This window comes from Coturnix japonica, chromosome 3 (genome assembly GCF_001577835.2).
Source record: "Coturnix japonica isolate 7356 chromosome 3, Coturnix japonica 2.1, whole genome shotgun sequence".
NCBI lineage: Eukaryota > Metazoa > Chordata > Aves > Galliformes > Phasianidae > Coturnix > Coturnix japonica.
Window position 1 is genome coordinate 13995904 of NC_029518.1, and position 71540 is coordinate 14067443.

The following is a 71540-nucleotide window of genomic DNA, read 5'->3' on the forward strand; positions in this document are numbered from 1 at the left end:
CCAGTTCAATTTCCCCTCAAAATAAGCATACAGAAGGAGTGATATGCAGCACAGTGCTGTGTGACAGCCCACAGATGGATGCATTCCTAATGAATCCAAAGTTGAAAATGCACTGATAAGAGATATGAAAAAAATCTGGGGAATTTGCCTTAATTAGATTACACTCTGCGCACCCTGTCTGAATGAATGAGGACACGGCAGTGGCAACCGCCTGACAGCACTGTTAATATAACCGGTAGGGTTTGTAGTAGCAGACATCTGCTTAAAAGCTGTGATCCAAATCTGCCCCTAGAGGCCCATCAGATGGACTTTCCACATTGTTCTAATACATTCAAAGCTAAATTCATACGTGCCGCGAGCAGGTGCAATGCCATTAAACTCAAAGTTACTACTTACTGCTTGCTAAATTACAACCTTAAGCCCAGATTTCAAACAGTTCCTCCCAGACTAAAAGCAGGGAAGGAGTGCAAGTTGGAATAATCTTATTCCTCACCAAATATTCCGAGATGAGCAGGGTGCTGTGAGGCTGCTGGCCAGCCCTGGGCTCTAGAAGTGTGTGTAAATAGTGTGACTGAAATGCAAAGCGTGTTTTGCTCCTACTCTCCCATCTCCAAGTCAAGGAGTTATTTTGCTGCATCTCTTCCCTCATGCTCGCTGTCTTGCATACAGACATGCATGTAGATTTAACAAGAGCAATAAAAACAATATCACTGCAGACAACAGGCACACACCACCGCAGAAATAAATAACCACTAAGCCATTCCCATTCACGTTTCTAATTAGTGCAACCTATTTCACAAATAGACTCATAATATGGGTCAATTATGTAGGTCACGAGAAATTTGTCAAGAACTTCATCTTGTAGGGCACCAAAAAGGCCACGCTGAGGCAGCATTTTCCAAGCTATGGCTCAATAGCGTGCACAGCTCAAAGCAGCGGCTCACAACACGGAGGGCTGCTCGTGTTTTCTGCCGGGCCTGCGCAGTGCCAGCGGTGTCGCCATGGCGGAACCGGCGGCGGCGGCGTGAGTGTGGGCGGCGGGGCCGGGAGGGAGCGGGCGGCGGGGCCGGGCCGGGCCGGGTCGGGCGCACGGAGGCCTACTAGGCCGCACCGGGAAACTGCGGGGCAACGCCGTCGAGCACCGCAGCTGTAGCCGAGGCCTTTCTCAGACCGGGAAGGCTGTGCTATGTGCAATAATTAGCACTCCTGGCCGGGGGGCTGCGGGTACCCTCCATGGCAGAGCTGTGCCCGCTGTGTTTGTGCCTTCAGTTTCACCTCCTTCCATTTCTAGAACGTTTTGTCCTGTCCATTTTTGACAGTATGCCATCATCACCTTGAATTTTACATTCCTCCCACTCACCCTCTATTATCCCCTGTATGCCCATCATCAACAGACTGCCTCTGTCAGAACCTCCTTCAAGTCAGCTTCAGTGATTGGATTCCTTCCTCTTTTTCATTACACCATCAAAAGAAGGAAGGATATAAGTGGTTGCCCACAGATGTGGTAGAAACCCCATCCTTGGTGACACTCAAAGTCACCTGATGACGCTCTGTGCACCTGATGGAGTTGTAGGTGTCCCTGTTCATTGCAGAGGGGTTGGACTAGGTGGCTTTTGAGGGTTCTTTCCAGCTCAAACAACTCTATGGTGCTATGAACATACTCGCCACTGATAGTTAAGTATTTAACTAATGCTCAAGTCAAGTTTACTCCCATAAGTCTCTCATCAAATAACGGTCATGCACTTAGCTCTTACTTTTTAGAATACTTTCTCCTGATTGAGAAAGTAAAACTCATCTTTCTGTTCTGTTAGATGTAGGAGTGATGGGGAAACTGCCTATTCTGTGTGAAACAGAGGAAATAAAGCATTCGGTAACGGAAGGAAACAAAACATCTGATAAATGGAAGCCATGAAGATATCAAAGCGGTTCTTTGCGTTTGGGATTTTGGCATGCATAGCATTTTATGTTGCATACATAAAAAGGCACTTGGATTCCAAGCCTATTGTGGGAGCAACAGAAGGAATTGCTGAAAGCACTGGAGACAAAGTGAACCGTCAGGCTCTGACTGCAGATCTCTCGGTCTTTTATGGGATCATGTTTGACGCGGGAAGCACAGGAACTCGCATCCACATTTTTAAGTTTACTCAGCAGCCAAAAGGTACGGTGTACAAATTCTTCCATAAATGGTTGTGCAGATTATTGATGGTTCTTTTCTATGGGGTACTTGCATGAATGTGTTTCAGCTCTCTAGAGCCACCAGGAGGGACCCACGCTGCCTTGCCTGTACATTCATGTAATTGTCTGTCCTGCAGGTTTCCAAAATGGTTAGGTCTGGTGCTCTGCTGCCATTGAAAATGGTGGTAAAACTTCCACTGACTTTTGTTAGAGTCAAATTTAGCCAGAGCAGAGCATGCTGAAACATGTGGCCCTTGTCCTGAGTAGTTTGGAAGGCTGCATGTAACAGGGGTGAGGGATTAAAGAGAACTTGTACCTATAGACTCCCCAGGGAGGTGGTTGAGATACCATCCCTGAATGTGCTTAAAAACCATTTGGCTGTGGTGCTCGGGGACATGATTTAGCAGAGGGTTATTATAAGGTAGTGGGGTTAAGGTGTGGTTGGACTTGATGATCTCTGAGGTCTTCTCCAACCTGAGCAATTATATGATTCTATGATCTAGTGATGTGTCTGATATGTGCAAAAAAATACGCTCATGGTGCCCACCAGCACAATCAGCTTTAACAAATGTTTTTGTAGAGAGCTAATTCCACAGCAGGGACTGTGTTTAGCAGGTTTTAGTGGCTTTGGTTCATTAGTCAGGGGCTTCAGTTGACTCTTATTAGTACCTAATGATACAATTTGTACAGTGGTTTTCTGTGTATCCAGAATGATTTGTACCAGTATTTATTTTGGAATACTGCTTTTGAACAGAGACTCCCAAGTTAACCCATGAGACATTTAAAGCGCTGAAGCCAGGTCTGTCTGCGTACGCTGATGATGTTGAAAAGGTATTTTCATTTCTGTTACTAAAGCTTCCTGTTCTTCATATGCCCTGCAGTTCATCTCTGCTGAACTGTCTCAGATCATTCTCCAAATAATGCAAAACTACACAGAAAATTGGTCAGAGGATCAAGGAACCAAACACATCTGGTTCTGCTTGCTTATGTCAGTTAAGAACAGCAGGTGCTTTTCTTATCTCTGCCTTAAGATTTTCTGTGTGCATAAGAATATGACAAAAGAGTGAGGTTGCACTGGAGCTGAGCCATCTCCAAAAGGGACCAGAAGTGGATTCTCAGGTGAAGAGTCAAAAACACCCAACAGGCCAAGTATCAGGTCACTGCCTCCCTCACCTGGCTCACAGGGATGTGGAGACTTGCTGAGCCAGACATGCATGCAGCTCATAGTGTTTTATTAGCTCCAGAGGGCTTTTTTTCCCAGTGATTTATCACATCAATTTTAAGATCTTCTGTAGCCAAACCTCTGGTACTGTTTGGCCTTGGCACTGTTTGAGAGTGATTCTTTTTGGTTTTGATCTGCTCCTGGATAAACCCAGTTATACACCCCAGTTCTTACACTACTAATCCCCTGCCTTCTGGCTCCTTGTGATCTTTACTGCTCCCTGTTCCACACTTAGATTCCTCTGATCACCCTTTTGCCCTTCCAAGAAAGGCAAATCTTAAGAGTAACTAAGATGCTTTTTGGGGGGGGTTCTCTCTCTACTCACAGAGTGAACAAGGAATAAGTGAGCTCCTGGAAGTGGCGAAGAAGGAAGTTCCTATGGAACTGTGGAAGTTTACTCCTCTGGTCCTGAAAGCTACAGCTGGCCTGCGGTTGCTGCCAGGAGAAAAGGCTCAGAGATTGCTGGATAAGGTACTGCTTCTTGTCTTTCAGTTTGCTTTCCAAAAATTCCATGACAAAACTTGTTCCTTTCTGTGTAAAGTACATGCTCCTTTATCCTTCTTATGTACACGAGTCACTCCTGTCATTCTACCCTGAAAGCGCCGCACAGTCACTTGATCTCAGATGTGTTCATGTTATGTAATTGTATGAGTACAGACATAGAGGAATAATGACAGCTCCAAATAAGCCTGGAAATGACGTGCAACATAACAAGTGTCATGCAATACTTCTAACAGTCATCAGAGACTTGTTGGTGTATGGGTTTGCTGGTGCTTTTGACCAGAAACCTGCTGTTCTCAGAATAAACTCTGTGCTGTTTGATTTGTTACCAGCCTGCTGCTGCAAGGTTCCTCTGCTCTATATTGATTAGAAATAACGTGAATTGTATTTACAGGTGTGCAAAACATTTAATATTTTAAAGTATTAAAATATAAATATATATCACATCAGTATTTCTGGGCTGTCTTCATGCTTGAACGCCCACCTGTCTGTTCTGTCTCTTCACTAAACTGCATGTGAATCACTGACTTTCTATAGCTTAGCACAGCCTGATGCTTACTGAGCTCTTGAACTTAAAGGATTTGGCCCAAGAAAAGGCTTGGTTGTGTAAAACCAGAGTTTAAATAAATAAATACCCTTCCTTTCAAATAGAAAGAAAAAGATTTCTCTGAGTGTAGCTTTTATTTGAACTACAGGTGAAGGAGATTTTTCAGGCTTCCCCCTTCTTCGTGAGGGACAACTGTGTGTCGATAATGAATGGAACTGATGAAGGTAGGTTTAATTCTGAGGAGCTTTTCTGCTGTTCTTGAGTGAGGCAGGACCTCACTGAGTGTAGTAGGAACCTGTAAGTAGCGGGTTGGATAGTTTTTATACTGCCTCAGGTCGTGCCTGACAAAGATTCTGTGCTGTGTTTTCCAAGGTGAAGTCTTGAATTCTGTCCTGGTTTTCAAAGGTCTGAGTGCCAGGCAGGTTAGAAAGACAGAAACACTGTGGTTCTCAAGAGTGCTTTGAGGAAAACAGGACAAAGTAAAACACTGAAAAGGTGAAAATTCTTAACATTCAAAAGGAAAATGAAATGCCACACATCAAACCAAAGCTTGCCAATGGGTATTTTCCTATAAAATGAACAGTGTGAGTGTAGGTAATTTCCTTATTCCATAGCTAAGGACTGAAGGCACTGTAACAGCCTTTGGGACTTCACACTGAAGTTTTTGACCAGTGAGGTACCAGGTTCTCTAGGCATTTCTTATACAGGGCTTCTCCTCCTAGCATCACATAAGCTCTAGTATAAAAGGTCATTCTGTTTGCTCCAGGCATCTAATTTTGGCTTTTGACAGACATTGACAGTTGTGGAAGCTGGGTCCGGGCAGCTCAGCAGAGCCAATTCTGTGTGCTCCTCTTGGAGGTCCTTCCTGCTTAGCTCCTCAGCTAGATATTGTTTGGATACTTTGTATTAGGGACAAAGGAGCTTGTGACTGGTGGTCTCTTCTGTCTCTGTGCTTAGAGGACTAGCTGTGGTTTGCTATTGCTTTGTTTAGAAGGTGCAGTGAAAGCATATGAGAAAACTTTAAAATACCTCCAGCTAAAAAGGTACTGAAGCAGAAACACCTTGTTGTATGGCTCATCTTAATTGTTACTGTCGTTGGATAAAATGAAGTTATGTGATCCAACAATGAATCTTCTGAATCTCTTCCTTGTTAGGTATTTCAGCCTGGATCACGATAAACTTTTTAACAGGTATGTTTACATGAGCATGTCTATGAAAATAAGCCTGATGCTGTGAAATGTATACTGTCTTCTGCCCCTGTATAGTATTTGTTCATCCATTGGCATGAGAGAAAGAAGGGTCATTAAGTCATCAGTCATTTTTGGCCTGAACCACTGAAGTTATTAGGACTGAGGAATTTAAACCCTTTTCCTTGCCTTCCAAGCACTCTGCTCAGCACAGTAAGCAGAGACTTACGACAAGTGCTATAAAGCTTTTTTGCTCACAGGAAGTATCAGAAAGGTTAATGATCTTCAAACATTATCTCTCATGATGTATACTCCAGTACTTGGCACAATCTGAGGTTGTCAGGAAGGTGTGTTTGAAGGATCAATCTGAGAAGAGCTGGATTTAAATGAGAAGTGTGGGCTAACAGCAAGAAGAATTCCAAGGGAGCCCAGTCTGTCAGGCCAGCTCTTCATTCTGTCATCCCCTTGGCCTTTTGAAGCTACAAAATATTGCTGTGAGACCAGGGAGGCATGGCCAGGAAAACCACATTCTTTTGCGTTTCAAAGTGGTTATGACAGTAAAGTTTGCAAGAGTGTCCTTGCATCCACTAGAAAATGTTTAGGATTCCAATAACCAAAGCTGCTGTAATTAGTGCTTGTACAGCCATCAGAGAAATAACACAAACTCTGCCACTTGGAAGATCTTCATGTCACCTTCATAAAGCACAGCAGTCAGTGTTACAACCTAGTGCTGATGAATGATTTTGCTTTACAGCTCTACTTCTGATTTTATTCCTTGCCTCATTCTCACTACGTTCACTGTGGCTTTCTCTGCTCTGTCACATGTTTTAGGTAGCTTAGATGATCCCCAGAAGAGAAGTGTAGGAATGCTGGATTTGGGTGGAGGATCAACGCAGATCACCTTCCTCCCACGCAGTGAGGTAATGTGAACACTGTACCACAATATTGGTGCAGAAATCATTAACCACTCAGGTTTAGAAACAGGCCAGGGGTGAGACATGAAGCCTTGTTTCTGACAGAAGAACTCTTGTCAGTTGGTGACATGCACCTTGTTACAGTCACTAATGGAGGCATTCACAACTCTGTTGGTTGTCTTGCTTCAGCTCCATGGGTTGGTGCATGCGGTGAATCTGCCAGGGCTTCTTTGTGTCAAGGACAGTGCAGTGTCCTGAATTGTCATTCTTTGTCTCTGAACCATGGTAGGATTGTTCTACGTTTGGAAGGTTGAAAGGTTTGGAAGATTGTGTTGCTGATGTTTGCCACTACAAACAGTAACCTTGCCATGACATCTTATTCTCCCTCAGGCAACTCTTCAGACATCACCAGCTGGCCATACAACTTCATTTCAGATGTTTAACAGCACGTACAAGCTGTATTCCTACAGGTCAGTTGTGGTAAAGAAACCATACTGTAATAGGTTACTTTCTGTGACGCCGGCGAGACTCAGGATTTTGCTGAAGTTCAGATGAGTCCTGAGAAGTGGAGAAACCTGAGTTGAGTCACCATCCACTCAAGCTCTTGGGGTATGGAGGGAGTTGTGCAGATCAACCGGCAGGCAGTCTGATGGCTGAGAAAGTGAGGGGCTCTAGCTCTGCCCCTTACTTTGAAACTGCCTGTGTGCCTGTCGTTTTGGGCAGAGGGAAGCAGCTCCTTCCCTCCTGTGTTTGCTGAGGGATGTGTTGGGGCTTGGAAAAAGTCAGTGCTACGTGCTGGAGGTTGCGCTGACTTTGAGGAGGGTAGGAGAAAGGTTGGAGGAGTGCCTGCTGCACTCCCAGTCTTTAAAGAGGCAGATTATAGTTGACAGCTCTTCACTGTGCTTTTACAAGGACAGATTATCCTCTGGGTAAGGATAGTATGACAGTGGGCTGCCACACCATTCCCCTTATGGACATTAGCTGCTGACTTGAGCTGTTTTGCTGGGACTGCAAAGAGGAAATAGGCATGTCCCAGCCAAGCTGTCAGCAGACTATCAGAGGAAGCATGTTTGATGTTCACAGAGGCTTTTCTTCCCTTTGCAGTTACCTGGGACTTGGGCTGATGTCAGCAAGGCTCGCCATTTTAGGAGGAGTTGAAGGAAAACCCTGTAAGTTATGGGCACTCAAGTCTTGGCTCTGGGCAGAGAGAGTGCACTGCTGTGTTGTAGGGAAAGAGGTCATCTGTCCCCTTCCCACTGAGTTGAAGTTGCCTGAGTGGTATGTAAATTCCTGTCACCAATGGCTGACTGTATTTGAAACAAATGCTGAAGGTGACACTTATAGATCCCGGAAGACATGGATTCTTGCCAACCTTAGGGGTTGTGGGGCCCTCAAGCCATGACTGGTGCTTAGGGATGCGTTACAGAACATGTGGTACAGAAAGGAGGAGGGCTGGGGATGAGGGTGCTCAAATTAACTCCTTGTGTTTTGCTTTAACGTGCCTTTATTTGCTTCTGCAGTAGGAGAAGGTGAGGAATTGATCAGCCCTTGTTTACCACCTGGCTTCAAATCTGAGTGGCAACATGCTGAGATAGTGTACAAAATCAAAGGACAGAAGGCAGGTATAAGGCTTTATAACTCTCTCTTCCTGTCTAGGCCAGCTAGTAGCAAAGTAAACTATATACCTTCAGCTTCTTGGAAATGATCTGTCTGTGTACTCTTCTGTCCAACTTTCTTGATCTGCTGTTAGAGATTCTACAGCTGTTGCCTCTCATGCTGTGGTGTGTCTGTCCAGCCAGTAAAGCTGTTAGTAGTAATCCATTTGGAGTTGAGCACTCCCCTTTAATATCCATCTGCCTCAAATTGTGTTGTTCATCCCTGATGTGTCGCATATATGGTCCCAGCCTGAGAATGGTCAGAGTTAATACTGGAGGAAGATGCAGGAGTGTTGTTTCAGTTCTCTGTCGAACCTGTAAGAATTCAAGAAGTGCTGTTGTGCAAAATGGAGCCTGTCTCCTTGTAGTTCCTACAGCAATTGTGTTTGTTTAACCTACCTATAATACCCCGTGTGTCTCTGCATTCTTTTAGGTGAGCCTCTGTATGAGTCTTGTTCTAACAAAGTGGCAAAGATGCTTTACAAGAAAGTGCATAAAGCTGAGGAAGTGAAGGACTTGGATTTTTATGCTTTCTCCTACTACTATGACTGTGCAGCAGAGGTTGGTCTCATAGGTATGTCTGTTTTCATTTCATTTCAGATGACAGGTTCTGGAACAAATGGCAGCAATGATACACATCACAGTGCTATCCTGAGCTGTCATGGGTACTGCAGTACATAGGTCTCAGGTGGATATTGAATGCTATTACATTTCTTTATAGAAGGGATTGGGGATGTGACATAGGACCTCTGACTGTATGGACAAGCTTACCCCCTCCTCAGACACTTTGTTCCATTAATAATTTCAGATTTAATATGTTAGATCTGGCCAAAGGTGTTAATGGTGTTCAAGTATCACAGGATAGGGCAGAAAAGACATGGGGAAATGTGAGTAAGTCTTTAAATGACGTTTCTATAGGAAATGAGTTTTAGGAAACTAAATTCTTCCTAACACAAGGTTTTCAATCTAGAAATCCTTAATAAAGGTTCTTGTACCTTTAAAGCAACTGTGAGTTTTGTCATCGATTTCAGGCTTACTTCCAAATGTTTATGACCTTCTCTTACAACTTGAACCTACTACTGCCTTTACACAAAGCACACAAACCATACAATGACTTTTTTCTTTTAGATAAGGAAAAAGGAGGGAGCTTAACTGTCAACGATTTTGAGGTTGCAGCTAAGTACGGTAAGTAAAAGACACAAACAGTACTAAGCAAATTCATACCTACATGGCAACTGTGTGAAATGCTAAGAAGCCTGTTTTTATCTTTTCAAGTTAATACTGAGCACCTCTCTTTGGAGCATCTGTGCTTATTTCTGCTTGTTTCTGAAAGTCTCACCTTTTTCTTGTTGAGGTTTAGTTTTCTTGTAACACATTTAAAAGCTCTCTTGAGAATTCCTAGTAAACCTGCCAGTTAAGAGCTCATGCAAATAACCGAATCTTGTGTATTTTCCCTTTTGTCTCATGATTCATTCGTGTGTTTGATTGCTAGTTGGACACAAGGGGAAGCTGATTCACAGCCTCTTTTGCTTCACTGGCTGTAAGAGAACTGCCTCCTCAGATTTACGAACGTAATCATTCCTTTTTTAATGCTACAGACACACGCTTTGATCAAACTGGGTTGGGACTTCTTGGTAAACTTTGTGAGTGACTGAGCAATTGTTGCAGTTCTGACTTCTGAACTACTTTTTGTGTGATCCATCCTGAGAAAGGAACTGCTTTTTCTTTTCTTTGTTATTTGCTTTTTCATCAGCTGTTGAATGCACACGCTTGAGGAACCTCCTAATGGGAAGAAAACAAACTGCTCAGCATTCAGGCTTTATTGGGATAGGGTGGAGAGTTTTCACAATCCTTGTTTTTCCAAGCTGCTGACAACTTCTTTTCAGCATAAAGCAGATGGAGGCACACTTGAAACTGTTGATGTTTTCAAGTTTTACAGTAAATATGAGAACAGTTGGAGGCCTGTTTTTCTGCTTGCCCTGGGAAATACGGGAAACTCAGCCATCTTTGGACAAGAGAGGCAATGCGTTACTCTTCCTTCTTGTGTGATGAAGCTCCTGAGCATCTGCTAACACAAGCGTATCACTTGAATGCTGTTTTAACAGGTTCCATAGGTGTGGAACACAAGTTACAAGAAGTGGTCTAAGGATTTGTGTGAGGTTTTTCAGCTGGGCTGATGCTAGGCCTGAGCTCACCATGAACATTCTGACACCTCTTTCTTTTTATTTAGTATGCAAGACCATGGAAATCAGCCCTGGAAGCAGCCCTTTTCTCTGCATGGACCTCACATACATCACCTTCCTCCTGCAAGAACTGGGCTTCCCAAAGACCCAAGTCTTTAAGGTAGTGCACAAAAACAGATGGCGGAGAGTGGGCAGAAGATTGCCAAGGCATTAGTCATCATGCCAGCAGTTCAGTGCCCATCCTTCTTGATACAGCACACACGTTATGATTAGGGTGGAGTAACTATCACTATGATGGTGATAACCAGTTGTGATAACCTTCAGCACTGTATTCACCTTGCATTTTTCTTCTCACAGAAAATTGTATTTAAACTTATGTTTTTCTTTTCCCCCAGCTTGCCCGTAAAATCAACAACGTTGAGACGAGCTGGGCATTGGGAGCCACCTTTCATTACATTGACTCACTCAATAGACTGCAGTACTAAAGCTCCTTGAAGGCGACTTTTGGAGATGTCAGGCTTTGGAAGCCCAACACAGAAGAACCTGTTGAAGGGGTCTGCATTTGGCTTCCTGAGTCCCTTGGGAGGTTGTCAGAAGCTCAGCCCCTTCCCTGCCAAGTCCCATCCATCACGAGCTCTTTTTTTACAGCACATAGTGCAGTTTCTAAGGAATAAGCCTTGATTGTACAGCATCTCCTGTCAACTTCCTGTAAAACTTGATCATCACTGAAGGAGAAGCAGCACTCTGCAGGACTTCTGTGATCTCTATGAGAGAAACACACCTTTTGGAAACGTGCCTGTACTACTCACTTGTACTGTGCTGAAATCAGTGTAGTAAATGGTCAACACAGAGGGAACTCTTCATGCTCTCCTGATTTCAAGGTGTTTTTTTCTGGTTTGTCAGCAGTTTCCAGTGACAATTTTTATTTTGCTACTTGGATGTTTGAAAAAGAACTTAAGTAAGTGTGCATGTGAAGACAGTGCAGTGAAGCAGGATACGGACAGGCATGAATCAGAGCCTATATCTGCTATAGGATTAAAGTATGGGTGTCCAACATTTTGGCTTGTGTGGACCACACTGAATGAAGATGAATTGTCTTGAGCCACATGAAAAATAAATGATATACTTAATATATGTAAAGGTTTGGTTGGTTTTTTGCTTGTTTGTTTTTTAATTAGAACACTGAAAAAGGTTAATAAACCATAGAACAGTGGGATGTTTGACCTTGTTTTTGTGCCACTAACACTTCTTCAGTCAACTTCTCCCAAATCAATGGCACATCAAAGGAGAACTACAAGAGCCTGCAAGCCCTTCCAACAGATGGGACATTTCTGAGTATCTCCTGCCATCTTGTGGGTTTACAAGAACTTTCACTCTGCTATTTGTGACATAAAAGTTTTGCTTGTGGACTCGCTGCCTAGTGATCAAATGAAACACTAAGCCTAGCAGCCTCTTCTTCAGGAAGGCTGAGGGAAATGTGTAAACCTTAATGGGACAGCTCTAAACCTCTTCTTGTATGCCCAGTTCAAATTAATCTAGTCATTATTGGAGGAAGGTATCAAAATATACTGAGGTTTCTTCTGCTTTTCATCATGCTATGGGATGCCCAGCTAAGGAGAGGCTTGCAGCAGCACTGCCTCCACATTCAGTAGATTTACCGGAGGTCAAGTAAGGGAACATGAGGTTGGAAGCCAAGGACTCAGCGTGCAACCCCAGCTAACCCCATTTAACCCCATCTAACACCACCTATGGCTGTGTGGGTGGCCTCAGCCAAGGCTCTGTTGACAGAGAAAGAAGTTGGTAATTTCTGAGTGATTATCACATATCTACCCTTTCTTAAAATGCCAAACTCTACACGGATTTGCTCTGTGTAAATAAAGCAAAAGCAACTGCTGGAACATTAACTGCACAGCCCCACAGAGCCGGCAGGTTGTGCAATAGTTAAAGCACGACAAAGCAGTGGGAGACTGGAAAGTCAGCCTGACTTGATGTCATCCCTGAGTGAGTGGCAGCAATACCTTCAAGAAGACATAATTATTTTCACACCCATGCATACCATCAGCCTTGTTGTTTTTTGGTGGGATCTTTTGGGTCTTTTGAGGTAGTCATCTGAGGGCAGTGTAAAAGTTCATTTCCTTCAGACTGCTTCACTTGGGATCCTCTGCAGATTCTGTGTCATTAGTTCTACAACATGGAAAATCTCCTTTCAGCCATTCAGCTTTAGATCTTCTCAGTTTGAAAACACAGTAAAAGAGAGATTTCCTGGGGACACCGGTGTGTGATAAGAAAACTGTGTTCCAGCACCTCCAGTCCTCCCTTTGGGTACACTAAGGTGGAGCATCAGTTGTCTGACCCTCCTGAATCAGAGCTCACATTCAAGAATAGCTCCATGTGTGCCCAGGGCAGCAGTTCCCACCAGAAACAGCATCCCCACACATAGTCCCTGGGCTTTTCCCCCAGCCATGGAAGCCTCGGGTTGAAGGAGCAGCTGCCACCCATCGCCACTAGCTCTCAGCCTGGCCACCTCCCCTGTGCCAAGCCCTGCACCCCTCCCTGCCAAGGCCCTGCTGGTTGAAATACAAGATTTTTTGCTGCTGTCATGTCAGCTTCTTCCTGGTCCTTCAAGAATCCCCAGGGGAACGCAGCTCATTTCAGTTCCTCAAGGCTCCTGCTTGGCAGGTGGTTGGACTGGACCATCTCTTCCCAATAAGCAGCCCTGTGTTCAGGTTGTGTTGTGAGGGCAGTGCCCCAGTCTCACCCCTGGGCGTGTGTTGGGGCCAGCATTGCACATTCATATATATTTATGCCTATAAATACCTGAAGGGAGGATGCAGGCAGAGCCGGGCTCTTTTCAGTGGTGCCCAGCGCAAGGACAAGAATCTATGGGCACAAACCAGAACACAGAGTTGACCCCTGGCCATCAGGCAGCATTTATTGTACTCATTCCCCCAAATCTGTGTCATGTAGTTCAGGGCATGCATTTATGTCATCCATGCTGAGCTCTCACCATTCCCAGTAGGTCAAGGTGACAATTGCACTTGATGATCGTGAAGGCTCTTTCATCCTACGTCATTCTGTGATTCAAAAGATCTGCAACCAACCCAAAGACCACAATTACACCTCCAGCAGCCTGCTGAGGGCTGCTCAGGATACCTGCCCCAGCAGCTGCTGCTGTGCTGTTACAAGGAACAAAGCATGGACAACTGAATATGTCCTCCACTGCCACTGCAAGGAGGCTGGTTTGGGGTTCCTTAGGCCAGATCCAGATCCAGCATGTCCTCAGAGCAACCAGTCCTACCTCCTGCTCTAGACCCCCACACCAAAGCCCTGTGGTTGGGAGCAGCTGCCACAGTCTGAGTACCATTCACGAGCTGAATGTGATTCAGAATGTGCATTCCTTCTATGGGTTGCTGGTTTATGGCAGCAAATGGCCACAATGGTCATATTGTTCTTTTCCATTTACTGATGTTTTATGTCTCCAATGCTGTGATTTCGCTGGGCACGGGCTGAGTGCAATAATAAGAAGTAAATGCTCCATATAAAGGGAAGAGGGAATGACTCACTCCCGTGAACTCCAGGCTAAAAAAGTAGACCAGAGGAAGCCAAATGGTTTGGTAAATCTCATTATTTTAGTCCATTTTCACTACATTGGCCCATCCAATCTCCCAGGATGACAAAGATGGTGGCCTTACTACTGCCCTTGACCATTCCAGGATGCATGGCCCCTCCATGGGACATCTCTGAGCCCTGAGCTGGTGGCTGGTACTCCTTGTCTTGCTCTGCCACCTGCCATTGTGCTTCCTGTGGCCAGCTCATGTGGGTGGGGGACAAGCTGAAGTGCTTTGCAAACAAGAGGGGATGAGAGATGCTGCCAGCACTATGGGCACAGATCATCCCTGTTGGCCTTGGATGTAAACCAGTGCCACCCACCACCGCCCAAGGACATGCCCTGCATGGTGTGTCCCTGCCTGTGACTGAAACGCCCCAGGGCTGCCCACAGCTCTTGAAAACCTCCTGTGGGCCGCCAGCGGTCACAGAGCTATACCCGGGCACAGGCTCTGACCACATCTGTGGCTTTCAAAGCTGTCCTTGCCTGCCAGTGAGAAGGAGGGAGGGAAGAGCAGGAAGGAGGGGAGGGAAGGAGGAAGAGAGAGAGGGAGGGAAGGAGACTGTATTTGGCACCTGCCTCCAGAGAGGACAACCGTCAATGCGGGGGAGCTTCACAATGTCCTCAGCAACTTCCAGAGCCTCTTTACCCAGCGGCCTGGCCGTCTTCACTACTTTTCCAGATGTTCTCTTCATCCCTGAAATGGTGAGTGCCAGCTTTTCCCTGGGGGAGGTAGATGCTGCTCATGGGGGGGTTGTGGCACCTCTTAAAACCTTCTGTAATTTGTTGCTTAACAGATGTGCAGGGGTTGCTGATGGTTTTAAGGCAGATAGTCAAACTGAGCCAATTGGTACGTGACTTTTAGCAACAGATGCATGCAAAGGATAAAATGCTTTCTTAAAGCAGGGAGGTAACTGCATCAGCAAAAAGCTTCAGCTGCTGAAGCTACAGTTTTCCTGGGCTGGTGGTGAAACGAAGCTGAGCGAAGGGTGAGTGGGCACCTTGCTCCTCACTGAGTGGAAGATCAGAATATTAACGATTTTGGCACAGGTAATTAAATGCTGTTGCTGCGAGCACTGACTGAAAGTTTCAAGAAGAAACCTTTTCCTGTGTCCTCTGCTGATGAAATTTGCTCTTCTCACATCAGTTCATGAGGTTTTCTCCTCTGCCTGAACACCTCCATCCACCACTGAGTGGTATGGCTGCATACTATAGGACAGAGCTCACACGATTTCATGCCCAAAGTTCAACTTTGCCACTTGGGACCAAAGCCTAACCCAGTTCACATCCCTGGGATTTAGAGCACTGATTTTCTCCTAGGGATAGCAGGCAAGCAAAAAGGAATTGGGTTAAAGCAGGCATTACCGTGCAGAGAAAGGCTTTCCCTCAGCCCGCCTAGATGTGCTCTGAAGAGTTGGTCCCTCTCCCAGGCTCTGAGAACAAGGTCTGGGTTTCCTGCAGCTGCATGGAGGACAAAAAGTCCTGTGGAGGTTCTGGCTGGGCTGACAGTGGGGAGGCTGTTCTGGTGCTGAGCTTGATGCCCACCCAGGCATGCTTATGGCACTGGCTGTACCTTAAGCTGTTTGCTTGTAATTCCTTACTGCAGGGGATTTGGCACAGCAAGTTGTTTAATGAGCCATAAGGAAATATCCCATCCCATGGCTTGGGGAAGGTCTAGAAATGTGCGTCCTAAAGGCCTGGCACCACCCAGGGAAAGAGGAATGCAGCAGAACTGGGTCCTCCATCAGTGGGGCGGAGGGCTCTGGGCTGTGCAGGTGTATTTGTTCACTGTGTACAAAGGAGGCGGCTCCTTAATGCATAGAATTCAGGAGAACGATGAAGAGCTCTCAACCCTGGAATCCAAGGTTGCCTACAGTGCAACTACAGGGTATGGGGGGGAAGCTGCAGCAGAAGGTCCTGCCCACAGCTCAGATGATGACCACATCTGGGTGTTGAACTCTCACTGGTATCCCGTAAGGTTGGGTTTAATTCTTAGCATCTATTTTATTTGAAGGGTTTTCTGCATATCTGGACAATACCATGCAGTTGGGTCTACGTGGAGGAGCTGAAGCCAATTGAAAACAGATTTGCTTGTATTTTAAAGGGCTATTTAAAGTCAAATTTTTCTCAGACCGCAGTCAGCAAAGTGCTGTGAACTTCTGCTGAAAGCCCCTCGATCCATCCCTGATTTTTATGAGTCAACTGAACAGCAGCACCATAAAAGCAAAAAGTCAGCAATCAAATCCTGTCAAACATTTACCTGAGTGAGTAATCACATGGCAGAGAAAGGAGGGATGGGAAACCACGAGAAATGAGAAGTCACCGGTGAATTTTCCTCTATAAAGTTGGGATGACGTGATTGATGCAGTGCTTTCTGAGCACCATAAATCACAAACTTCTTTTCGACACGCAGAAGTACCCCCAAGGAAATGGAAATGCCATGACTGGGATGGGTTGATGCTTGGAGGCTAGCAAAGGCTTGAGGAGGGTATGACAGAGATCAGAACACCGATGTGGGGAGAAGGACAATGAACAGTGAACCCCAGAGGTGATGGTGCAATGAGGCTTTTTGAGGCCCAGATCAGAGGCAGACGTTCCCAACTATGTACCCATGTTCAAGTAGATGCTGGGAAGAACTCAAAGGCCTTGCCAGGCTATTGCCACATACAGTGCTAGTGCCAGAAGCATGTATGGTTTTTGCTTGGCTCTAGTGAAGGCAAGGCATCCCACACTCACGCTTTCTCTCACTTTTGTTTGCAGATCTTTGGGGGCCTTGTCTGGATCCTCATTGCTTCCTCGAGGGTCCCATATGCTGAACTGCAGGGCTGGGTGATGTTTGTCTCCGTGTTCTGCTTTGTCTTGACTGCTTTACTCCTGTTCCTCTACATATGTGGGGCGCATGGGGACAGCAGCTCCTGGGTCACCTTGGTAAGTGGATGTAGCAAAGCTCAGGACCTGTTCCTTTTATCATTGTTGAGAATTGTTCCTTCTTTTTTTCCTACCGTACTCTGAACCACAGCCTGGGGTTTGCTCGTGTGGGTTCCTTTTGCTTGCTCCTCTGCAGTGTACTCCCTCCTTGGGAATGACTGCCTGTAATCTTTGTTTTCTTAGGATGTCATCTGCCAGCAGACAGCGGCTCTGCTCTACTTCAGTGCTTCTGTGTTGGAAGCCATCGCTACCTCTATCACACCTTTAAGTCTGCTCTGGTATCGGGAGAATATTTCTGCCTCGGTGAGTGCCAAGTGTGGCCCCAAGGGCAAATCTTGACTCACACAAACCTTTGGAGGAGGGAGGAGGAAATCAGACCAGTCCTACTACGCACAAACGTCTTGAAATGTGCAAAAAGTCAACGGAAATATAAAGCATTACGATGTGTTTGCACAGATCAGGAACTTGTGCCCTATAATAAAAACTAACTGGCTGCTGTTTTTTTCCATTGTAGGTATTTGCATTCGTAGCTACTCTGTTGTACGTGATCCATATTATATACTCTCTCCGCCGATGGAAATCATCCTAATGGTCTGTCACTGCATGTTGTGCCTTGTGGTAACCCTACAAACACAGAAGTTATCCATCGACCGCAATCTCCAGGCTGGGATTAGGGGTTTGGTTTTCAATGTATATACTATAAACAAGAAGCTTTTTATGCAGAACCATGGCAATGAAGGCCAAGAGCCTGTCAGAGAAACCTGTCTGCTGACACAATCTATTTTTCTTCAGTCTCCTGGTTGGACACAGCTTGATGCTGGTATCTGGGGCCTCAGCAGAAAACCCAGCTTAAATTAGAACCATACAGTTGGATTTAAAACATCAAAATCACCCTGAACCCTTATGCACCCCTGTGTCTCCACAGTCTTAACTGCTGTCAGAGGAAGCCTGAGCAAGTGGCACTAAGGAGCATGAGAATGAAACCTGGTCATTTTGGTTGACATGCACCTGTGTGAGCTTCTTTGCCCCCCTCATTTGCTGCGCCAAAGGAATTTTCCATGCCATTTCTGAAAACGCCACTTGTGAGAAGGAGTGAAGGCAATATTTCATTTGCCTCGGGGGCAATGAACAACATTCATTCATTGCAACACCTGAAAGGTACGGCTGAATTAGAGGCACAACTGTAACCCCAGGAATTACTGCTGCCATGAATTCCCCCATGAAACACAACAAAGAAAACGTACCACAGATACTACAGCAGAATTATATGGAGAATTAGAATCACGTCTCAGATAAGCAGAAGCAGTCAGCTCTTGTCTTCAGCATGAGACTGTTCTCACATACACTGCCACTGTGTCACTAATAAAGATGGATTTCCTATGATTTTGCAACCAGACAAAGGCTATTGTCACTAACTTCCCCTTACAGCTGATGCATACAGTAGCAGGACAGTGCCCAAGCACAAGGCACAAATCCAGGCATGAATGAGAATCCTAGAATATTATGGGTTGGACCTCGAAGACCACCTGGTTCCACTCCTCCATTGCAGGCAGGGCTGCCCAGCTCCCAGCTCAGGCTGCCCAGGTCCCCATCCAACCTGGCCTTGAGCACACCCAGGGATGGGGCACCCACAGCCTCTATGGGCAGCAGCCCCAGTGCCTCACTGCCCTGTCAGTGAACGGTTTATTCCTCATACCCAACAAATCTCCCCTACTTTGGTTTAACCGTTACCTCTTGTTCTATCGCTATAAGCACAAGCCAGTGTCAGTGATGAATTTACTCCAGAGTATTATGTCAAAAGTGAGTTATTCTAAATGGGGGAGTTATTCTAAATGGGGGAGTTAGGCCCACAAAAGTGTGTTTTCAGATGTTACAGAGATACCTAAATACAGTGGTAGCAAATTAGTCCTCCAGGCTTGTGGGGCTGCCTTCACTCTGAAACTCATGAATAATACCAAGGACTACAGAACAGAAGGGAAGTGGAATTGGACATAGAAACACCTGTGTTTCATGTCCTGAGGGGACTTCTGAGTGTTGAAACTTTTTAACCCCAGCACGGAGAAAACATTGGATTCATTTTTTTGTCCTTGCTGAAAACCAGCCGGACCTGTTTTGTTTTTCATATTAGTAACAAAAATGAGCTGATTGCAACAGAGGTGGAAAAAGAAATCCTTTTTCAGAGCAGGGAGGTGATTCAGGAGCCATGTATGAAGACACTGCTCAATTCAAGGCACTTGCTGTAACTTGTGTCAATATCACATCATCATGGGGGGGTGCTGACGTCCCACTTTGCACTGCTTTGAATGTAGCACATGAACATCTTTCTGTCTGGGGGCACTGACAGAAGCAAACATTTGGGGTCACACTCTGCAACCTGGGACGCAGTGCCTGTGTCATCTTCCCATCCAGGTGTAGCGTACACCATAGCTCCATGTGCTGCCTTATGTCATGCGCTCTAAGTTGAGCAGCTCAGAGTTCACCCAAAGCTTCACCAGGCTGCTCGGGCCACATCCATTTGGGATCTGGACATCTCTACAGACAAAGATAAGCTCCTAAAAAGCAAAAGTCAGGTATTTCTGGACCCCTAGCACCTGATCTCTAGCATCCTCTCATCTGCAGAATCCCTCGAAGATGTAGGCCAGTAAGAGCCCATTTAAAGAGCCATAAACCAGCCTTTTTGGGGAGCACCTAAAATCCAGTTTCCTCAGCAAAACAGGGGTCTGCAAGCATGTACTCTGGAGATCAGGTGACTATACTGTAGTTAAAGAGAAACCAGCCACTTGAAGGTATGTAAAACCTCGGGTCTTCTGATGCAAACAAGATTACAGATGTGCATCATTCATTAACTATGTCCAGATCATTATCTTGGTTGTTCTTGCTAAATTGAAGAATGCCTTAACTGTAATGTTAGCCGTTACCCAAATATTTGCATACAGGTACCTAAACTACTTTGCCTCCGGGGATGCACTGAGTTAGAAGCACATTCCCCTCTTCTGATCATTGCACGGATGTCATGAGCCCCACTCTGCTCTGTCTCTCATAATTAATTAAGCATCAAAACCCCATAGACTCTGAGGGCAGCAATGGAAAGGCACTGCTTCAGACACATGGCAGAGCTCAACCATGAGTGGCTACCCTGCGGGCTCAAGAAGGGCCTTAAACCTCCTCCAGGTCTTGGGCGATGGATCTCCCAACCACTGAGCCCATGTAGCTTCTAGCACCTACCTCTGCATGCTTCAGTTGGAGATCCACTGCATGAAGGGCTTTATTCCTTCTCTGAGAAGGTGCACATCACAAACATTCTCTTTTTCCTTCAATCTCAACAGCTCCCTAAGTCTTGGACAGGGCCCGAGATACTGCTGTTCTCAGTACCAAATTGGCAGCAAAGATAGCCAAGTCCTATCCCAGCACATATGCAAAGGAATGTTCTGTAAGGAAGATGTGATAGCAGGTTTTGGACTGCACTTCCAACACCAGCTGAAATGGGAGACTGCGAGATTACTGTCCTCAGATATTTGGGCTCTGTTTCAATTGGGGAACTCCCACACTTTCTCAACTGGTGCTCGCACAGATTCAGCTGTTGCCCTTCATCACTTTGCCTAACTCCTTTGAGCTACACATCTTCTTGGACCCTGTGCTTCTGGCTGCTCAAGGAGCTGCTGAGTGGGATCCCCTGGGAAACTGTCCTTAAGGGCATGGGTGCAGAACAGAGCTGGCAGCTCTTTAAGGACACCCTTTTGAGAGCGCAACGGCTCTCCATCCCCCAGCAAAAGAAGTCGAGCAGGGCAGCAGGGGAGGCAGGCGACCGTTGTGGCTGTGCAAGGACCTGCAGCTTAAACTGAGGGAAAAAGAGGGAAACGCAGATGACAGCAAGCTGAATGGTGCTGTCAATACACTGGAAGGAAGGGAAGCCATCCAGAGGGACCTGGACAGGCTGGAGAAGTGGGCCTGTGTTAACCTAATGAAGTTCAATAAGGCCAAATGCAGAGTGCTGCACTTGGGTTGGGGCAACCTGGTCTGGTCGTTGACAGCCCTGTATATGGCAGGGGGGTTGAAACCAGATGATCATTCTGGTCCTTTTCAACCCAGGCCATTCTATGATTCTATGATCTTCTACCTTCTTGATTTCAGTTGCCCCACTGCACTAGAGTGAAATGGAGAGCAGACACACTGACTCTCACTACTGCTGCTTTCTTCAAGGTCTCCCAGACATCAGCATTTTGTAAAAGAGACGCTAACTCCTCCAGCAAATTCATTCTGAGGATTCTTTATTGCTTCCACAATCTTGTATTTTCAGTAGTTTCCCAAGAGTTTGTGAAAGAAACACAGGATCTGCTGATTACACATCTGCAGGAGTCAATGAAATGCATGCTTGAGGTCAAAGTCATGTCCATTGCTGCTTTCTTCTGTATGTTCCCAGCTGAACTGTGATCAGAAGAGTTGTGTGAAAGCAAACTGCTACCGAATGGTAGTAATGGGAGCAGCAACACGAACAGTATGAAATCTGCTGTAGCCATCTTCTGAAATGTAAGTCTGCCCATTTGGGCTGGGCTTTCGCAGATGCATCTCTGAGCAGAAGAGACATAGGTACTGAATACATATACATATATATTGTGTTTTTTTTTACCATACTGTCCGTCTAACATTTGCCCAGGGTGATTTCTTCATTCCCTGAGCTTCTTTCACCTCACACCACTCCAGTTTAGTGTCTGGAACCTCATCCTCAGGCTCAGGATCCTCACGGACAGGCCCCTCTGGCAGTGCCACAACGATGGGCAGTGGGCCTTGCTCCTCCCGGAACTCCACCACGTAGAGGTTTTTCTGGTTTGCTAATTGCTGGTGAGTCTCCTGGGGGCAGAGAGGGAGCAGGAAAAAGACAAAAACATTTTAAAAAGTTTCAGGCTAATTAATATTACAAGCAAGGCTGTTTCGTTTCCTGCTTCTGGCTGATCCCAGTTTAAATCATCCCTAAGAAAACATTAACTTCAGGAGCAGTGATGCATGATGTTGGTTTACCTGAGGTCAAATATATACACGGTATATGGGGTAGGAAAAATGTTTAACAACAAACATTTTCAACACTGCATAAGCTGAAAGACTTATCAGGTGCATCCTTGTGGATTTCAAATGAGCTAATAATAAGCAGCAGGGATTCAGGTAATTAACATTACCACGTTATCCTGGAGGAAATTGATTCTGGAAAGGATCTGGCCAGAAAAAGTGCATCTTGCTACTAAGGATGCACAATGACATCTTAGTAACATGCATTAATGCAGAATATATCTACTATAATATAAATCCCATCTCATCCTTTGACTTAATAGAACCATCAGGAATGTAACCTACCTGTTGTGTCAATCCTTTAAAGAGAGCTCTGGTAATATTAATCAAGTTTTTGGATCCAGTAACCTTGGCATACATGTCTTTAATGCCAATTAGTTTGCAGATGGTTATAATAGCACGGTGGCAACGAAGACCATACCCTGTAAGGAAAAAAAAAGAAAGGATAAATTAGCATTATGAGACTACTTGTAAATATATAACTTAGCTAAGGAAAAAAAGAACCAAGATCTCCTCTCAGTTGTGTCTGTTACTTCATGTCACAACACACCAGTATCTTAAAAATGGTAAAACCATTCTGAGAAGACCATCCTTCCCAGTTTTTGCAGGCACATTAACAAAGATCACATTCTTTTTGTAGTAAATATGCACCACCTACCAGTATGCAAAGCTGAATGAAAACATCACCACCCATAAACTCAACCCATGATAAAAAAAAAGCAGTCTCAAGAACTGTTTTTAACAGCACAGGTTTAAGGAGCATTCTGCTTTCCTAGAAGTGCCCTTAACATATTAGGAAGTCTTCTACAGACAACTTCCTCACCACTCCCAAAAACGTTCAGCAAACTAAAGCTAATCCTTTTCTCCCACTCAGGAATTAAATGACAGTATAATGACAATACTTCCCCAAATGAAATAATAATAAAAGATTAGCAGAGAAGCAAGATCACTTAAGGTTACTTAAAAGGGTATTAAAATGAAGTCATTGCAAGGGAAGATGGTCTGAACAGAACCACACCACACCTTCTAAAAACAATACCTACAATAGCTTCAATACTGCTTCCTTTGCAGTTTCAACAGCAGCTGGATGACAGCTTTGGTAACTCCTATTCAGAGTAAATCTGACTTTAAGTCTTAATTCATATACATGAATTAAGGGATTTGAGCTAGTTTCCTACTGTGAAGTTACAGCTGTAAACAACCAGTATGCTTGAATTTATCAAGTTTAAAGAAGAACTGAGCACTGTGGCCCTCATTTGCTTTCTTCTTGAGAGCAATTAAGATCACTAAAAGAACATATGTGCATGAGCACAACACACAGGTCAAACCTGGAACATGTAGATGAGTGGGAGGGAGAGACAGACAAATTCCAAAGCCCACAAACACAACAGCAGTTTGCTCTATCTCCAGTTGAGACTGTTATATTAGCACAAAGGTACAATTACAGTGTATTAGCATTAATTACAAATGGCTTCTTACGCTTGCCAGATTTTAATGAAGGACTTGCTTCTTGAGGCATCCAATTTTGTTCTCTTGTTCCCCAAGAGACTTGTTTCATGTGGCCTAGCTCTATTAATCATCATAAATTGGTTTCTGATAGTTCTAATGGATTTTATTTAAAAGCTGAAAAGCCAGTTTATCGATTAATCCACTCTGCAGAACAGTTTTGCTGCTGGAGAAAAAGAGGGGGGAAAAAAAGCAAACCCTATTCTAATGGCACACATTTTACAACACTAATATTTCCTTGTTTGATTGTTTTGTTTTCCTAACCTGTAATTGGAAAATAAACTACAACCATTCCAAGTCATTTGTTCTGCCTTTCAAGAAAATACTGCTTTCCATGCTACGATAAAAGTCAAAGTGGAGACACATGTGAATGATCTCTGGAAAGCTGTTTGTCAAACTTTCATTTGCAGTGACTGAAAGCATTTTATTGCTGGTGTTTTGCATCATTGCTTCTCTCCTACACCAATTCAATCAGGTTTCTGCACATTGTTAATGCACGAAACTCAGAAGCAGCAAATTAGTCCATCAGTCACTGAACAAAACGTATTCCCAACACAAAAGCAAAAGATTCCAATTGCAAACTCCAGCTGTGGAGCAGAAGCTGTGCTCAGGCACTTTCTAATGTGCCCGTGGCACTCCAACTGCATTACTGCAGTTTAATTCAGGAAGGTCTATCTAAGAGGATAAGGTCATTTAAAAACATAACTAATTTTCTCTCACTGATTTTTGATAAGAAGGTAATTAAGAAAAGCATTTAAAATGTAGCCCTCCTAACTAATACAAGCTGTGACAGGCTGCCTATATTAGCTTTTTCTGGGTAGCCACTAAGAAGAGTTTGGAAGGAAAACCTACTCCAGTCCACACTAAGACACTTTGCTGAGTTAAGCTCACATTCAGATATTCCTACTGCATAACTCTTGAAACTTGGATTTCTACTTGTTTATTATGATCATCTGACAGAGGGCTTCTACATTTTCCAGGGATTGGGAATAAAGAAAAGGACATTTAATTATAGTGATGGCTTTATTTTTTTCTCTTAAAACATTAAGCTTTGTTGTGGTCATTGCCTGATTCCTATGCACAGGAATTGGGAACATACTGAATACAGCAATTTGCCAGCTGAAATTATGCAAAGTGGGAGGCTTCAGCACATACAATCATATAATTGTAATGTCATCAGCAAACAGAAGGAATCTTACAAAATAGGGTCTAATGCGAAAACTATGAATAACTGCATATTTTTCATGCATATTAATTACAGCTATGGGGTATTAGTGCTGGGCTTCACAGCCACATAAGCACATTTATTAGCTGAGAGAGCTGGAGCTGATCAGACTGGAGAAGAGAAGGCTCCTGGAAGATGCCACTGCAGCCTTCCAGTACTTAAAAGGGGCTTCAAAAAGACTGGGAGAGAGTCTTCATCAGGGCAATCTGTGACAGGACAAGGGGCAACAGTTTAAAAGAGAGTAGGCTTCTATTTGACATTATGAGGACATTCTTTACTAAGAGGGCAGTGTGGCTCCAGCACAGGCTGCCCAATGAAGCTGTGGATACTCCATTATGGAAGCATTCAAGGCCAGGATGGATGGAGCTCTGGCTCCACCTAAAGACAACCACAAAATGAATTTGCTGCCACCAAGGATGAGGAGTAGCACTGATGTGGCCTCACCTTGAATATTGCACACGGTACTGGGCAGAAAGGCTGGTAAAAGAGTTGGAATGCATCTGCTGTGAAGAGTGGCTGAAGTCGCTTCAAACTAAAAGGAGGGAGATTTAGACGGAATATGAGGAACAAGGTTTTTGATATAAGAATAGTGAGGTACTGGAACAGGTTGTCCAGAGAGGTAGTGGAAGCCCTATCCCTGGAGACATTCAAGGTCAGGCTGGATAAAACTATGTGCAACCTGATCTAGTTGTACGTGTCACTGTCCACTGCAAGCAAGTTGGACTAGATGACCTTTAAAAGGGCCCTTCCAACTCAAACAATTCTATGATTCTATGAATGGAAAAGCTTCACTGAACAGGGCAGTGGTAACATGTGAGCTACAGAAAGATGCCTCCTGGAAAAAACAGAAGGCAGGAGAAAGGTAGTGTGCTTCTCAAAGGTACTAATAAAATGGAAATAAAAGAGGACAACAGTCTGATTATGTAACATTAATTAGAAGGTAGCACTAGTAGACTGTTGTTTCTGAGGCTCAGGAACACCACACTAGATGAGACTGGAAGGTATGTCTTATTCTGTGTGTCACTGAAAGAAAATAACAGCATCTAATGAGAATCTTCCTTTCCACTGAACAGTGACAGCATTACTTAGAAGTGCATAGTTAAATGTGTAGGTCAGTTGTGTTACTCCTGCTCCTTGCATGTTTTTCCCTCATGATACTAAAGACTAAATGGCAATGTAGTTTCTAGATGTGTCTAGTTTAGATAGCAGGTTAGTCTTTAGTTCAATATCATACTGATTTTTAGTACTTATCATAATGAATGTGAAGTGAATTACAACTAGTCATGTAGAAGAATCTGCTTCTTGTTTGTATATTGAAATAAAAGCGTCAATTAAGGGCACTCAGTAGCAAACTACACCCACTTTCTATGAAACAGCAGCTCTATCCATCTTGAAAGCAAAGTTAAGCTAAACAAATAGAATCAAACCTTTTTCTAGCACTTGATCTAGCAGCTGGAAACCAACCCAAACTCTTCTATGATTCTACGTGCAAAGGTTCAACTCAAATATTCATGCAAAGAAATGACCTCATATCACCATTAATGACTTTAAAATGGGAAGAATCTAGAAGGTAAAACAGGTCACACTGAAAACTGCAGTGTATTGAAAATAAACTAACCATTACTTCACTAAACTTCACATGTCATCAACAGCAGGTATTTCTAATGAAAGACAATTTGTTATCACTGGTTGTCTTCAGAGATACATCATTCATTTCTATCTACCAAATGCTGAGGTAAATGAACATTGCACTGATGTAGCTTCATCAAATAAATTTCAGTTGATGATTAATAAAACTTCCAACAATTTCCAAGCAACTTAATTACCTTTGTTTTGCTTCTTCATGCGAATGTTTGTGCGTTTAAATTTCACTGTAACATCATGGTAAACTAAAGGAGGGAAAAAAAAACATGGGCATTACAACTAAGTTTTGTGATGCAATTTTACCTTCCTCTTTATATTCAGATTCTCTTAATAACTCAGCTTTTAACTTAAAATTGTCCCATCAGGCCTTGGTGTTCTTAGATTTTTCTATATAGAAATTTGCCATCTTAGTCTTCCTGCTTCAAAAGGAACCCCAAACTAACTTCCTCTGGTGGCTGCTGTACACATCTGATTCAGTGACTCAGCCTGTGCATTCTGAATTCTTCACTACAGACAAAATGGCTCATATTAAGCAGAACAGAAAGCATGGGAGAAAGCACCACTAGTTTTCAAATCAAATCCCTAACTTATTATTGTGAAATATTAATGGTCAGGGAACAGACTAATAAGGGTAACTACAATTGCATATTTGTAAGACAAACTTGTATTATGCTGAACATTTATCTACGTAAATAACATGGTTAAAGATGTTCACTGTAAGGTACCATCTTCCAATTTCATGAAGCATGCTAAAGAAACCAAGTAATGCACAAATAAAATAAAAATACAATGAATTAAACCAGAAAGGTTTTTACTTTTCTTTTGTCACTTTGCAAGTAATTTCAATCACCTTTTAGCAGTGTATTCACTGCTTGTTGAAAGCTGAAGAGTCAAAAAGGATACTACTTACTTGTGTGGTCCTGATACAGCTCTATATAATGTAAGCTACGTATTGCTTTGTTCTTAGCCTAGAAAAAAAGAAAGCTTTCCATGAATTTTTATGCCAAGCATTGGAAATTTACCACTCTTTAGTTGTCTTGGTAGGAAAAAAAAAAAAAGCAAGAAAGAAAACTTAAGAAAGAAGGCTTGACAGATCTAACCCACTTAACTTTATGGAAATGAAAACATTCAAGTTAATAACTGCCAATAGACTGAACATTTCAAAAGACCTCAAAGGGTACTTAACAACTTAACTGTGCATTTTAGCTTTGCTGTTTTGGTAAGTTTTGTTAACCGCTAGAACACAAATTAAATTAAGGCAGATGGATAAATAAATATTTGAAGTCGAAAGAAGCCTCCTTACGGTCATTATACACATGGAAGAGAAAGTCCTATGCTCCACACTATAAGCAGACTGTATGCACACATGGTTTTATGTGTTTGTGTAGATTAAAATATACAAATAATTTAACAACATATAACACATTATATTTTGGTATGAAATATCTGCTTTTCATCAACATACCTTCCGTAAAGCATTCATCCTGTCACCCGCTTTCCCCAGTGCAAAACCTGTAAGACAAAAAATATGTTATTACTGGGAAATGCATGAAGTAGAGTCCTGAGAAAGAAAGGGGGGAAATTTCACTAAATTTCACTACTTTATTGCAGATATTATAGGAGAGATGGACTGGAAGAAATCTAAGAAAGCATCCAAACTATTGTGGTGCTACAAGCAATCAAGGTCATCACCACAAGTCTGGAAGTTGACAGTATAAGAAGCAGAAGGCCCAGGGTAGCACTTGCTGTCAGTTAACACTTGATAGTTTCCCTGTGCACACAGCATATACTCAGGAACTCTCCATCACTTTTTAACTCCTGCAGAAGAAAACACAAGCAAACTGTGCTATGCTTTTATGCACACACACAGCTCATTAATAATGTACTACCAATGAAGTCACACAAAACATTAGAAAGCTCCAAGAGTGAGATCACTTGGTTAAGCTCAATCATTCTTCACTTAGGCTTAACGTATGCCTTCAAGGACATGATAATGTTTCATGAAAAAGCATTCCAAAGAACAGGTAGGCAGAGCATTTCAGAGCAACTGAGTTCTGATGGAGACACACCGTGCTCTGCGTATACAGTCCCATCTTCCCCCCTGAATTGTAGCTAAAATTCACCTTGAGGAGCCCATCTAGATTTGAATCTTTCAAATGGATAAAGTCCTGCAAAACTGCACTCAGCAGGAAATAAGGCTGTCTTAATAAAGCTCCTACGTACATCTCATCAGAGGAATCTATCAAGCTCACCATAAAAAGACAATTTACATCCAACAGTGGAAGCTCTGTACATATACTGAAAATAGAATTTTCTTTAGTACAGTCATATAACAATGCAAATGTAATTTCCTACACTCTGTCACCACCCCATATTCCTGTCTATTGTTTGGATTATTTACTTTATAGCTATTCATTTTTCTTTAAGCAGAGCCTTATTTTAATTCTGCACAGGCTTCTTATCTCCAAGTCTATTTGAGGTCTAACAGGAATTTTAATGTACATTGGTTTGTATTTACATAAAGAAGTCTATCTCCTTAGGGAGAAAAACTTAGCACGTTCAAGGATCCTTCTTAAATAAAACAGCCTGGGGGAAAAAGACAAAATTACATAAAAAAATCAGTGGAAGATGTATGCTATTTCCTAAACAACATAACTGGAAACTCACTATAGTACAGGGTAATTTTGCAGTTATTTTAAGGATCCCTCTATAATTAAGTGGTGGTACAATTAAATGCTAGCACTAGCACTGCTCTTATAAGCAGTCCTGACAATTTATCCCACACGTTTGGATTCTGATCCTTCTCATACCCTGGCTACTAAGACAAAGCACTTCTTGCATGATGAAGGATGCTCGATAACTTCTGTAACGGACAAAAAGAAACAGAAAACCTGTAAGAAACAGTGTAATTTCCAGGTATGCTGTCTCCTACCTCAGCTGTGAGCATCTGCTGGCCATCAGAGATATTTAAAAAGCAACAAGTTTAAATACCACTGCATTACAGAACATCTCTTTTTGCTTTACCAGTATGTAATATTGTTAAGTATTATTTATCCAGAAACACCCCATATACAAGGGCATTGCTGTGTGACTGCACTGAAGTACTAATATCTGCTTGTCAGCCTTGTCTGTTCTCATGTAACTGAGCACATGAAAGGTAAGTGTACATGGCATAGGCAATGTGACTCATAGAAGTGGCACATAAACAAGAACACAGGAGGTCAGCACTATTACTGGGCAGGTATATCACTGGCACAAAGGCTGCATGTATTAAAAACATCAAAGTAACAATTTAAAAGGCTCAAAAGACATCCCATAAGTGATTCTCTAAGAAATAAAGCACCAAGTCTACCCATGTCTTGATTGTCATATGTCCACTGTGAAAACACACTGGATCCCATCCATCCAACAGACGTATCAGCAGGACCCCAAAGGCACACCAATGTTTGGCAAATTTCAGTTTTGTTTTCTTTTCTCCCTTTTGTTTCATTTGTTGTTTTTGGTGTTGTTTTGGTTTACAGTGATATCTCCTTTACAAAATTTGTAACCATAACACAAACTACTTCCTCATCTGACTGATCTAAACCAATGGGGAATTCTTCCAGCAAATCCACTCTGCATACATTCCCTTAAGAAGCTGCAATAGAGTGGAATCCTTGTTCCCCTTATTCTGTAAAGCCCAACTCTGACAAGCAAAAAGGCTCTTCTGGCCAAGATTGTTATAACCGCTCCACTTGAAGTAGGAATTGCAATTACTTACTTTAGAACTTATTAACTTCTGAGGAGAGGAACGTGGCACAATGTGCCATTTCTCAGTCATCTGTCTTTGCTCTTATTGATCTTACTAATGTATGAAGCAGTACCATAATATTAGATGGGATCCTCTTGGTATGATTACTTCTAGTGAGAGCTTGGCAAAAGTTACTGTTCAGCATAATTGTGCTTAAATACTTCTGCTACAAGGAGAACAAACCTAAATGGAATCCCTCTGATCAGTATTCTTTCTCCATCCCATGCTGGGAAAGAAAAGAGCTCAGTTCATAGCTTGTATTATTAGATTTTTCACAATATCACATTTCTTTTGATTTGCCCCGTTTCCTTTATGCCACGGAGAACACTTCTATGGTTGGACTTTCAATTGCTTGCTGAAAAGATCTTTACAAAAAACTGTAATGGAGAAAAGCTATAAATGGGTCAAAATGAGATCACTGAAGTTACTACAGGAATAGACTCAAACAGCCACGAGTGCTCTTTTCCCTTAGAAATACAAACATGAAATCTGTAGGAAAGTGTGGTTTGCTGACTTTTTATTCTTAGGATTGTCTTCAATAAGAAGAGCTTCCCAAGAAGACTGAAGGAAATCCACTGTCTTCTGATTTAACAGGTTAATGACAAACTTCTGAATCAAGATAGTCCATACTACCTGAGAGTACTAGTAAGTCAGTCCTTACTTTGCAACTAAAAGCAACAATACTTACAAAGCAGTATCTTCTTGTCTAAGGAGGAAATAATAAATAAAGTAAATGGAAAAAAAACCTAATATATATATTTTTTCCGGCATACAATGTTTCTTCAAATCCTCACATCTTCAATAGCTCTGTTACAAGCGATGATTAATTTGGAATCTTTCCCATACAGCACACACACGTACCTGCAGCCCCTTTACCATTTCCAACAGCCACTAAAGCACGTATTGATTTTTTTCTGCCTTCCTTCGCCTTCATACAAAACACATTTTTCACCTGAAAGAAACACAAAGCATCCTATTACAGCACAACCCAACTGTACTTTATATCTTCTTTATTTTTAGAAAGATTCTGTTTGCTAGAGAGGAATTAGAAGTTTGCAGTGAAGTGTTCCAATATACATCACATACATAGCATCAACTGCAGCAGGATGCTGGCTTGAAGACATTTGACGGCAGCTGCTAAAAATCTGCACTCAGATACACAAGAAGTTATTCCACTCCTTCTGTTGTGTTTAGCTGTACAACAGTTAACACTACATTATATATTGCACTAACTATATTTTATATGCAGCACAAGCCAACTCCTCCTCACTCAGTGAGGCCCAGGCAAACCAAAAGGTTGGATATCCATGGTTTAACATCTTATCAGAGATCCTCTGTCCATTTAGCATCTGTTCTGAGGTATGTATGTGCCAAAAGTTTTTGTTTCTTCGTTCTTCATATGCCCATATGCATATGTTTGTGTGCGTACCTCTAAAACCAACAAAATCTTGTTTTCTACTTTCCTGAAGCCCCGATATGGCTTTTCCATGTTGTAATAAGTGCTAATTTAAATATTCATTGTTAGTGTAGAAATTAAACTGCACTTCCCACTTTTCTCCATATATAATTCAGTAACCTACTGTGGTTCTTTTCTCTTACTTGAAAAGAAATTGTTACAATATGATTTCAACAGTCTCACTGAAATTCACAATAAGACAGAATCCACCGACACTACAGGGTACAGATTAGAACTAAGTACTGTTGAAAAATTCCACTCATGCTTTTATTAAAATAAAGATGTTGCTAAATTCAACACGCAAGCTTTAAAGAGCGCTTCAAAGAATAATCAGCTTTACTAATTGCTTACTCCAAGCTCTTATTCCTTCTGCAACCTTATTGCTCACAAGAGCATGCTAAAACACAAGCACTCTACAATGAAAGTATCTGTGGAAATAGGTTATTTACACAAAATGCAAAAGAATAATGAAGAGATTGAAGCAGAGTGATGCTCTCTCCAGGAGCACTGAAAGAACACTATTTTTGGCAGAGGAAGACAGAAGTTTGTGCAGAGCATCTAAACACATACTTTACATAATGAAAGGTTGGCATGTGTACTGTCAAGAATAAATAATGTGATGTCTGTAGTAATCAACTCAAAATTATTCTTAACCCTATCCAGAAGGTGGCAGAAAAGACCCATGCAATGAGCTTCCTTGGTAGCCTCTTCTTAAAACTGCACTTGTCAGCTGTTTCTGAACAGCTTTGAAGGAAAATGTGTTCAGTCACCCATCGCAATCAGCGCTATTGCATCTCTCTTGAAATGCTGTAAAGGTTTTTTGAGATTGATAATGTGCCCAGGCAGCCATGGCTGCTGGAACAACTGTGTCCTTAGATTCTCTCTGCACACCCCCATGCCTCCTCACATCAAAGTGATCAGTGCTCTGCTGGAGTGTGTTCAGAAGTGCTTCCCTTCCATTTTTCAGTTAAAGCAATGCAACTGAAAGTGTATCATTAAGCAGCACTGGAATTAATTAATACACAATGTAACAGCTTGCCACTTTTAAAACAGCACGACCCTGAAATTGTGACTGAAACTAAGATGCAATTACCCTTATTTGCTAGACTGCAATTCAAGCTAGATTTAAAGTCAATTTTTCCAATTCCATAACACACATGCTCAACCTTAATCACAGTGTCTCAAACTGACTGACTCCATTTCCATTATTCAGCGCCAACAATGCAGATTAAGCTGGCTTTCAAGAGCAGAGATACTGTTCTTCCATCTGAAATGCAGAGCACCAAGGACTGAGTAGACGTGTACCACAGTGACAGAACTTCTCTCAGGTAGAGAGAAGTTCATCAAAAAACCCTCTGGATGTGGTTCTCAAGGTCACAATTTGGCGATGGGTTGTTAGAGTAGCTAGGTTCTGGTTGGACTGATGATGTTGGAAGTCTTTTCCAACCTGAGCAATTCTATGACAGTGGCAGTCAAAGTGCATCAGAAGGGAAACTAGACTGTCTTCTGCTATTCTCCTCAAGGAATAGTTAGTGAATTCATATTAAATACCAGCATGGTCTGATAAGGAGACAAAGATGAAGCTAGTAGCCCAATTGAGGCCAGGTTGCTATGCTCCCAGGTCCAACAAGTAGAACAGTGTTAGAGATGTTAGGAATGGCCACCACCTCCTGCAACTCTGGATCCAGCTTCTGAAGTGATGAGGCTGCTGCTTTCTTGTATACAGATTCAATCAGTAGCAAAGCAAAGCATAAGAAGGACACAGAACTACTAGAGAGCATCCAAAGGAGGGCTATGAAGATGGTGAAGGGTCTAGAGAGGAAGATGTATGAGGAGCAGCTGAGGTCCCTTGGTTTATTAAGTCTAGAGAAGAGGAGGCTGAGGGGAGGCCTCAGTTATAAGTTATGTGGTTTCATGCTACAATGATTGAAGCCACTTAAAGCCACATCACATCTGAGAAGGCTTTGCTTCCTTTTCACAGTCTGACTGCAGTTGCAGGTCACATGTCAAAAACCCAGAACATGAGAAAAATAAATAAATCACAGAATATCTTGTGTTGGAAGAGACCCACAAGGATCACCAGATCCTTCATACAGGGCCATCCAAAAATCAGACCTTACGACTCAGAGCTTCATCCAGATGTTTCCTGAACTCAGGCAAACAAAGTACCATGGTCACTGCCCTGGGCAGCCTGATACAGTGCTTCACTGCCCTCTTGGTGGTTAACTTTTTCCTGATATCCAACCTGAAGAAATTACAGCACACGTTTACATTTCCTCACTGAACTGCTGTTCTCTCCTATAACACCTTGCTTCACATGTTATCATTATAGAAACTGTCAGGTAACTTTCATTATCAGTCAAAAGACATCACTGATATCATCCTTGGAGCATAAAATTTGCCTGCAGTTCTAAAATCAAAATCTACATCTCTACAGTCCCAAAACACATTTGTGCCAACATCTCATTTTAAGTAAACTATTACTCAGAGTATCACTTGAACCATATAATTTTTCAGTCAAGGATGTCAGGCAATAGATCTCAGACACCGTAATTTCAAGCAGCATTCCTTTTCATAACAAGCCTTTTCCATTGTGCCCTTCACAAAAACAACAGCTAAAAAACTATTTCCAATGATTTTAAAAGGCTTTTGACTGTGCTCTAAGGAATGTTCTTTTGGTCACAAGTGTTAAAACTACCACAAATAATTCTGTGCTCCTAAAGCAAACACATACAAACCTGTTTTCTCGCTACTTCATAGAAAGTTGAAACTGAGGTTTATATTCTACTTATGGTTCCCTGTCACATCATATTCATAGTTGTTCAGTGGATGTAAAACACATTACTATAGAGTGATACAGTTAGAAACCTTCCCTGTGTTCATATTACCTACCGTTATCTCTCCACAGTTCCATCTACCTTTCATAACAATGTATTCAGAAACACTGAAGACATGGTTCTTTTGCTGTGGCCCAACAAACCATCGCTTCTGATTTTGACACACTTCTATCCCTGCTTTGCAAATGAGCAGCACAACCCACACCAGCTATGAACCGTTCAGACCATACTCAGACAAGTTCTTCTGTTATCTTCAGTCCTGCCTATCCAAAGTGCTGTGCAACAGCAGAGGCAAAATGCTGCATCCAAACAAGTTTCATGAATCAAGAAAAACCATGCCTGAATGCAGTTGGCATTTGGAGAAAGTAAGAAATAATCACCACTCTTTCTACACCAAGACTCAGTTATGAATTGCCAACACTATGATACAACTCTGCAAAGTATGCCCACAACCTTCAGCCAGTTCAACTAAAAGTTAAGTCATAATAGTGTGCTGGTGGAGACAATATGGATAAAGGAAAGACAAGATTCAGGTGAAAGCACAGGATTTGGCTTCATTTACTGCACACTGTATTGATTACAAGATAAAACTATCTTTTCTCAAAGCCTCCTGCAGAGCTCATCAATAACTTGATTCCTGGGAAAATACAGTTCAGATGCTTTTCAGAATATCCACCCAATAATCCGTTCAATGTAATTTACTTGCATTGATTTTATCTTAGGAAGAACCAGTTAAATAATTTTTAGTATGCAAGTATTAAAAACATGTTTTTGTCCTATCGCCTTCCAACCCTTTCTACAGACTCTGAAAGAAAGAAAAAAAAACACATACAAAAAAGAAAAAACAAAACTACCCAAACCAAATAATTAAAGAAGCAAACAAAAAACCATTAACAGATAAAAGAATGAAGTCCATATGAAGTCCTACCTATGACATAAGAAAGAATAAGACAACCATAAACAAAACCAAGAAATTATTTTGGATTTCAAGAACAAGGCCTTGGAGAATACCAGCATTCTGAGTACCCAGCTCAACGTCATACCACACTCTATCCACAAACACGGGGTTTTAAGTTAAAAGAGGGAAGATTTAGGTTAGATGTCAGGGGGAAGTTCTTCACTAAGAGAGTGGTTAGGCCCTGGAACAGGCTGCCCAGGGAGGTTGTGGATGCCCGTCCTTGGAGGTGTTCAAGGCCAGGTTGGACGGGCCCTGGGCAACCTGATCTAGTAAAGGTGTATGTTTGGTGGCCCTGCCAGGCAGGGGGGTCTGGAACTACATGATCCTTGAGGTCCCTTCCAACCCAGGTCATTCTGTGATTCTGTGTGTGCGTACACTTATCTGCAGAATGTAGCTCTAGCTTTAAAGACAGTACCAGTGTATTTATGTTGTGGCCTTTCACTATGCAAACAATGTATTGCCTGACCTGATTTATTTATTTTTTTTCCATCATGTTTATGCCTTTCTGTCATCAATATTTGAACACCAGTAAGTGTCCCCAGTTTAAAAAAGGCAGGACATAACCATCTGAATGAAAAATCACTCAGCAGAATTATTCTGCTACTTGAAAGGCTGCAAGGTACAATTTCAAGGTACAATCCCAGGTACAATTTCAAGTAAATTGATCTTTACTAGAAAGAAGTGGCAAAACGAAAAGATATGAACATGAAAAATAAGCCCTCTAAAGACAGACCTTTTGCAGCTGGCAGCTTAAGTGTCAGACGAGAAAAAACATACCCATCATCTACAAAATACATTCTTTATTTCTATACCTTCACCCTTACAAAGAGTGAAAGACTCAAAGGGGGCACTGAACTTATATGGTTTCCAGCCTTATTGACTGCTAGGCTTCATTTTCTAATTTTGCACACATTACAAGGTAAATGGTGTCATAATACAAGCTATCATATAGGGTTTATTTTTTATTTATGTGTTTTTTATTGCTACCATTGTGATTTTATACCAGAATAAAAGAATCAATTTGACAGTATCTGGGCAAGCAGCTCTGCCTGGCCCTGCTGAAGAAGGGGTGTGGGGACGCTCTTCATTTCATGGTGTGACAGCTGTGCATGGCCATCCAGAACATGGTTCATCTTGCACATTGCTGTTGCCACAGCCAAAATGTATCACCCATCAACTCACTGTGCTTACATCCACTGTTTGGTCTCCATAAATGTTCTGCAAGCATCAATGAATGTCAGTGGATGCTGTTTTCTTCCTAATGGAGGAAGTCAGTTCAACATCGTAACAGTACACCCCTAGTCCGCCCCTCAAGTGCCTCTTTATTATTCAGATATAACGAAGCAGTGAAAAAGATTTCTATAGCACAGGGAAGTGCTGCATAGCAATCACTTTTTTGTTATTTAATGTATTTAACTGTAAATAATAAGGCAGATACAGAACAGCCCAATTCAGTAAATACGTAATGTAGAATCCAAACTGGCTGATGACTGGGAGGTGTCACAGTGACAAAGGAACAGCCACTACTCTCCAATATGACCTTCCAATTAATTGCAAACACTGTGATCTGCAAGGTCCATGAAGGTTGTAACACTTGTCCTTAACAACCGCAGAAGAAGTATGATCTAAAAATCAATTCTTACTGCACATTAACTTAAGTATGGAAAATAAATGTCAGAATTGGTAAGCTACATGTGAGACAGCAAAACTCTTCAAATGGTTTTCAAGCCCTTGACAGCTGGGATGTTTGGGAAGTGGACAGACATGAGAGAGGAGAAATCCATTTTGTTGTTACATGGAGAATGAAGGATTACAGTTGACAGTTCCCTCCCTTTCTTTAAATTATGGGGAATGGAATTCAGTGGCTAGAGAGGAGATGCCCTGTTAGTAAGGTACCTGTAGCGTGTCCAAGGTGAAAAGGGAGGAAAGATTCATCACTGATGTGTTTTATTTCATCTACACTTGTACATACCAGTACCACTTCACTCACTCAAACCAAAGTTGATCTTCAATATCAACTTAGTTTTTAAAATAAATACAGATTGATATGAGACGGTACCTGGTAGTGGTACAGAGAAAGTGTGATTCCTTCCAAAACAGGGATCACAGGTCAGCTTTGGTGGCCGAACACAAGATGAAATGCTGAGAGTGAAACTAAACACAAGTTTGAATTCAGGGTGGTACAAACACCCCTCCTAGACAGCAGTATAACACAACACTGGCTAAAAATACAGGCAGAATTTCACACAACTGTCTAATAAGCCAAACTGTAATAATGGCAAGGGTAAAGTAATGAACAGATGACACTGCTTATTTAAAACCGTGTAGCAACTCATTGGACAGTCACTCATTTTCACAGTGACAGAAAGATCACAACATCTGCATTAAGCAGAGATTTGCTATGCATTTATCAGAGAACACAGACCCAGGTTAATGTCTCAGATCTAAGATCACGGCTAGAAATTAAAGCAGTCTTTTCAATGCAGCAGCCAGACATGGATACTTTTTCCAATAATACAGTAGTTAAATATTAATTGCAAATAAGATTTTGCTGATAACTCTGAAAGGGAGGCAAATCTTATAAGCAATTTCATCTGGAGTAAGTAAGCAACATGAGAATACTCTAAAGGTACAAGTTTATGCAATTACTTTCAACACAAAGCCACTGGATTGATTTATGCCCCTGAGTATTTGTATAGCAGGGTTTAATTTAATTTATCAAAAGCACAATCCAGAATCTCACAAGTTCTTAGGTATTCACCCTGCTCTGTGGTGCTGCTCTTGCCACCTTGCTTTGTGGTTTTCTAGTTGGGCTTCAGGAGACAAAAGCAGCTCTAAGATTTCAACCCATTCAAAGGGGGCTGCAAAGGAACACTGAATTTCTCCCAGCTCCTTCTCCTTTACCAGTAAGATCAGTGCTTATGAACAAGAAAGACTTGGCCAGACTTAGCAAATTGATGCCCCCAGCTGGATGTGGTCAATTTGCTACACCTTGCTGAGTTTTGCTTTCTAATAATTCATTACAGCACAATATCGAGTCCTTTCTAACAAGTCAAATATTTAAAAACCAACAAGAAAAGCTACAACAGAGTGAGATTTCAAGCTGTACACAGCACTGATAGAGCTGGAAATTAGCTGGCCACAGCTACCACAAATCTCACTAGACTTAGGACATGAGTATAAGAAAAAGGAATTCAAGGATAGAGGGCAAATACTGCTCTGACTTCCAGAGCTACTGCCTTTTCTGGATGCTCAGCATCATTTGGTTCCTGACTGAAATAGCAAGTGAGTCACAAGAAATGAGCTTAATTCTAAAGTCAGGTCTTGCCCCAACAAAGCCTCAACTAGTTCCATGGTTTCCATAGTAATGTGTTTGAAGTTAGAAAAACTAATAAAACAAAAGGCAGAAAAAATAGCTTGCAATAGCACGAACATGCATAGCTCTAATTGTTAATGGTCTGTTCTGGAATGCATTACATTCTCCAGGAATGGCTTTTCCATTGAGAAGCAACAACACATATTTGCACTACTAACACTTTACAATTCACTATTCAAAATCTATTACTAATAGTTGACCTTGTTTTCAAAACAAAATTCACCTTCACCATTTTTACAAAGCACTTTCTCTGACCATGTTCTGTTGCAATCATCACAAAGAATTTGGGCCTTCAATACAAGTTCTATTGGCAGTGTTGAACTTTTAGCCTGAAGCATTGCCATCAGTGAGCAAGCATCTTTGGTTACTGGGATTTAATAACCAGTTAAACACACCACGCCAGCCAAGGGATTACATACAGTCAGTTACGCATTAGCAGTGCTACTCTGTGTTTGAAAAAAGATGACCAGGACATGCAATAGGAAATTAAGTGTTTTAGAATCTACATTGCTTGTATTACAGTTGCATGGGGACAGGTAAAGCTTTACCTGAAAGCACTTAACATTTCATAGCCACTCATTCCACTCAGGTATTATTGCCTCAACAGAGAGGTCTCCATGAACAGAATGCCACATTATGTCATGCAGTTGAAAACAACACACTAGACTAATTTCTGTAGCACTGACATAGTGAAGACTTAAATAATAACAAGTTCAATATAAAATAATTAAAGTCCTTGAAAAGTTTTTGTAATGCTTACCTGAATTACTCTTGTTTCAAAATCCTCATAAGTTTCTGTTGGGGAAAAAGCAGTGCATTACATTTCCTTGTATTAATTACAAATCAGCACAACTCCCTGCAGTTCATATAATTTAATAAAGAATGCGATTTTTATGTAGCTGTAATTTATAAATTCATCTCAGCAGTAAGTAGAAAATAATTTGAATGCATATCTAAAAAATGAAGATTATTAGCTGCTTGCTTTCAAAAAGGCCTCAAATATAGGTTATTCCAGAAGTAATGCCTCCTACTTGTTTCTATAGAAACTACAACAGATACAAAGGGTGCAATAACATAATTGATAGAGCAAACTCTCAGCTACAAAACACAATTTTTCAACAAAGTCACCACCACCAGCTATGCATTTTGGATATATAATATCAAAATTTTGCATTTGGATATATAATATCCAAATTATATTTATTATTTATATAATAATTCATAATTATCAATATATAAATAAATAATACTAACATAATATTAATATATAAATAATTATTTATATAATAGTTTATATATAATAAATTATATTTATTATATCAATATATATTGATATATTTTTGCATTGGATATATAATAGCCAAAATACTATATACTATTCTTGTTATAATTACAGTACAGTTCCTGTTATAATTAAAGAGATGAAAACCTATACACACCCACTGCGCTCTGTTAGGTACCCCTGCTTCCAACTGGAACAAATACACTATATTTTCAAGCACTGCAGTTGCAGGAGTGTAATCAGTGTAGCACACAGGAAGAAAAGCAATACTTTTTTTAATGGTAAAGCAAGACATAAATTTAACAGCTTTGTCTGAACATCACAAAGAAAGTAATAACACAGCTGATGAAAACCTGAACTGACCTCAGAATCTCTTCAATATTTTAACCACAAGTTAAGCTACACAATCTTTCCAAATTAAACCTGAAATACTCTTTGGGAAATCACTGCAAGCCAGCACTTACATTGAAGCATTTTTATTAAATTATATCCGATATTCTTTCTAATTCTCTCCTAATGCAGAAATGCTATGAAAAACATCAGTCTACAGCATGAATAAATAAAGATACTGCTCTAAAACTGTGAAATAAACAGCTACAAAGAAAACAAACCACCACCGCACTTAATGTGCAACATGCAAAGTAAATGGTTAAAAATGCCACCAAATGGGTCTATTACTATTAGCCAGTACTGTTCAGAATACTCTCAAATATGTGATAGACAATCAACAAGGACTCAAACTCCATTTCTTTATACATATTCCTGTGAAATCAACGGGCAATGGAGTAAAATGCAACATCTCAGTATAAAAGGCAGAATAAAGAGGAGATCTCACCAACCTCCTGTATTTCCCACTAACTTTATGAACTAGAACTTTTGCTATTTAAAAGTCTAGTGTTAATGTCACCATTTAGAAGACTAGTGTTAATTAAAACATTAAACACTTGATGCATTTGGAATAGTCGCAGTGGAGCTTAAAACAACATAATGGTGGGGAGAAAAAAAATAAAAAATCAGACACTCAGATGTTGCTTTATTGTTTATATGGACTGTTATAAATATGATAATCTCAGTACACTTTATACAAAGCCTCCCAGAACATCAGGTAGGCAGAGCTGAATAGCAGCACTTTAACCATGCCTGGCTGGACACCAGGGAATCTGTACGATTCACAGGATTTGATGGTTTCAAGTCTGCTCCTTCTATCACCCTGACAGTGCTTTGAACACAGCCCATGTCCTCACTCTCTTATGAAGTCATCCCATTATTCTTCTGAATAAAGAGACGGTGATTGAACTCTGGGGATGTGCAAATCCCCGCAGTTTTTAATGAACTAAAAGGTAACTGGTGTATGCAAATCAGAAACTGCTTTTCTCAAGCATACTTATAATACAATCTGACAGTTTCATTTTCATATTTTTACTGCACTGTTCTTTTCCCTTTTTGGCATTACTCGAACAGATTACTACAGCCAGCTTTAACGCAAGTAACCAACACCAACTCATATGAGGAGCAGCTGAGACTGAGATTGTTCAGTCTGGGGAAGAGGATGCTGAGAGGAGACCTGACTACTCTCTACAGCTGCCTGAAAGGAGGTTGTGGCCAGGTAGGGTCATACTACGGTATTTCTCTAGACAGCAGATAAAGAACTTAGTAGCTACACTCAAACTGCAACATCTTAAACTGCATTTCACTACACTGTTAAAAAGTTGATTTCACAGGACAAATCCTTAAAGAAAGGAAGCAAAAAACACAGCTGCACTTCATACCCAAGACAACTGACACTTAACACACAAAAATATTTCTGCATTCCACAACTTCTATAACAGTCTGTAACATGACACAGTGCTCCATAATAAAGTATAACATCAGATAGTCCGTAACATATTCACCCAACAACAAATTTTGATTGAGAAAATACAACTTGTTCTGATCCAGCTGTATTAATTAACACATCAGCATGTTACAGACACAAAGGCATCCAAGACAGACAAACTGGTTTTTCAAACCACCGGAAGAGTCTGGATCACCCTCTTACCCAGCTCCTACTAAGACTAAGAAATATATTAATACAGTCCACTTACCTCCATTAGGACCTGGGTCGGGAGGATCCAAAAGAACACCTCCCCAGCACTTCCCACTCCATCCACCCTCTCTCTTAATTTTTATTTTTCTTTTCTTCTCCCATGCATCTCTCTGTTGAATAATCTCAGACTGAATTTTGTCTCGTTCTTCTTTCTTTCGCTGAGTAAGGGCCTGTACTCTCCCACTCTGTATCAGAGGAGCATTAAGACCCGGCCAGAGGAAACCGGAGCGTCCTTGAAAATAAGAAAAAAAAAGTTTTATGCCAAACTAGGATTGAAATTCTGCACATTGGAAAAGTGCAATAAAATAGAAAGCTTTCACAAATCTGAAGCACTTTTGGTGACATAATTTGTGTTTAAAAATCAAAGAACTGTGTTCAACAAATGCACAAGGATTTTTATTTTTTCAGAAAACAAAAATACTTCAAGCTGTTCAGACATCACAGAAACTAACAGCAACTTATCAGTTTGTTAAATCAAAAAATACTGCACACGAAAAGGCTAAGACATTCTTCAACCCTTTATTTACCAACGCACCTTCCCCAATCTCCTGGCCTCTGTTGAGATTCTTTCTCAGCTTTTTCTTCCTTCTCTTTCCTCTTCCTTTCTTTACTCCCACGCCAGTCTCTGCCAAAGCTCCTTTCCATAGCTCCTCAGCTGTCGCTGAAATAGGAAAGTTTTTGTAAGTAATGTACAAGTATCTCATATATTGGAAACTGAATTCAGTGGTTGAAGACTGCTCCCATTGAGACTCAGCCTCTAAATGTCTACATCTTAACACTGCTTCTTGATGATACAAGGAAAGCAGCAGAAGTAACTGAGCAATAAGATTGTATCTTAGCAAAGGAGATGAGTCAATGTCAATAGATCCAGCAAGATGAGGTCAGAACAAACCTAGTTTTGGCCTCAATCACAGTACAGAAACTGATAAAATTAGAACAAGAGGGAAATACCACGCTTGGTACCAAAGCGTAGTTCATCTAATCAATCCCCAGTAGTATCATCACTTGTTTGGAAAGCAGCCGTATTTAATGCAATATCACAAGACCGCAGACTCCAGAGCTGAGAGCTCCTTATAAGATGTCAGATATCAAAATGATTTCAGGACAGTGACAGGAGCAGAATATAGAGGGAATCCTTAGCAACCTTGTAAGGTCTTAACAATCAGAAACATTCATTTTCAGGCTTCAGCTTGGATTAAAATGTAACTTCTGTTAGCAGATGAATTCTAAAATGGTAGTTCAACCATTTCCTTTTTGCATTCAAAAGGAAAACAAAATTTGGAAAACAAAACTCTCCACACGTGAAATATGAGAAAGCATCTCAAAAGGGAATGCTTACATATTCTATTACAAGTGACAAGATAAATTAGAGAGCCTACACTCAGATGCCTAATGAAAACACATCATTTTTCTTTTCCTCGGAGGCAAGTCAAAGGCTTATCAGCTCCTCTGGGAACCCAACACATCACAAAACTCGACGTGCTCAAGTGCAGTGGACGTCCCCCTGACCTTGTCTTCTATAGTAAAGACAAGCTTATCCATCTCCAGAAAAGAAAATGTACCACTGTTGTATTACTTACAGGGGTGAAAAGCAGTTAAATTCACAGAAGAAAAAACATACAACACACAGAAATTCCACACTGCAAATCACTGAAAGTTGTAAGGATTTTTTGCCTTCCGATATTTGAAAGGAGCATATAAAAAAGAGGGGGAATGGCTGTTTAAGGGGGTGAACAGTGATAGGACAAGAGGAAATAGTTTTAAACTGAGACAGAGGAAATTTAGGTTAGGGATTAGGAGGACGTTTTTCATTCAGAGGGTGGTGGCACTGGAACAGGTTGCCCAAGAAGGTTGTGGATGCCCCATCCCTGCAGGCATTCAAGGCCAGGCTGGATGTGGCTCTGGGCAGCCTGGTCTAGTGGCTGGCAGCCCTGCACATAGCAGGGGGTTGAAAGTGGATGATCATTGTGGTCCTTTTCAACCCAGGCCATTCTACGATTCTATGATTTTCTGAGTTGTCCATCACCACCTGCTCATCCAATTCTTATTTTCTTCCCATAGTATGTGTCACTGCTGGAGATGGGAAGCTCAGACAGACATTTGGTCTACTGAGGCAAGGATTTCCTCATGTTGTAAAAGGTCATTTTTAACTCCTAGATTGCCTTACAGTAATGTCTACCGGATCAGTTTTCATATTTGTTATCTGTTGGTGTTTTTTTGAAAGACATTTCTGAAACAACAGTATGGACTCCTGATTTCTAAGCCTCTGATCTTAAGCTTTAACAAGATATAAAGCCTGAAAAAATTCAAGACTATGCTCAGTCACAAGCAATATAATTCATCTTCCATTGGTTTTCCTCTGTCCTCACATAAATATATGTTCCTATTGCTTCAATTTTACCTGTATAATTAGCCAAAAAACTTATTAAGAAACAAAGCAGCATGTGGGCAGCATAAAATACAAAAGACAAAGATGCTGGAACACTTCAAACTTTCAAGGACCGCTTAATAAACAACAGCCATAGCTCCAAAGCAGCTGACATAGAAGTGCTGGGCAAAAAACTCACATAGATAAGTTGTCATAAGAACAAAAACTACAACTCATTTCAGTGGCTGAACATGAAGCAAACATGAGGCAAATGATTTAGGTGTCACTTCAGATTGCACATGTTAACTTCTACTTCCAAGCACAATACTTACCGAGGCCGGAGACAGCCTTACAATTGCTGTAGAACTTGGCATTTCACATAAAAGAAGTGAAACATCTAAACCAAAGGAGAAGCCTGATTTCATAGCTTCACACGTATTCAACACATAAATGCATCGTGCATTGCCCTCATAAAAAGGAAGAAAAAAAAGCAGAGCAATGTGCATTTTGGGGATCTTGACATCCTCAATGTGGAAACAACGAAACTGCCCATATGCTGCTGCTGACAGTGACAAGTGGGAGCTCATTCATTGTTTATCCGAGTGGTCATACTTGGTTAAGTAAAAAAATTAAGAACTGAAAAATAATATTCTTTTCGCTTGGATTCTCAAGAAGGCGAGGCAGAGAAATGAACTACTTAATCCAAAGACAACTCACGTAGGACTGGGAAAATTTAATATCAAATTTAATTAACACGCAGGCTTTCAGGAACTGATGCTCCCAATAAAGAACACGAATGCAGAGATTTATACAGAGTATAATTGCTTGCGGTAAGGAGAGTCTCCAAAGACAACGCATGTTACTCTGAGTGTAATCTTATATTGTTGGTCTAAATATGATTCCCTCTTCATTGCTACAATCTATTCTATGAGCTCTGAACGACAGTCGTCTTCCTTACTCTGTATTCTAACCTATAAGGAAACATCACCTAGCAACAGAGAAATTAAGTTCTTTTCATTTGTTCCCAACAGTAACTAATGGAATTAACACTGAAAGGGAAAGCATAATTTTGGTACGACTGCAGGCTCAGATTAAAGATCTTTAGTTTATTCTTGGATACACAACAGATGTTGGAGAAATTTTGCTTGTTGTTATTGCCAAAAGGTTTGGATGATGGGGAACAATTGTTTTCAGTATTCATGACACATCTGTGTGCCTCTGCTGCCTTCAGAAATGGCAGCTTATATACTTCAACTCAATTCTACAACATAAAGGTCTTTACCTCACATTTTCCTCAGACAGATACATACTTTTCCCATAAAACATACAGCACTTTTTAATCCATGTTTCTCAAGAACTACAAGCTCAAGCACCTGCCGGAAAAAGTCAGCACTATTGGAATTTAAAGCCCTTAAGCTGCACTGGGGAGGTTTAGATTGGACATTAGGAAGAATTTCTTCATGGAGAAGGTGGTCAAGCATTGGAACAGGCTGCTAAGGGACATGATGGTGTTTCCATCCCTGGGGGGGTTTAAGAGAAATTCAGATGTGGCACAAAGGGGCATGGTTTGTTGACAGTTGTTCTTGGTGATCTTGAAGGTCATTTCCAACCCAGATATACATTCTCCAGTCTGCCTGCTTGCTCACAAGACCATTTAAACATAATGAGAGGTAGGAAAATAAAACTGCTCTGTCTTCCAGCACAAAAGCGGGACAGAAACAGGCACAAGCAAAACTATCTGTTATGTCAGGTCTGTTGAGACATGGCTTCTCAGAGGGAGATATTCATTTTCCACTCATCATCTGAAGGAAAAAACAGGTCCTTCTGTCTTTAACTAAGTGCAAGAAATCATTAAGTAAATACAAACATAATTGCTTTTCACAGTGAAGTGGGTGGAAGGGGGAGAGATGGACAGAACTTAAGCCTGAAATAACAAGAGCATTTTAAATTACTTAATCACAAACTCACTGAACTCCATCACCAGACAAAAAACAAATCCCAGCATATGCCCCTTTCAGAGTGCAGCAGCCAGCTAGCTATCTAGATAAGGACCACAGGCTGCCTAGGATAACTGCATTTCCTCCTATTTAAATGAGTTAAACTATCTTTAAAGATCAAGTTGAATGGTACAGGTGACCCTGCTAACAAGAGCATGTTAACACTTTTAAGAGTCTGATGAAAGAGAAGCAAACCTTCACTAATGAGACACAAAAGTGCCATCACTTTCTCAGTCACGAAGAACTGTCATTTGACATTTCGTTTGAAAATTATATTTCGCATTAAAAATGCAGATACGATCATTTCATGTTACCACTCTTCTGAAACAACTATATCACTAAGGGATATGAGTGCCATAATGTGATTTATACTGTTAATATCATACTTGATTTGAATTTTGAAGATGTTGAACTATTCAACTCCAGCTGTTAATTACCATGGAGAAAAGAAAATGGAAACAGCTCAGCAAGAAAAGCTGCTCTGAAACAAGCAGCCTTACATACACACACAAAGTGTGCAAGGAGACTGAACAGCATGAAAAGAAGTCAATGTTTCTCACAGTGCTTTTAAAAGGAAACATGCAGACAGCCTCACATTGCCAACTCATGGCAGAGCAAATTCATGCATCCAGCTAGGGTTTATGAACAGCCACTAGGGCAGCTCTTCAAAGTACTCTGCATTTGACAAGGAAGTGTTGTTTCCCTTTTACCAATCCATCATTTACACAACCACAGCAGTACACAAAACCACATCAAGAAGGATCTAGTAGCTAAGCTTCAACTGATGTCTGCTCCAGACTTACAATAAACAAGACCCACTGAGCCCCATTCTAGTCAGGTCTTCAGCTCAGTAAAGTCCCAGAGCTTCCCCCCCCACTCCTATGCCCTCAGATTTGAGTCAGCGCTTTGCAGCAATCCCACCTGGACTCAAAGGATGACTGAGGTTGGAAGGACCTCTGGAGCTCACCTTGTGCCACCTTCCTGCACCAGAGAGGCTACCCATATCCAGTTGTCCAGGTAGCTTCTGAACATCTCCAAGTGCAGAGATACCACAGGCTCCCTGGAAAACCTATGCCAGTTCTCAATCTCCATCACAGTAGTGTTTCTTTATGCTCACACAGAACCTCCTGCATTTCCACTGTCCACTGCTTCCGAAGACTTACAAAGCCCAACTCTGTGTCAGATACAGCCATTTCCTGACACCCATCTTTCCAGTTCCAGGAATAGGTGATCTCAAATGAGTTACAGGAAAACGTGCACAAAATAAAACAGGTTGGTGACTTATCCTAAGCCCAGTATAGACAGAGTTAGAATACAACAGGCCTTAAGACTTACATTTATGTTCATAAATTGAACAAATGAATAGCACAAAGTTTTGCTGCCATTTTAACTAAGTGGCTTATCTTTCCACTGCACACATCTAAGCAGAAAAAGAACAGTGAAAATTTGAGAGTAATCGTAATGCCAAGATTAGCATTGTACAGCCCATCTATCATTATCTTATTTGTATGGGAACTCAGCAGATTTGGCTCACGCTTGAAATCAATAGTATAAAATTTTACATTTCCTAACAAACTGCATGATGAATTATACAAAGAAAAAGCAATTACTACATTCTCCAGGTTCCTATGGGATCAAATAATTTATCCAGTCAAAAGATTGCTTTGAAAAATGCATAAAACTATTCTTAAGCACAAAGTACTGTTTTATCATGTTCAACCCACATTTGTAACCTGCCTTCCTAACAAAACAGCCTACAAAGTAAGGTAGTACTTTACTTCCAAATGATATCGGAATACAATTTTATCCAGTCCGGCTCTTAAAAGCAAAGAACCCTGCAGATTGACCTCTTGGATATAAGCAGTTCTTAAAACAACCATACTTTGAAACATTAAACTCTATTCCAGCTTCCGTCTCTGCTGAATACATACAAGGAGTACACTCAAGTTATTCCAATTTCTTCCATCTTATTAAAGTTTAGTTTTATGTAGCTTGCCCAAATAAAACTTCCTTAAAATTTTATTAAGTCAAACAATAACGATGCCATTACAATGAATGCTTTTAATTAAGTCACCCAAAAGGCAGATGGAAAAATTCCTCATAAAACAGACCTCATCTAGATGTTATGAACATAAACATAAATTAGGGCAACATCTACCCTACACGTAATCACAGGGAAATTACTTGTAGCATTATATTTTAAAGGCAAGATAAACAAAATTATTTGCCCAGAGAAGCTGTGGGTGCCCCATCCCTGGAGGGGCTCCAGGCCAGGTTGGATAGAGCCCTGGGCAGCAGAAAAGGGTGTGTGTGGGTGGGGGTTCATCCCTGCCCATGGCTGGGGGTTGGGACTTTAATGTCCCCTCCAACCCAAGCCATTCTATGACTCTATGAAAATAAAAAGAGTGCTTAGCTTCTTAAACAGATTTATCTTGCCATAGTGCCTAAGCTCTAAGCAGTTGACGTCCTTAGAAAACTTTCCCCATGAGCTTCCACACTGCAGCCCTTTTTAGGTCTTTTGAGCCCCTTCTATTATCACTAGTTTGGAAAAAAATCATCTGGTAGTCAAAACACACTGGATAAGAACAGACAAATAGCGTGATCACTTAAACTTCCTTTATATTTAAAATACAAAGAAAATACATTCACAACTCTACCACACTTACGTCACAAAGACTGAAAAACACCACTGGTTCTGAAAGCGTGATTTTGCATCGTTCTTGTAGTTTATAGGTTATAAAGAGTCAATGCAACTCTAAAACTTCAGTTATGTCATCCAGGAATAATATTCTTATTGTTCCTCCTTTTCTACTGTGGGAAAATGCCACAGACAAGGAACCACAAAATAGGTTTAGAGTCACCATTTCTCAGTTATATCAACCACACATTTAATTCCATTCAGGATTGGAGGATAATATGGTAGCTGGGCTGGTAATTAGCAAGACACTATCAACAGTTTCTGTTTAGCATGTTACTGTGTTTTAATTATTTCATTTTTGAGACAGAAAAGCTTAAATAGTACATCTTATCTGCAGCTCAAAAACCATTTGGAAAATAAACACAGTTTACGCTGTCAGTAAAGGACTAAGAAATAGAGTAAAGGTGTTTTCTCCTTCCATACAATTAAGTATTTTGGATGGATTAATTGTGATGCAAATCAAACCCTATTAAAATGAAGTTTGTGCACCCAATTCAATCAAGAAATGTAGTTGCAACTATAATCTTACGAGATATACAAGTAGAATAGATACAAAAAAATTACTAAAAACAGATTTTTGTGATCTTCCCAAAGCCAACTTCTCTTTATTTCTGTTCACTACAAACAGACAGAACTTTTAATCCAATTCAAGACTTACATGTATTGAAGAAACTGCTTCGCCTGCATTGCTGTACTGTCACATTCTGAGGGACAGAGATGGAACACCGCACCTGGAGAGACCATGCCAAGCTAGAATAGGAACAGCAACTCCCTTTCACTGGCACAGAAGCTAACCCTGGGGATAAAAACAGAAAAAAAGGGTTTAGATAAAGGACGTTTTAATTTGAAAACAGCATTTCCCTCAAGCACACACACCACACAAAAACAAACCAACCCCTAGAAACATTTACTCCTATGATTTTGTTTCTAAAGGGAATCAGATGTGAACCCTCTGCCTTGAAGCACTAAGCTGCAGATGGAGCTGGGCAGGGACCACTGTAATTGGAAGCGTCACAGAGATAAGGAAGCTAGAAGGCTTCTAGCAAATTGCTGATAGAGTGAGGCTGCACCCTCGGAAGGTATAAATTCTAGCTTGGTAACTTACACTTTGAAGACTAGAAGTACAAGAACACCAATTCTGAGCTGGAAATCCAGCTTCTATGTCCAGCAAATCCTAAGAGCCACACTGACATTATTCTAGATGATTGGACATAGAACTAGTTTGGTCCAAAGTGCAACAGGACAAGAGGAGGAAGCAGATGCTGGGAGAAAAGTAAAACATAACGCACCCAGAAGAAACCACCACAATTCCCAAAGCATGAAGTCCTGAGTGCTGGTATTTAAGGAAGCATACCCACATACCTCTGTGAACATGCTGCTACAAAGGGAATAAACACTCCTAAAGCAGAGCAAAGAAAACTATTGATGGAAGGTAAATAGTTTAAAACATCACTGAAGTTGGAAATGACCTCTAAGATCATCTAGTGATTCCACCTCAATCAAACTGCACTGTGGTACCCACATGCATGCAGTTAATGCATCACATCCTCCGTTTCCTACACAACACCCACAAACCTGTTGGTTTCAGCAGTGAGAACCGCTCCGTTTAGAAAACAATAACAAAACCCAACCACACACACATACTAACTATTAAAAAACCAGCCATTGAGATGCTTATGACAAGGCTGTAATTAGAACTGTGCAGAAATTGCCTGAGTGTGGGTACAGGTATACACATGGGAGGCTCTAGACTGAAATAATCACATCGTTCTGAATAAAAAAAGATTATGTTCAAGAAAACAGAGGTGTATTCTATCTAAATTCAATTGCAGTTTTGAAGATATCAAGTGCCATCAACTTAATCTCTAACGGGCAATGAACTTCTTGCCTGGAGTTTTTCTGTTCTGTATTTTGCTTGCTGCTTTTTATTCAAATGAAACTGTTACGCAGAGAAATTACACATTCATATAAATAATCTCCGTTGGGAAGATATTTTGGAGTTGTTACTATTTTCTCACATCATCTCACAAGAGCTCAAGAAAGTCCCACGTAGTAACGAAATCTCTGCACCAAGGGATTCTCAATGAAACCCCTCCGCCTACTTTGGAAAGAAGGGAGGTCTGCCCATAGTAAACAACCAACCAACCCAACACGTTCAGCTTCCAAGCGTTCTAACACCAGACTTGAATGTATTTTGAGGAAATAACTCTGGCCTTTCTTCACACCTCAGTGTGAAGATTTTTTCCTCAAAATCTCCAGCAATATTTGTTATTCAAAAGCTTTCCCTGTAGGATATTCTTGTGTAGGACTTCGGTGTATCAAGCTACTTACTTAAGTTGTATAAAAGGATCTGTCTGTAGCTTGTAAAAATTTATTAGCAGGATCTGTGACCGATAGCATGCATGGACTGTAGTAGCAGAAGTCCCTTTGGGAGGAAAGGGAAAACAGAAAGAGACAGGGAGATAGAAGGTGGGTCTCAAGGTAGTCTCTGACACAAGAGATGATTCCCCCTCACATAAGTATCCCACAGGATGTATATACTTTACATTAGGACTCTTTTAAGACTTCCCACTGTGTGCACGCATGGCGCTGGCTCCTAAACTCTATGGAAATATGATAATGCAGCCCCTGAGGAATCCTAAACCTACAGCCTACAAGAACACAAAGGGCAGAAGATGAGAATCTCCCGCTCCTGCCAAATGGAGAATCCACCTCACAATACTGGGATTCACTGCTCATAAGCCTTAAGAACAACAACAAGAGGGGCAAAAACTGCCCCCAGGGCTCTGCCACAGGCCAGAGCAGCACAAGTCCCCCCAGCACTGCACTCACACCGCTCCACACCCGCACCCCAAAACCCCAGCAGCGCTCGCTGCTTAACAGCACGGCATGGCAGCGTTAACACAAATCCTATAACCGAATTACACATCTCCGAACCGCCACCCAGTTAAAGCCTCCAGCTGCACAGCCAACTCTACGGGCTTTTTACGTCCCCGTGCCTGTTCCTCAGCCTCCCCCCGGCCGGCAGCTCGGCCTCCCAGAGGCACAGACACGTCAACCCCCGGCCGGCCACCCCCCACCCCGCACCTCGCCAGGCCGCTCGCACGACCCCATAGGCGCACGCCCGGCCGGCTGCTGCCACCACCGCCGCCATGTTGCCTTCTCGCCCCCGCTGCCGGCCACCGTACTTAGCTGTCCAACGCGCTGCCTGACGGGCAAGCGAGTGCGGTGAGAGAGCAGCTCTAGACTAAAGCGGAGTAGTGGAAAGTAGCGTCTATTTCTAGGCTGAAGACACGCTGAAATGCTCCTCCCCGCCCTGCACACGAGCTGCTACTATGTCAGCCTCCCGACAGGCATATTGTGGACAGCCCCAAGCTGGGAGCGCTCAGCAGGACCCCACCAAATACCCGACCTCGGCGTGGGGCTTTCTCCAGAGACACGTGGTCACGTGGACGAGTCGGCGGGTCGGGGCTTCGCGTCGCCATCTTGTTCGCCGACGGCTATGGGAGGAGGGTCGCCATCTTGTTCAACGACAGCTATGGGAGGAGGGTCTCTATCTTGTTTGCTAATGAGCTGCTGGTGGCTGCCTCGCGCCGTGGCCGTGTGCCTTGTTGGTGAAGCGTCAAGTGGATGGCTTGGCAGTAGAACAGATTTAAACCAGTAGCAGTCATTGATGTGCAAACTACTGCCACTGGGAGGAACAGTGACACAGGTTGATAATGGACTGTTAAAGGGTAAATAAAAAGTAGTGGAGCTGCCTGCTCCACTGAAGGATTAACAGTACGATCTAATAGGAGCAGATATAAAATTCAGAGATGCGATTTCAATGAGGGTTTTCCTATCTTTGAATAACAGCAGAGTCCCAATCTAGCTCATTTGTTTCAGCAAGACTGATAATTTCTAACAACTGGCAACACAGACAGTATTTATTGCCTGGTTTAGTGCCCATAAGTGTATTATTTAAAGTTATTCTCCAGTGTGTAATTTCCTATCATAGCATCAGTGCCAAATAAACACATTCTGCTGCTTTGGGCTCGTCCTGGCTAGGAGCTTCAGATGTGCAAAAAGAGACATCTCTAAAGCTGGTGGGGAGTGGAGACCTGGTGCAATCAGAATGATGGGTCAGCATCAATAGGAGAGAGGATAGTGCCTTCAACAGCTTTTGATTAAAAAAGACATTTCCAAAATATCAGAAGCAAACTGGATGTTTTGAGCAGGCACTCCCCAGGGCTGTGGGGATAGAAGGTGAGGTGAGACAGGGCTGCTGCACAGTAAGGGACCAGTCAGCTGTCATCACAGAGGCTTTCCTCTAGCTCAGGCTATGGGTGCATGTGCATGGCGCCCCATTCCCAGCTTCTTTAATGGGGCCACATCCAGCCCCATTCTGCACACACAGTCACTGGCTCCCTTTGTTGCTTAGTGAAGGGTTGCCAGGAGAAAGCGTAACACGTTCTCCATGGAAACCTGCACTTCTGCAGTTTGCTTTGATGTATCTTGGGGGCTGATGGGCACCACTGAGGAAGAGACTGGATTGAAGCCATCGGCAGTATCCATGAGGGCATACCGGCCAGATTGCTGCTGCCTTTTAGTACTAAAGTGTTTTTGGGGTCTCTGCCAAAACCTCATGTTTCTCCTCAGCTAAGCATGAGTGACTGTAGTATACCATCTCCCCAGTCACTCCTTAGCCCTCTGCTAGAGAAATCAGCTATTCCCTTCACAAATGCTGCTCCTGCCTGCAGTTTGCATGGTGTTTCATTTCCTCCTCTGCTATGCATGAAGGCTGTCATGCTGGGGGCAGGGGGCAGGGAGAAATCACATAATAACCTATGTAGGAAAAGACCTGCAAGATCACCAAATCCAGCCATCGTCCTGGACCAAACAATGCTGTGAAGTGCTGCATCCACACATCTCTTAAATGCCACCAGGAATGAGGACTCTACCATTGCCCTGGGTAGCTGTTCTAATGCTTGACATCGCATCTCTGTGACCAAAGACCAAATACAGAATTACATCAGCACACTCACCTAGAGCAATTGCTGTTTGCTCTGCTTGGCTGCTCTTCCACTCTCGGCACATAGGTCTGCATGGACTTTGCAACTACTGGTTGTGCTCAGAGTCAAGCAGGGAAATGAGCAGGTGCACTGGCCATCCATAACAGTTAGCATTCAACTGCACAGCAGTACTGCTAATGAAGGCAGAAGGAAGGTCATAAACAGACTTGCAGTTTGGAAAGCGTTTGTGCATTTCTGCCTTCTTTATGTATTGCTGTTACGAGTCTTTCAGCAATGACATTCTTCAGCATTTAATTGTTTTGAGATGGCATCTGTGAGTCTCCAAAGCCACTGCCAGGCTATTAGTAAAGCAACATGAAAGTGGCATGTAGCCGATTATGCACATGGGGAAGGGTTAATGTGATTGCTGCCATCATTTCTCTAGTGTCACTGAGGTACAATGTTATAATGTGTGCATCAATAATCTGCCAAAGAGAAAGCTGGAAATAGATTGAAGCTTTTGTGTGGACAGCTCCATTAAGGTACACTGAATGGCAAGCACGACAGAACATCGTTTGCAAGCCTCTTGAAATAGGTGGTTACTGCCAGGCACCTCATTTGAAGGCTGTACAATCAGAAAAGAAGACTATCAATAAGCATATATGTAAAACAGGGTCTGGCAGGCCCAGATGGCTGCACAAATATACCTCTCAGCCAGGTTAGCATTCATCTAGCAGCACTTTTCCATCTTTGAAGGAGAAGTGCATTTCTTCTGAGATCTAAGTATTGTTGCCACCCAGCATCAAATGCATTATGGTTGATTTCTGCTTGGCAGTAGCCAGAGATACTGGAGTAGTAAACAAAGCAACTGTTCAACACTTTGCATTATTTATGTGTTCTCCTTCCCACTGCTGGCAGTAACAAACCATGCTCCACCTGTCTGGCATGGATCATTTGCTAGCCAGCAAGCTGCTATCTCTAAAACCCACCTGCTAACACTCAGGTTCCAAGAAGCTGCTGCTGTGCTCCTTCCAGCAGCATGGCTGGGGGAGATGGGTACCTGTACTGGTAGCACTAGCTGCAGTGACAGCACGTGCAGCCCATCCCAGCTCTCGGCACAAATCCATCCCCAGCGTTGTGCTGACATGAGCAGATGTCAACAGCAGGAGATCACAGTGAGTCTTTTGACCAGCCTCCACTGCTGGCATTCAGTTGTTCACTCTGCCACGAGCTGATGGCCAAAGAGAAGGCACAGTGAGAAATCCTGTAGGAATGGTGGCTGGGGTTAAGCTGGAGGCTCACATCTACAGTTCTCCTCTTGAAAAGACTGTCTTACTAGGACCACTGCAGCCTGACAGTAGGATATGCAATAAAGCCACAAGCTCTTGTTCACAGGCTCAGATCCCAGCTTTGACCCTGCATGTAAGTGTAAGCAGCCAAGAACAGAATAGGCAGCTTGGATACTGGTCATCCTACCTAACTTGAGCTTAGTGACTTGGTTTTGCCTTTTTCCTGTTCAGGTGGTAAGGATGCAGCATGATGTGAGGAACTTAGTGACTCAGAGGTCATTATCTTTTGGACTCCTGTCCAGTTCTGCCGTGCCATCTGGCAACCAAGCATCGTATGTTTAGTTCCTTGCTCTCCACATGACTCAGCTGAGCAACACCCAGCTCATTTTATGGTCATGGATATTTCATGAGACAAGCATAGTGAGCAGCCAAGCAAAAAGTCAGCTCTTGTGTCTGCTGCTCCCTTTGTCCCACGCAATGAAAGAGGCAATAGCTCTAAAGCTTGGTGCTGGGAGACTACTTCCCCCACAGCAGTAGTTGAAGCCAGGCTCCCTTGTCCTCATGGGGACTCCCCCAAGTGCCCTCCCAGGAGCCCCTCAAGGTCTTTGGAAGCCAGTCCTTGTAAGTGACATGTTGCCAGGGAGCAGGATATCCCTACGGAGTGTCTAGAAACTGAAGGACAGCTTAGAACAGATCCTAGAAGTTATGGCACAGAAAATGGATGCTTTCAGGCACAAAGCAAATATTCATTTTGCTTGAGAGAGCTTTTAAAAAATTAAAACATGCTGTCATCTCCTCTTTAATCTACATTTCTAGAGAAAAGGCTGGATGAGATTTTTTTCCTTTTCTCCCTGACATTATAAAATGAGGAAATTTAAAATTAAGGCAACACTCAGCAATTCATGAAAGCTCAGTCTGCAGGTCCTGTGAGCTGGTGGAGGTTATCAGGGCCAGCTGATGTGCTTCTTGCCAGGTCTGAAATACAGAGCTCATATGGATGGAATACATTCGAGATTGGTCTCTGCTCTTTGCCTCAGACATCCCAGCATCTGGAGAGGAATCTCAAAGCCTTCTCCCCTGGGCACAGTAAGCAAGCTGTAGAAAAGGGCCATAAGGGCCATAAGGAGGATCTGGGGAACTACAGGCCTTTCAGCCTAACCTCAGTACCAGGGAAAGTCATGGAGTAAATAATCTTTGGTGCGATCACACAGCATGTGTGTGGCATCCAGGGGATCAGGCCAAGCCAGCACAGGTTCATGAAGGGTAAGTCATGCTTGACCAACCTCATCTCCTTCTACGACTGGGTGACCAGACTGGTAGGTCTGTGGTAGACCTGATAGGCCAGAGTGATGGCAAGAGAGTGAAGGTGACAGTAACAAAGCTGTACCTGAGAGCAGGAGGCACAACGTACGTGAATTAATACTTTATTCCAGCTGACTGAGAGATGAGTGGGAACAAGAGTTACCCTCCAAAATCTCTTGGAGTTGACTGTTGAATGTACAGGACTTGCTGATGCCAACAATGGGGTGGAATCTAAAGTCATCAACCAAGATATGTTTCTCAGGTTTTGGAGTGAGAGTGTAAAATCTATTTCTGACATCATTTGCCCGCCTTTGTAAATGGTGTTGTGAAACTTGACTGGAATTCCAATCAGGTAATACTTCTTGTTGTTGTTATTGCAGTGTGTCTAGAATTAGTAATAAAATCACTACTTACTGCAGTTTTTCCTTGCCTCTCCACACCACCTCAAGTAAAGCAATGCAGTTTAAATAAGGAACAGTGAATCACTTTAATAATGTTGCATAGAAAGTTGCTTGAGGCATAGCATATCATCGATAGGGATGATTTTCAGTAGTGCTTTTTGGTTGCCCCACTCCAGAACTCTATCCATGAATTGCTTTTAGCACAGAGGACTACATCTTTCACCGGTGGGAAGGGGAATAGCCCTACTGATTCCACACATTATTTTGACAGCTCTTTGCTTCTCCTCTCCTGCTGGCCAGACCCAGCCTGGTTGGCCCAACAAAGGACATTTCAGCCTAAGAAGAGAAAACCCAGAGTTACCGACAACCAGATCAAGGACAGAATGTAACCTGTCTTCAGTCAGTGCTGGGCTTTGCAGCCAGTCAGAGTGCATAAACACTTCTGTTTTACAAGGGAGGAATCAGGGCAGAGGGATTAATTGCCCATGGAGTCCCAAGGCAGGGAACAGTTCAAGGCCATTAACTGGAGCCTGACATCTGGGGAGCTATCAGGCTTGAAGTATAAAACTTGAGAAGAAGCTGTGGTCTTTAAGCCAGATCACCTGTAGTCATTAAGCAGAGAGCAGAGGTCTTCGCTTACTAAGGCATATCATGTCCTCACGCATCTCATTTCCAAACAACAGCAGCTCTGTGCCAGAGACCTCTGTTCATTCTCCATCTCTAGTGCATTGGAGAGGATTCCTGGAAGAAACAAGCACCATGGTACAAAGCCCTGCTATTGCATGGTCAGGCTCCAGAACCGAGAGCAGAGTCATTCCCATTTCCAGAAAAACCTCAGCTAAGCCACTCAGCTCAAACTGTTCTTGTTCTTTTGTTTTGCAGGACTGTTGAGAAGTTGTTGATATCAAATATACCCTTCTAAGGGTCTGAAGCTTTTTGCGTTTTCATTTTATATTTTTATTTGCCTGATATGTTGTTTTCAGTGTGTGAATGAAAGGCCTGTGGAGAAATGTCTTCCATACTAGGAGAGGAAAGGATAAACCCTTAGACCAAGTCATAGATAAACACTGCTGGAAGATGGAGATCAGAATTGATTATGGAGATCTCCAATGCCTTACCAGAAACCAGGTGCTCTGGTCCTATTGACCATCTGTGAAAACTGTATATCAAAAATTGTTTTGAGACTGTTCCTCTGTCTCCTGTGAATGAGAAATCTATTGTAGTGCAAAGAATCACAAACGCAGTAATAGGTTAATGCTGGAGACTTAACACCTGAAAGACTTCCAAGGGTTGCCTGAATATATCATGAGCTTCAAACCCAATTAATAACCAGTGTGCTACCTGCTCTATCATCAGAAGTTAATAACATCAAATAAGAGTAAGAAGAAACCACTGCTGAGAAATTAAACCATTTCTCTGTTTAAATTTATCTGGAAGGGAATGCATTTTTAGGAAAGGTGAACAGTGCAAACATCATAAGGAAAAAAGACTGGTTACAAAGCAACACGTGCTCAGTTCTATCCTGAGGGGTGGTGGGGTCTATTTTAAATAGGGGGAATACCCCAAATATTTGTAGGAATTATGGCTGCCGAGTTTGAGCCTCTCAACAAGGCAGGGAATCCTCCCCAGTGTCACCCGCAGAATGAGATGAATGGAAGCCATTTCCACAAGAAAAGGAATATTAGTTGATAAGTCTTATCCTGCCTTTAGTTAATTACTACGTGAATTGCTTTAATGCTATACAAAATACGCAGCTGTGTTTAATGAGCTGCTAAAGTGTTCGCTGGGCAAACTTTTAATAATATTGCTGCTCTCACAGAGGAAAACTGCTGCAGGGGAAAATGTATCTGTTCACACCTAAAATGTTGTGAGTGACAGCTCGACGGCTATTATCTTTAGGGCACACAGTCATTTTCATTAGTGTGAAACGTTAAAATATTTATGCTTATCTCTAGTGTGCAGCCTTCAGGGCAGACTGCGAGCCCAGCTGCACTGGTGACAGGGAAGGCAATTCCAGGGTAGGTTAGATAGAGCAGGAGAGCAAAATAGACCTCTGCTTCTTTTGGTTTTCTGTCATAGTGTGCACATCTTGAGCCTCAGCCCTGGAAACCACCTCATGCTTCTGCACCAGTCAAGTAGACCTAGAAGATCTGCTTTGCAGAGTAGAAGGCTGCACCACCGTCAGAGTTTGTACAGACCTGCACACATGCTGATTAGCTCACCTTAAGCACCATGTCACTTCCTAAGCATTCAGGAAATGGGAAATGAGCAGCACAGAGGCAGGCTGTTAGTCTCAGGGTGCCCAAGGGAGAGTTTATTGGAGCTTCCTTCAAAGCGGCAGCTGCTGGCTGCAGGCAGCCCAGTGCCCCGATGCCTTTGGGATGTGCTACTCCGGTTTTGGCACGCTCCCACTTCCTGAATGTTTCTCCTCCCATCCTTGGCTTCCCAGACTGCATGCACATTCCACATTCAGGCACTTGAGATGGAGCCGAGGGCTGCTTTTCCTCATCACGCTGCCTGCCAGCACTTCACCTCATGTCAGGTTTGGAGCGCTCCCAGTCCTGCACACCTCCAATGTACCTCTGCAGGTGGTCAGGCAATCCTGCAGCCGCCAGGGGATGGGTTGGGTGATCTAAGCTTTGAAGAAGGTTTGCAGCCACAGTTCTGTACCTCACTGCAGTTGGAAAATAGTCAATTTATGGGTCCAGCTGCCTGGCAGAGAGGGGCAACCCGTTGACAGTGTTTTTCTGGAAACTTGCCCCAGGAGCCTGCTGCTGCCACACAGTGACTTTCTGTATCCTGATGGATTGAGACAACCTGAATTACTCAGAGATCCGAGAACACCTTGAGAAGCATTTGTTTACCTTTTCTGAGAAGAAACCCAGTCACTTGGGAAGCCGAGTTTCAGAGATGTTTTAAACATCTATAAACAAAGCCAAATATTTTGACTGTGGAGATGTAGAAGCTGCCTTGCATTACAAATACCGGCAGAAGCACATTCTGTGTGATTAGGCTGATGGATACTCTGCCTTCCTGCTATTTGCTGCCTCATTCAGAATAAAGTACCAGTGCTCTGAATATAAACTGTGAATACATTATTATATTCCCTGCTCAAAAAATGTTTTAGTACTTTCTGATTTTCAGAATACTTGAGAAGGGCCGAGTGCAAACGTTTTGCCTCTATCATTTCTTGAGGACAGAAACCATTAGCTGCAGCAGGAACTACATCTTAACTATGCAATTACACTTACGTCCTGTCATCAGCCATTAATGCCTGGGGGAGAGAGCGTTTACTGTGGAATTATGCTGAAAAAGAAATAAAGCACCTGTGTGCCAGGAAAATCCTGACTTGGCTCTCTCAGCAGTAGTGGCCAGCCCTGTTAGCTCCATCTCCTGATGAATGTTCTCGTTACGATTCAGCTTTATGGCTCTCTGCTCAGGTTTCTATCGCTCACCTGCGAGGAAGGGCTATGAATGTCAGTGCTTACAGCCTCAAGCACTGCTTCAATGGATGCCCAGAACTGCAACCTCTGTCGCCTGGGAAGCAGAGCATAGCATGAGTTCAGCTGCTTCCATCCAAGCCAAAAGCTTCCCCACCTTGCCTTTTGTATCATCTACTCTCTGCATTAAAATTTCATACTGAGCCTCCAGAAGTACAAGCATATTTTGGAAATATATGTAGGGCCATAAAATCCCGCTTCGTACTCTGCTCTTTTCGATTCACGACTTTAAAGGAGGCTCACAAGATATTTTACTGGCTTAGTTACTGGATGGGAAACGACTCATGGATGGAGCTGAGAGCTTTCTTAAGATTTTTTCCAAAGCAGGCAACTCTCCTCTGAGCCTCTTTGATCTTCAGTAACAAGACCTCCCAAGAGACTTACAGCTCTTCCTGGTTACTGCCAGGCTGAGAAGAGTGGTTTTTTCTCCCTTTTTTTCTGCTATTGAAGCATTCTGCCTTCTGGGCAAAGCCTGATTTATCTTAAAAAAGGGAGAGACAGATTAAGGAAGGAGGACAGCAAAACTGAGGCCAGCCAAATCTTTGTCATACAAGAGCTAAACTGAAAGGAGATGAAGGATGGGAGTCTGTCCTTCATCAGCCCATAGAGGGAGGAAGAGGCAATATTTATGGCATTAGTGCCCAACCTTTTGCCTTGCCTGCACTGTGTTGGCTGAAGAGAAATTGGCTGAACTGGGGCCGCATATATATAGGTGGCACCAACAGTAATGCCTCCAATTTATTTCCATGGAAACTACAACAGATGCAAAGAGAACAATAATACTATTTAATAGAGCAAATTCTTAGCGATGAACATTATTTTTCTACGCTGTCACCACCATTAGCTGTGCATTTTCACCAGTGAGGAACAAACGCCTGTGTGCTGCACTCATAACAATCTGCACCAGCTGGAACGCACCACCCACCGCCTCACGATGTTCACACCCACTGTTTGGTCCCCGTCAATGTTCAGCAAGCATTGATGAATATCAGTGAGTTCAATTTTCTCCACATGGAGGAATTCAGTTCCACGCCTTTGCTCCACACACACTTCCATATAAGCCACAGCACAGTCAGACTGCCCCTCTGCTGCCGTCTGTCACACAGCAACAGAATGAAATGAGATATTGGCTCAGCCTCTGCTGCCATAACACCACCATCCTCCTCTGATGCTGTGACAGAATAAGAGGCGTTACTTTCAGAGCAGTCCTCATAAAAATCTGATAGTGTATGTGAGTAAAAACTTACCTTTATATTTTTATTAAAATAAATTAAAAGAAAAAGTGGGTAAGAAAAGCATAGAGCCAGTGGGATGTGTGGTCTTGTTTTTGTGACACTAATGCATCAGTAGTTGTAGAGGCAGATACAGTACCTTTTGGACTGACGCTAGGGTTAAATCAACCTCTTCATCTCACTTTTCTTTGCTATTACTACCACAGGCAACAGCCCCTTGCAGATAACAGAGAGAAGAACCAAGAGAAGCAGATGCTCCCTGACCCTGTTGTGATTTCTCAAGTCCCTTAGAAACCCAGAGCTTGGATTTCCATGGCACTAAGTAGCAAAAAGCACGTAGCTCCACAGAGCAACAAGTTGCTTTCATCCTTCAAACCCAATGCGAAGGTCCTGTTTCCTCTGGTGTACCCAGAGCTCAATGCAGGTTTTCCTCTGGACACAGACACACACACAAAGCACTAGGCTGAGCAGATAGGAGATGGTTATTTGCCCTCTTCAGAGTCATAATTTTCATAGAATTACAGAACCATTAAAGCTGGAAATGACCATCAAGATCATCATGTCCAACCACCAACCCACCCCCACCATGCTCACTAACTACATCCCTCAGTGCCACATCTCCACATTTCTAGAACACCTCTAAGGCAGTTTGGTACAGTCCCATCACAGCCAAGGCCTCAGCTTTTTCTTGTACAAGCTTGTTACTGAAAGCAAAACGATGGGTGTTTATTAACAGTAGGCATAAGTGATGTTTTACAGAAGGTTGGTCCCATATAGCCATGTGCAGAGATGAGAAATAAATCCAATCCTTGTTGTTTACAGCTGTTTGTGCAGCTGAATCATCTCCATGGCTTATTTTAAGGGTCAATGTAACAGATGCTGTTGTAGAGGGAAAAAAAAGTCCAGAAAACTATTGTTAAGGCCTGCAGTTCAGCAGGTTCCTTCAGGGCTTTTCTCCTTTATTGCTTGTTTTTCTCCCTTTTCTAAGAAGGAGGAGGAAGGAGATGTTAGTGTGTGGAATTTGGAAGGATAAGCACAGTGATCTGAGTCCCTGTTTAACTAGATGCTACTGGAATCACTGTTTTGAGCTTTGTTAATTATTCTAAAATAAACATTTTCCTTAAAAGCACTAAAATCTTACTTCTGTAGACGTGCCAGCCATAAATACTGGTAATGCTTGACATACCTCTTCTTTAGGAATAGACAGTACTTGCCTCTGAGCACTTACAATGAACCTAATCTCTCAGATGCTTCAATAAATACTTTTACACAGTTGCGGGACCCACTCTCCCTTTTTTCTCCCATTGCTTCTATCCAGAGCTGTGCAACCATCTGATTTTTAATTTCCTTAACAGCTAAAGAAAAGACAAAGCTTCCATTACCCTTTTTGTTTTGTAAGTGAGGTCCCAAAAAGCAAAACATGCGTTCACGTTGGCCGATGAATTTGAGCTGGAGCACAACTTAAAAACAGAAGTTGACAAGAGTATAAATTAGCATTAAAAGCCCAATGCAGTGCACTGAAAAAGGCAAGATCAACATTTTCTGAGTTGCTGTGAGCAATCTGGTGAAAATGGCACAGACTCTGTAGGACATTGTTGTGTCAGCTGAATCCGATGTGTTGCTTCTGCATGTTTATGAAGCAGTTGTGCTTTCTTTGCTCTACAGACTGTGGGCTGCTGCTGTGGCCGCAGACCCCATGTTGTAGTGAGCAGAAGGTGGATTCTTGCAGTGTCTCAGAGAGACTTATTAAGTGCACTGAGCAAAGGCTGTGACACTATGGAGCAGGTGAAAAGATTGGTGCAGGTCTAGCTCCGCACTCAGTGAAATCCTGCTAACTGCAACTCATTTTGAACCTCCTTCTCAGTGCTAATGCATATAGGCTTGATATTTCAGTCCTTCAAGGGATGCTTACTCCTGTTCAAAACTCACATTTGAATTCTGCTTGTGTTGGTCTGGAGCGTCGCTTTGTTCCCCAGATATATCCTGGATGAGATCTCATGGGATTTTGCTACATGCAGACATATGCAGGCCAGATAGACATAGGTTCCTGTTAAAATCATCAGCAGCCAGGCCCTTACACTAGGGTAGGGCTGGCAGGATCTAGGCTTTACATCCCAAAAGGGTTTTATAACATGAAGTTAATTACATCTGATGTTTCAACTCCTCTGTTCCGTAGAGCTCATAATGAGACTCTGGCAAATAACTTCTGAATAATTTGTTGCATGAATTCAATCGCTTTCCCAGCTCACAAAAGCCACGAATAAGCTGCATTTCCTCTAATGTATTCACTGCTGACTGAACGAATGGAAACACGCATTTCCCCAGCTTGCCTTCCTTGGAGGGGCGTCTGGCTATGGAAACAGTGCTGCTCTTACCGTTGTTCAGCAGGAAGGGTCAGCTAATCCCAGCTGGCCACACTTACCCTCATGGGTTTTGCATCTGTCCAAGTGTTTTCATGCCCCTATCCTACCAGCCTTCACCATGTTGCATTTTCTCAGAACATTTTCCCAGCAAGCAGCAGCCAGGGATGGGAGATGGGACATGACCTGTCACGGCCTACAGAATGAGCCAGAGGCTTATTCTGGAAGCATGGAGTTCAGAGCATTCCCTGCACCAGAAAAAGCTTGAAGTGCTGATAACCCTACTGTGAGTTCACAGGCTGATAAGCTTCCACAGTGGTTTCACTCTCAGATATAGAAATACTTTTTTGACAGGTTCCCTCTAATAAATCAAGAGGTTTTTCTGCCTCGGCAGCCCAGCACTAGGCAGCATCACAACACAAATTAAAAACCCATTCTGCACAGGCTAATGGGAAGAGAGGAGTAATGGGCTGTTTGTGTAGAGCAGAGCATGCAACTTCTAGAAGAGTGCTGGTGGAACAGTCAGTGTGCTGAAATCCCCAGGCCTCCAAACCCCATATGGTTTGCCAGCACAAGTGATCTAGGTGGTAGTCAATGGCTGGGCTGCAATCAGAAGTCCCATTCGCACCCAGAGGGACACTGCTCTGTTTCCTGCAGGCCAAGGGGACTGGGATTTCTTCCCACCAGCACTTCTGGGAGCACTGAAGAGAAGAGCACCTCTCCTTCCCAGGGAAGACACTGCCATATCCTAGAACAGCTCATCCAGCCCCACTGAAGGCAGCTGTGGTGCCCTAGGACAACTCATCCTCCTTACCCTTGCCTGGTGAAAGCAACCCCATTGCAAGCAGCAGGGTTTCTCTTAAGTGTCTCTGTTCTTGCCTCCAGTTGCTTTCGTATGTCACTGAAGGGAGTGCCAAATTTATAGCCAGGGAACTTGCCACTGATCATGGCATTACTAAGGCTCAATGATTTTCTTTCCTGATCTACCTGTCTTATTTCAGAGGACACTTGTTTCACTGCAAGCACACAAAGGTCCTAACAGTGATAATAACTCAGTGAGACACTGCATTATGTTTCTCTTACTGGCCACATGCTTCTTCTCTCAGAAAGACTATGGCCTTCAGTTATTACTTCCATAAAGAACATAGTGATGTCATTCATGACAGCTGAGTCTTCCACATCCAGCACAGACCTTTTTCAAAACAACAAGAAGATAAACGTACATAGTACTTTCACTGTTCATACTTCTGGACAACTGCTTTCTACCCAGAGGGTTTTCTGAAGCTGCAATTTATTTTTTAATAGACCAAATAGATGCACCTTCCAAGTGTTGTCCTGCACCCAGAGTGCCCTTTGGAAAGGAGCTCTGCAAGTTTACAGCCAAAGTATATTGACTTGCCTCCTTCCCATTTATTCTGGACTTGATCTCAAGGAGCATCATTTTATGACCACAGGTTCTTACCCCATCAATCACTATTAATGTCCTCCAGACCACTCAAGATTTGGTAGAGCTCTATCACATGCTTTCCCAAGACTTTTCTTCCTTTTTAACTGCCTCCCTTCCAAATAAAACAACACTGGAGAGCAGATGTCATTTTGAGAAGCATTTGGTAAGAGAAGATTGACAGAAGCAGTTTCTGACCCCCATCAAGCCTTGCCATTTCCTTTATCATTACAACTTTAAAAACTTAGCTTCAAAGCAAATCTAGGTAAGCTAAGAAATCCTTCACAAGCCAGCACTGAGATAAGACACAAGCACCCTATCTGCATGGACTTGTTAGATATGGGAAAGGCTCTTGTGGAGAGCACCAGAGTGCATACTTACTTGACAAGGAGGGCCCAAACTAGCTTATCTTTTGGTTGAAGATTCAATGCTTCTGTAAGGTGAAAATAATATGAAGACAGTAATAATACAAGAAAGATGGTGATAAATATCCAAAAGGTTATCTATAGGAAAAACTCACCAGTACAGAAGCCTTCAGTCTAGCTGGAAAACACCAAAGCAACCTCCACAGCAGTCTCAAAGAGATGCTGCCTTAGTGGTAGTCAGCCCTTAAACGAAGTCTAGAAAAGGTGCAGTCAAGCTCCACCCTTTCTAGGAGCACAGCTGAATTACCCTCACCTGTGCTCCCACAGCTGTGATTACCAGTTTCCCATACAGCTGCTAATGGTAGCAATTGCTTAGTAAAAGTAGCTTCTAGTTTAACAGCCTGTCTTGTTTGAGCAATTACATAGTGTTGCACTATTAAGGTTCACTAACTAAACAGTTCAGTGTCATGTTCTGCTACCTTCCAAATCATTGCATAAGGGCATTATAATTAACCTTCATGATCTGCCAGTATTATAACAGCAACAGGAGAAAGAAACAGGGAAACTCAAGGAAAGTACTTTAAAGAAATGGCGTTGTCCTCCAAGAAAGTGACTAGGTGGACTTCTCAGCTGAAGGGCCTTTAAACCAACACACACAACCTGGGAAAAAAAAACAGGACGAGCTGGAAGCTACTATGCTGCTAGGAAGCCTATGGATGACAGAGACCAAGGCAGGAAAGGGAGCCCTGAGATTAGTGTCTATTACAGGCCACCAGAGCAGGCAGAAAGGGATTCCTTAGCAGGGTCTGTTGTGACAGGATGAGGGGAAATGGTTTCAAACTAAAAGTGAGACATATAGACTGCAGATAAGGGAGAAGTTTTTTACACTAAGGGCACTACGGGTGGTGAGGCACTGGCACAGGTTACCCAGAGGGGTGGAAGATGCTCCATCCCTGAAGACATCCAAGGTCAGGCTGGACAGGGCTCTGAGCACCTGATGGAGCTGTAGGTGTCCCTGTTCACTGCAGGGGAGTTGAAGGAGATGACCTCTGAAGGTCCCTTCCAATTCAAATGTTTCTATGACTCTATGATTGTACTTCCTCTTTTCTTTCTTTTCTCTAAGGGCTCTGTTTTGTCCTATGGGTGTGATTAAGTTGGGAAATCACACCCGGATCCTTTTGACAGATAGAGAGACCACATTCTCTCAGGGGAAATGGCACATTAAGGCTCCTTACATGCTGGTGGGAACCAGGATTTCCAGCTACCACAGGTGGTTTCTAAAGGGAAGGTAGAAAAAGATCAAGATGATTTTTTGCCACTAACTCCAGTAGATATAATTTATCTTGTCACCGTTATTTGGGAAGAAGAGCAAAAAACAGAGAGTCTTTTCGTATGGCTGAACTTTACAAAATGTGTCCATTTAAAGTGTGAGTACGCCTAAAAGCATGCAGTATTGTTTGCTGTGCAGTATTCATGGCTGGGTGTTTTATTTCTTTTTCTCTGTGTCGAGTTCATTCCACTTAGGACATGAATTTCATTCAGCTCACAGCTCACCAAGCTCTCTGCTACACAAAAACAATAATCTGATTTTAAAAATAAAGAAAGAAACCAAACCCAGCAAAGGAAAACAAAACAGGAATAAACAACAACAACAGCAACAAACCAAACAACCCTAAGTAATTAGCAAAGCAACAACAACTAATAATACCATGCTAAGAAGAGTGAGTCATCTCTTTAATTTAGGCCATGGTACTATCTAAAGCAATAACTTCTCCAGCTAAGAGAGAAAACAGGGCTGCCCCCCTCCTTTTCTGTATTTCAAGCTGCATACAGAATATTATCCCACATGGCTGCAACATCTCTCTGCTCTTCCCCCTTCTGATTTGCCCACACTCTGATCTCAGTTATTTAGTGCTCTCCTTCAGCCTGGAGAAGAAAAAGCTGAGAGGGAATCTTATCGGTGCTTATAACTATTTGTTCCAATTACAGCTGGGACGGAGTTGATTTTCCCTTCTTGGCATCTGGTGCTCTGTTTCGGCTTTAGGAGAAAAACAGTGTTGGTAACGCACCAGTGTTTCTAGTTGTTGCTGAGCAGTGCTGTACAGAACTGGAATTTGTCTGGAGATATTCAAGACATACCTGGATACCTACTTGTGTGACCTGCTGTAGGGAACCTGCTTTAGCAGGGGGTTGGACTTGAAGCTCTCGGAGAGGTTCCTTCCAGTCCCTACAACTCTGTGATTCTGTCATCTTCCTTGCAGATCTACGAGGTGCTAATTAGCAGCCCTGGCTGGGTGTTTGAAGCAGACATGCTTCTCCTGTCTGAAAATCCTTGTCACCACAGATGAGAACACAACACTGCATTAGGAAACTGGAAATTCAGCTTGCTGGACTCCCCATCTGCTCTCTGTCTAGAAAGACTGGAAACAAGTGTTTCCAATCAAAATAGAAAAAGGAGCTGCAATAAGCCACCTTACCTCACTGCTGTGCCCCACAGCTTCTCGTTGCTGTCATTTCATGCAGGGATTGTTCTGGAGGAGGAGAGTGCACATAACACTGTACCCTGGCCTGGCTCTACTGCTGCAGAGCCTTGTCCTCTGCTTGTGTGTGTAAAAACCCCAGTCACCAGTACAAGCCAGCAACGTGCCCTTCTGGTGATAAAGACAGAGCACATAGAATCATAGAGAATCATAGAATTACTCAGGTTGGAAAAGGCCTTAAAGATGACTGAGTCCAACCATTACCTAACCATACTACCCTAAATAACAACCCTCCACTAAACTGTGTCCCTTAGCATACCGCACTGCCTTAGTCAAAAGCCCACTTATTATACCACTCTGCCATGTTTGTCTAGCACCAGGCTTCTGTCCCCAGCACCCATGGAGCTGTCTGATCCAGGAACAAATACAGAACAACATACAGAACAAACAACAGAACAACAATATCATTGAGGCTTGGAAACTAAAGCTTATCTCCACCTCCCCACTCATGGCTGGACAGAAAGAAGAGCCTGTGCAAGGCTTAAGGTTGAAGAACTGTGGCTGTGAACAGATATTTTCTGTTCATTGCTCTGCAATGATTGATGTTTCATATTAAACCTGATCAGTATTCACAAGGGAGCAGGTATGGAGGTTCAGAGAAAGGCTCTGATGTGAACAAGAAAATGGGAAAATAATCCATAACATTAAAATGCTGGCAGTTGAATTTTTCCTTTACAGTGTTAGCTCTGCACTTCCAATTTCAGTCTCAAGCACTGCCTAGGAAGAGCTCAAAGAAACAAAAAATCAAGTCACTTCTTCTAAGCAGTGCAGCCATAGAAAGTACAGCTCTGCCCTGTGCTGTGGTGCCAGCCAGGATCAGGGGGTTTTGGGGGCAGAGTTGGGTGGTGAGCAGGTAGAGGAGGAACCAAGGGATGGAGAAGGCATGGCATGCGTCATGCTTCTAGGCAGCAGAGGGGCACTGCTATTTTGTCCTACGAACCCAGGGCTTTGGCATTTGATGAGCACTCTCCATCCCTTCCTGCTGCCCGCTGAAGGCCAGAAAGCCAGGCTGAGGTGCTGCATTGCAGGCTGGCCAAGCAGGGGAAAAGCAATAGGGCAGAATGGGTCAGATGGTTGAGGACAGTGCCTAAAGACCAAGATGGAAGGATTATAACCTACCTATGTGACTGAATCAGTGCTGGTTAGTGTTATGCTGATGTATGTTTCATGTGAACAGGAGACAACAAGGAACTACATGAATCATAGAATCACATAATGTCTTGGGTTGGAAGGGACATTAAGGATCATGTAGTTCCAACCCCTTGCTGCAGGCAGAGTTGTTGACTTCTGGATCAAGCACAGGTCTATATAATAAACATATAGTAGAGTATGTAGTAATGGTGATGGGCAATTTATTTAACTAACAGAGCAAATGCATCGCATTCAAAGATTTGCATTTCAAGTCAGACAGTGAATTTCCACTATCCAGTACTTGCTGATGCTTCAGTACTTACTTATGGGAAGCACATCGTGGGAAGAAAAGTCAGTTCTTCAACATTGCTTCTGGAAGAGGAATTCTCCTTTCCACTCCAGATCTTTCAATTGTTCTGAAAGCGTGGATACCTGTAAGTCATGTTGTGGAACACAAGGCAAGGAAGGGTGAGGGGACCTTACTGGGATACTATGATCAGGAGGGATGTTGCAGCCTCTGTCTGTGCCAGGCAGAGTGTGTAGAGGGAGAGCTGTAGCAAAGAGCCTGTGCTGAGCAGCCTTTGCCTGGCTTGGGGCTGTGCTCCTTCAAGAACAGCTGAAAAACCAGAGAAAAGAACAATAAAAGTCTGCCAGCAGCTGGACATGATACTTCACAAAGAAAGAGAGCCTTTTCTGCTCCAGTTATTGAGGAGAGTGAGGTGATTGGATTTAGTGCATGCAGCCTTCAGGGGGTATAAATGTTAAGAGGCATTCTTAAGTGAATGGGGGAAGAAAAGGCTAATGTTTCTGATAGCATCTTGGGCTTTGCTTTGCTCTACACAACTGCAAACTCTTGAGGCTGGTGCAGAGGAAAGAAGTGACATGGATGCACTTGGCTGGCCAAGCACTAGAGGAGAACAGGTATCATTGTGGAGCTGCCCACAGCCCTGGTGCCATTCAGAAGGAGCCAAGGGACTATGGAAGTCTGCCCCTTTCCCTCCAGATGCAGGACAGCCGGAGGCAGTGCTGAGCAATGCTCATCACAAGAAACACACACCACATCTCAGTGCACTGAAGCACAAGTCTTTCTGGGAGGATTCCAAGAGGTAGCTGTGATTTGAGCCTCAGACAATCAGGCCCTTGACAATTGGGTTGCCAGTTCATGATACAGTATATAAATTTTCTCAGACAAATCCCTTCCTCAGGCATGGCTGATACGCCGTACTCTTGTATCTGCTCTGGCTGGGGTGCTGGGGGTCCCCTGCTGGGAGTCAGTCTTTTAACTATGGATATATGCAAAAATCTCTTCATCTGGAACAGCAGCAACATAAGCTGTCATGGGTAAGCTTTTTTTTTTTTTTTTTGTTTCCTCTTCCCAAGCGTTTTAACATAGTAGAATAAGGCTTAAGTTGGTTTTCTTGGGTTGACAAATCCCCACATGCCACAGTGAGCTTGGTGAGTGAATAGGGGATCAGGGAGTTCCCATGTGTGTTCACGTGGGAATACATCACAGTTCATGTCTGTGCCCTCCTGGCCTGGCTCAGTCAGAGCCATCCTGCTCTACTGACTCAGACATTTGAGGAAGGACCACTTGGCACTCAATGGTGCAAGTAACCCTTTTGGCTTTGGCAAAATAGAGGCAACATCTGCCTGTGAATTACTTAAAAGTGGCTCCTTGGTTTCTGAATGCCATTTCTAAATCTCTGGGCACCTCTTTGTCATCCCATCTCAGCCTTCAAAACATAAGCTCAAATGATTGCCCCAGGCCCCTGCTCTTGTTTG

General features: G+C 42.6%; 3 protein-coding genes across 4 annotated transcripts; 2 read left to right on the top strand and 1 right to left on the bottom strand.

Moving 5' to 3' along the window:
• The first annotated feature begins 890 nt into the window (after positions 1-890).
• On the top strand, positions 891-11524 carry ENTPD6 (ectonucleoside triphosphate diphosphohydrolase 6). Its single transcript, XM_015857109.2, has 14 exons — positions 891-1024; positions 1812-2158; positions 2930-3006; positions 3725-3868; positions 4594-4669; positions 5600-5635; positions 6464-6552; positions 6937-7016; positions 7651-7715; positions 8067-8168; positions 8635-8775; positions 9330-9386; positions 10432-10544; positions 10780-11524. The coding sequence occupies exons 2-14, from the start codon at positions 1900-1902 to the stop codon at positions 10867-10869; spliced, it is 1329 nt and encodes a 442-aa protein (XP_015712595.1). The 5' UTR covers positions 891-1024; positions 1812-1899; the 3' UTR covers positions 10870-11524.
• Positions 11525-14388: 2864 nt separating this feature from the next.
• On the top strand, positions 14389-18315 carry MAL (mal, T cell differentiation protein). The gene is made up of 4 exons (XM_015857113.2): positions 14389-14696; positions 16752-16919; positions 17103-17222; positions 17434-18315. The coding sequence occupies exons 1-4, from the start codon at positions 14592-14594 to the stop codon at positions 17506-17508; spliced, it is 468 nt and encodes a 155-aa protein (XP_015712599.1). The 5' UTR covers positions 14389-14591; the 3' UTR covers positions 17509-18315.
• A 2855-nt stretch (positions 18316-21170) lies between these two features.
• MRPS5 (mitochondrial ribosomal protein S5) lies at positions 21171-52704 on the bottom strand. Of its 2 annotated transcripts, none has more exons than XM_015857111.2 (11): positions 52616-52704; positions 49862-49999; positions 42676-42801; positions 42139-42372; positions 39533-39567; positions 31007-31097; positions 27821-27867; positions 27266-27323; positions 26538-26600; positions 22266-22402; positions 21171-21767 (listed from the first exon to the last, which is right to left on the bottom strand). In XM_015857111.2, exons 1-11 carry the CDS (start codon positions 52686-52688, stop codon positions 21543-21545), a joined length of 1227 nt encoding a protein of 408 aa, XP_015712597.1. In that variant the 5' UTR covers positions 52689-52704; the 3' UTR covers positions 21171-21542. The 2 variants fall into 2 exon arrangements, with proteins under 2 accessions (XP_015712597.1, XP_015712598.1); XM_015857112.1 differs by lacking the exon at positions 52616-52704 and adding an exon at positions 52291-52396.
• Between the last annotated feature and the right edge of the window lie 18836 nt (positions 52705-71540).

Bases quoted from the DNA above. Each gene is read 5' to 3' on its own strand.
- ENTPD6 (XM_015857109.2), top strand. From the start codon at position 1,900: ATGGAAGCCATGAAGATATCAAAGCGGTTCTTTGCGTTTGGGATTTTG. The intron at 5,636-6,463 runs GTATGTTTACAT...CACATGTTTTAG, and splicing joins CACGATAAACTTTTTAACAG to GTAGCTTAGATGATCCCCAG. The intron at 8,169-8,634 runs GTATAAGGCTTT...GCATTCTTTTAG, and splicing joins AATCAAAGGACAGAAGGCAG to GTGAGCCTCTGTATGAGTCT.
- MRPS5 (XM_015857111.2), bottom strand. From the start codon at position 52,688: ATGGCGACGCGAAGCCCCGACCCGCCGACTCGTCCACGTGACCACGTG. The intron at 39,568-42,138 runs GTAAGTGGACTG...TTTCCCCAACAG, and splicing joins CGACCCAGGTCCTAATGGAG to AAACTTATGAGGATTTTGAA. The intron at 27,324-27,820 runs GTATGTTGATGA...CTTTTTTTCTAG, and splicing joins GGATGAATGCTTTACGGAAG to GCTAAGAACAAAGCAATACG.
- MAL (XM_015857113.2), top strand. From the start codon at position 14,592: ATGCGGGGGAGCTTCACAATGTCCTCAGCAACTTCCAGAGCCTCTTTA. The intron at 14,697-16,751 runs GTGAGTGCCAGC...TTTTGTTTGCAG, and splicing joins TTCTCTTCATCCCTGAAATG to ATCTTTGGGGGCCTTGTCTG. The intron at 17,223-17,433 runs GTGAGTGCCAAG...TTTCCATTGTAG, and splicing joins GGGAGAATATTTCTGCCTCG to GTATTTGCATTCGTAGCTAC.